This window comes from Vigna unguiculata, chromosome 4, assembly GCF_037176805.1.
Source record: "Vigna unguiculata cultivar grain cowpea cultivar isolate G323 ecotype 2 chromosome 4, ASM3717680v1, whole genome shotgun sequence".
In the NCBI taxonomy this organism is placed as follows: domain Eukaryota; kingdom Viridiplantae; phylum Streptophyta; class Magnoliopsida; order Fabales; family Fabaceae; genus Vigna; species Vigna unguiculata.
In genome coordinates, this window is record NC_140795.1 from 39,190,161 (window position 1) to 39,262,249 (window position 72,089).

Sequence of the window (72,089 nt, forward strand, 5' to 3'; positions counted from 1 at the left end):
ATTGAATTATATTGATTGTCTAATTCATTTTATTTAACTCTTAATGTTTCATTTTCTACAACGAAGATTATCAAAACAAAATTCTGAATAAATTATTATTATATTATATTGAAAGATGAATTTCTTGAACACAATATGGTTATTTACATTTAAAAAGGGATAACTGGACATTTTTATTCTGAATAAATTATTGATGAGTTCAAAATTTTTCACTATAAATTATTTTGGTTCCTCCAAAATTATTGGTCAAAATCCGTCAGGAATTATTATTATCAACTATAATTAATAATCATTATTACTATCAACTATAAATATTATTATCATTATTATTAATTATAATTATTTCTATTATTATATTACTCATATTATTATATTATATTATTATTATGATTAATCAAAAATATAATTATTATAATAGTTATTATTATTATTATTATTGTTAGATACACATTTTACTTTTACTTACCATGTAGGAATCATGTTTCAATTACTTGTAATTTTTATTTGTTTTGTTGTTCATTTATCTTTACATTTGAACAATTATTTCAATTTTAAAAAATAGTTACTAAAATTAATAAAATAATAAAACTGAAAAAATAATTTTTTTATTATAAATAATTATTTAAATTTAAAATATAATAATTAAGAGGATAAAATTGATAAAATAAAAATGACACCAAATATGTTTATCTTTTTATATATGTAGTTGTATTAATATTAATATTATTAGTAGTAGTATCAGTATTTTTTTTATCACTACGTGATATTATTATAGTGGTATTATTATTATTATTATTATTATTATAGTTAGACACATATTTTACTTTTATTTATTACGGGATCATATTTCAATTACTTGCTCTTTGTATTTGTTTTGTTATTCATTTTATCTCTATATCTGTATAATTATTTAAATTGAAAAAAATAGTTAACAAAATTAGTAGAACGATAAAACTGACAAATATTTTTTTATTATGAATAGTTATTTAAATTTAATAAATAATAATTAAGAGGATAAAATTGTAAAAACAAAAAAAAAGTACATAAAAATGTGTATCTCTTATATATTTAGTTAATATTTATTATTATTATTATTATTATTATTATTATTATTATTATTATCACTACATGATATTATTATAATAGAATTATTATTATTATTATTATTATAGTTAGACACACATCTTAGTTTTATTTACTATGGATTATAATTCAATTAGTTGTCCTTCTTAATTGTTTTGTTAGTGATGTATATCTTTATATATAATTATAGATTATTAGTATGTGAACATTAGGCTTGGTATTTCCATTGACATTAATATTTATAGCATAAAAATTATTATTATTATCATTATTTTGTTATTATTAGTATTATTATTATTTTTATTATTATTGTTATTATTACTATTCATTGTGATGTTATGACTATAAGTGATTTTTTTAATTATAAAAAAATTATTATACTAAATATTTTTGCTAAATAGATTTTTAATCTTTTAAAAATTTTATAATACATAATTTATATTAATATTATTATTATTTTTAATGGTTAAATAATTTTAATAATAATTATATTATTATTATTATTATTAGTTTTAACTATAATAATAATAATAATAATTATTATTATTAACTGTAATTATTTCTATTATTATTATATTATTATTATTACTACTATTATTATTATTACTTAGAACTATAATTATTATAATAGTTATTATTATTATTGTTTTTATTATTATAGCTACACATACATTTTACTCTTACTATCTATGAATCATATTTCAATTATTTAATCATTTTATTTGTTTTGTTATTTATCTTTACATTTAAATAATTATTTCAATTCAAAAAATAGTTACTAAAATTTGTAAAATAATAAAACTGAAAAATATTTTTTTATTTTAAATAATTATTTATGTTTAAAATATAACAATTAAGAGGCTAAAATTGAAAAAACAAAAAAGGATACCATAGATGTTTATCTCTTTATATATATATATATATATATATATGTAGTTGTATTATTATTATTATTATTATTATTATTATTATTATTATTATTATTATTATTATTATTATTATTATTATTATTATTATTATTATTATTATTATTATTATCACTATGTAATATTATTTTAGTATTATTATTATCACTATGCAATATTATTTTAGTATTATTATTGTTATTATTATTATTATTATTATTATAGTTAAACACACATTTTATATTTATTTACTAGAGGATCATATCTCAATTACTTGCACTTTTTATTTGTTTTGTTGTTTATTTTATTTTTATATATGTGTAATTATTTGAATTAAAAAAATAGTTACTAAAATTATGAAAATGATAAAATGGACAAATAATTTTTATTATGAATAATTATTTTAATTTAACAAATAATAATTAAGAGGATAAAATTGTATAAACAAAAGAGGACACAACAAATGTATATCTTTTTATATATGTAGTTATTGTATTATTATTATTTTTATCACTACGAGGTATTATTATATTGGTATTATTATTATTATTATTATTATAGTTAGACACAAATATTAAATTAATTTACTATGGAATCGTATTTCAATTACTTGTCATTTTTATTTGTTTTGTTGTTAATGTATATCTTTATATATAATTATAATTGACATTAACTTTAGTGTTAGCATTAATATTAATATTTATAGCATAAACATTATTATTATTATTGGTATCATTATTATTATTATTATTATTATTATTGTCATTCATAGTAATGTTATTATTATAAGTGTGTTTTTTTAATTATAGAAAACATTGTTATACTAAATACTTTTGCTAAATAGAGTTTTAATCTTTTAAAATTTATAATTTATATTAATATTATTATTAGTATTTTTAATGGTTAAATAAATATAATAACAATTATATTATTATTCTAAAAAAATTTAAAATAAAACAAAAACAAAAAAATGTTCGTACGGATCATAGACTATTATAATTATTTCGTAAAATCAATTAACTGTATTATATTGTGATATCAATTCTATTTATTATATTTAAAACTAAAATTATTATTGTATCACTTAGATTTACTATTTCATTACTTTAATAACAACCTCTACAATAATATAACTTAATTTTCATAATATTTTATTACATAATACTTTCACTATTTTATTATTTTAATATAAAAAATAAAAAAAAATACATTACGTGTGTACACACGGGTCAATATACTAATTTGTCATGTAAAAAAAAAAATCTAAAGTTATTAGGTGAAGAGGGTTACACCTTATATTTCTTACATATAAAAATCAAATTGGATCAAAGTTTAAAATAAAAACAAATTTAAAATCGCCTTATATTTTAGAGAAAAAACATAATTAACTAGAAGTTGAACAACTCTATATAATATTTGTTTTCCAATTCTAATAAATTATTAAATACACTCTTGTTATTATTTATTATCATAAAAACTATGAACTATATATAAGTATACAAAAAATGTGTTGGAATCATGGACTATTTGTATATAATAACTAAATGCAAGTAAGTAAATTTTTCTCAAACTTCTCATAATATAGCTGCATTTTCTTTAGTCTAATTACAATTTATTTTTACTTTAGTATCACTTCCACGTGTCATCAACAAATAAAATTAATCTTTAACGTTCATTGATCTTTTGGAAAAAAAAAATTGTATAAAAACTAAAACGAATTCACAAAATTAGTCTAAAAAGAATTCATTAAATTAGATTAATGATTTGTTGGATTTTTTTTCCCCTAGTTTGTCTATTACTCTGTTAAAAAATAAATGCTACATTAAGGATTTAAAATGATACTGTGAAGAGCTAAGATAATAAATTTTATAATAATAATATTCTCTGAAAAATCATTAAATAAGATTGACTTATTTGTCTAAATAAAAGTTAGTCACCCGGAATGTTTTAGTATTTGAAGAAGTCTGAGTGCTTAAATGAAAAGAAATAAATGATGGATGAATGTAGGAGAAGATAAAACCTACTATTGTATCACTTTTTATTGATAATTAATTAATGTTTTATCCATAAAGTTTAAAATTAAATTAATGTTAATTTAAAATAATTATTACACATTAAATATTTACGTCTTTACTATGTATAACAAGTAGATTAATTGTTTAATTAAACTTTTAACAAAATAATAATTGATATTCAAATTTTTCTTTATATATTTAAAGATAAATAAAGTTTCAAATTCTTTGTGTTCATACGTAATCTTAAATTGCTCAAGAATCGATGTCAAAGACAATTTTAATACTCTTTTCACTTACTAAGACGCTATTCAAGGATAAAAATTGATAAGGTCTCAATCATCAGATTTGAGATCGGAACATTAACACCCACTATGAGACTGATAACACAGTTTTAAACGAACCATCGATTCTTTGAATCTTCAATTGAGGATGATTCATGTTATCATATTTCACTATCTTATTTACTTAGTCTTCGATTCACAGGTTAAAAGTGTGAGATTTAGATATTATGATTAATCTAAGATGATCGGTGACTTTCATTACTTTAATAAAAAAAATATGTCAGATGATAAGATAATAGATCAATAGCGATGATGACAATAGTCTCTTATCATTGTCATGAATGCTATGCATAGGAGAACATAATAATAATAATAATAATAATAATAATAATAATAATAATAATAATAATAATAATAATAATAATAATAATAATAATAATAATAATAATAATAATAATAATAATAATAATAATAATAAATACGTTTTGTTTTCATCGAAAATAATGAAAATAGATTTATATTGTTTGTAATACAATTTTATATTAATCACAAAAACTCTTATTTCTTAATCCATCAAGTAAATAAGGATGTGAGAGCATGACAACAATTATGTCACAACTTAAAAGAAAAAGTTAGATAATAAATGTTCGATTTAAAAATATAAAATTTTTTAGTACATAAGAAATTTGATAGATACTCAGTTAAAATATCTAAATTTATATTGAACTTAAAACTTAATTAAGTCTATATTTAATTTATATATATAATAATTATTCAAAGATTAAATATAAAATTAAATAGAAAAATATATTTATAACATAATTTAAATAAATTATTTTAAAATTTTATTTGTTGAAGAAAAAACGGTTATAACGTTTCTCTATATATAATATTATATATATATATATATACTTATTTATTTATTTATAAATATGACTACTATAGTAATATAATTATAAATATAATTTAAATTTATTAATTTTGAAATGTTTATTTTTTAAAAAGTAAGGTGCAATATATTGCCAACTATATTTATAAAATTATAATTAATTTTATACATTATAAACACATTATTTGAAAAAAAAACAGCTATTTTTCATACACGGAATTTTGAATTCCAAAAAACACGTATTCTTATTCAAATATTTAGTAAAGGGTTGGGTTTGGTAATTTTTTTAGAAAATAGTTTGTTATTTAGGAAAAGAAAAATCTTCAATACTTTGTTTATTTGAATTTGTATCTTATCCGTTGTTCATTTATTATTGATGAATTAAGAAGATCACGGAAAAGAAATGTGAGTGAAAAGAAAATGAAAGTGAAAGGTTCTGTGAAAGGTGAAGCAGTGAAGGAAGAGCCAAAAGCAATGCACCAAATGCACAGCTTGGCACTTCCATTTCTGATACCACTTTCACTTCACTATTATTATTTTTTATTTTTTTCTTCATTTTTTTTAACCTTTTTCAATTTTCTCTCTCTGTCTCTGTCTTCAGTTTTTTCAATGATAAAGAGAGAAATTTTTTTTTGACTATCTCTATCACAAACTTTGTCTTCATGCAATGTCCCAAGGTGGGTCCCCATTGCTCCAAAATGATTTTTACTAGTGCTAAATTAGCTTTATATATATTTTATAAAGTTGCAAGTTATTTTATCTAGCTTTTAGTTTATTTGATAATTTATATAATTTTCTTCTATTATTATTTTTAATTTTTACATACTACTACTTGTTTAAAACTTTTAGTACTTGTTAGATTGTTTTTTTTTAATTTATATGTATATTAGATTAAAAAATTAACCAAATTTCATGATATATTTCTGAGAAAAATTATACACAATAAAATTCACATCAAAGAATCTCAACGTAGTAATATATTTTTTTAAAAATTTATTCAATATTCATTATGTCAACTTATTTATATAAAATGACTTCTCTACATCAAAAGAACATATGCAACTTTTAAAAAAATAAATAGCATTTCTAAAAACTTATATAAAAATTTAATTATTTTAAAAATTATAAATTATAACTAAATAATAATATATTTTATTTATAAATTCAAATTTTATTCATATAAAAAATTTATGAAATTATATCTTATACTATTTTACATTTACTAACCAATTTATAAAGTATTTAAATATAAATTTAATAAATTAAGTTATCAGTTGAAACTTATAAATTAAAAATTTATTGAAGCTACCAATATCTTAGATAAACTTCTTCTCAGATATTTTTCTTTTAATTTTTGAAAGTGTTGGAATTAAATTTGAATGATAAACAATAAATAAATAATTTATTCAGTAAATGTATCATTCAATAATAAATCACTATATGTAATATGTTTTCTCCCTTTTATAAAAACTAATTGTCCCATAATCATATCAATATTAATTATCAGTTTATTTTATAACTTTCATAACCACTTAATTAAGGGCGTAACGTCCCAATATAAATTCTTTGTCTTTTTAGTTAGAATCCAGAGTATTTTTACAAAATTTTAGTTTTTTTAATTAACTACGAAACTGATTCATGTCTAAATCATAATGAAATAAATCTCTTAATTTCTTTCCAACATTTTATAATTGATCACAAACTAATTTTCTTTATCATTTCATAAGGATGTATTTTGCTATAATTGATCACAGAACAATTTTCCTTATCATTTCATAATAATGTATTTTGCTGCAATGGAACTTTTTTCACAAATTCAACTATATTGTCAGCTAAATCACTTGTAAAAGACATGACTTTCATACATAAATAAGAAAACATTTTTAATAAATATCAATTAGAAAAATGTGTGAGAGAAACATTCTTATATAATATAATATAATAGCAGTTTTTTTTTTTAATATTTACACCTCAATAAGTGAAAGTCAATTAATAATAATAAATGATGAAACAGCAACAACAAAAAAAAAATGGTGAAAATTATTAAAAGTGAGAAAAATGGGTAAGGCCTTCTTCATGGAGGTGGTGAATTTCAGAGATTTCACATTCACTGGCGAAGAAGGGTTTCTGGTCACACAACACCAACATCGCAAGCCCGTGTCTCTTTCTTCTTTCTTCAACAGTGCTGTGTTGTGTTGTTTTTTTTCTCTCTCTTTCTTTCTCCCTCTGTTATATTTTATTATTAGTTTGTTTTATTTACCCGAAAAACCAAACCTGCAATTTTCGAACTCGAAAATCGCCGTCTTTGAATCACCCTTTTAATTTCTAGCGGAGGGTTCTTCACGCGCGACATCCAAATCGTGGAAGCCTCGGATTTTGACCCTTCAATCGCTGAATCGAACTACCTTTCAGCGGTGGGGTCGTTTGGGGTAATTGAACACGGGTTGGTGAGATGAGAAGAACTTGCATGTTTTGGGTTTGCAAAGAGTTATTATAAGAAGGAGTTGTTGCAGCAGAGCTTCTTCTTCTTCATTTTAATGGCAGCCAAGCGCGTTTATGAAGCATGGAAAGGAAGTAATGTAATATTCTTTCTCTGCTTTTTTTATGTTTTTCTTTGTGAATATAACTTGTTGTGTTTGATGTCTTAAACGTGTGTATGTGGTGGATTTGTTTATATGAGTTAGGAAGTGTTGTTTTCTGTCATTTATTATTTTGGATTTTTAAAGGGATTAGTGGGTTTGAACTTTGAATTTCTGCTGCTGCTGCTGTTGGTCTGTTGGTTGAAGATTGAAATTGTGAGTGAGGATACGAGAAAGATAATAACTTGAGAGTGTGGTTTCAGAATTTATGAGGTGCGTGTGTTGAGTTGGTGGAGCGAGGTTTTATGTTTTGAGAAGATTTTAACATCTAATGGGTTGTATCCTTTTGGATTGTCTCTTGTAACCGTTATGAGGAAGCTTGATTTTGTGTGCAAACTGATAGAGCATTGATGGTGGTTCCTTGGAAGAGACAGTTGAAACAAGAACTCAGTGATGTGATTAAAAACTGGTCTTAGTTGGCTGCAGCTGGTTTTCTGCTTAGAGTTCGTATATTTTAGTGAGGGAGAGACGTAGCTGTGAAGCTCCTGCAGCTTAGTTAGGTCAAAGAGAACTGTGGTTATACTTGAGACTCCTGTGCCTTAGTTAGGTCAAAGAGAAAGGTTTCGCAGGGCAACTTGATTTGTCTTATAGGTACATGAGAGATGGAGATATATAATTTTTGTCCCCTTTTTTATATTTCATGATGATGGGTTTTCATTACAAATGTTGTTCTTGTTGTTCATGATGATGGGTTTGTTGTGGTCCCCCCATGTTTTTATGTTCTTTTTGTTTTTATTTTTTTATTTTTTAATAAAATCTTCATGGTTTGGCAGTGATGCCTAGCATGAACTTATTTGAGTTGAACTGAAGTTATAAAAAATTAGTATGGAAGTGCAATATTTGGTATTTAGGAACATGTGTCTGTTCAGGTAGTGCTGGTGGCGTGGGATTATTTGCTTTATGAACTGTGGAAACATTAAACGAGCTGTTTTGGGTTTTGGTGTCTTCTGTAAGCCTTGTCTTGTTTGTTTGTGTGAGTAAGCGTGACTTTGGAAACAAACTGATGGAGCCGTGATAGTGGTTCATTGGAGGACATAGTTGAAAGAATAATTTAGTGTGGTTGCTTGTTTTGTACTTCCTATTTGTAATAGGTGAAAGATGCATGAAGCTATACATTAGTTTTTGTGTTGTCTTGGTTAATTTAAAGCATTATCTTCAACTTGTTGAGATACTTTGTCTCATGGACAAAGGATTTTAATTTTACATTTTTTTTCTTGTTTTGTTTCTCTGTTTGCTCAATGTGGTGCATGTTCAGTTTTGCTTTTTTGGAATTCAGTAAGATATGAAGTATCATGAACTTGAGCTCGTTTGTGATCAATTTTCTATATTCATCTTTTGATGGTAGTTTTCATGTACAACAAAAATTGTCTTAGCTAGGATTGAATTACAATCACTGGATTGCTTCATCTTTATGTTGGATGAAATTCATATGAAAATATTTTATCTGTTTGAGATAGTGCTGCTAAGCAACAATGTTTTTCGGGAATAAAGTATCACAGGAGAGGCCAACAACTTCAGCTCCATGTGGAACCAAAATCCTAGGTGGGACTTTCTCTAAGTGACCTCAATTCACTTGTAGTGTCTCAGTGTCCTGTTCAGAATCTTAAATCCATGGTTTGGGCAAAATATACAAGAACAGACACATGTTTGGGACTTTCCCAATGGAATTCCATACATACCTGTCATTGGCTTTCTAAAATTCCAATTTAACTTATCGTTTATGATAACCACCAACATATTTGCTAAAGGATCGGCTCCGGAGTGAACAGTGATTTGTCCATTAGTTTCTTTTGCATTGTGGGAAAATAATCAACAATGGTTATGATTGGAAGGGAACCGACAATAGCTGTCACTAACAGTTTTGTATTACTAGATATAAGTGTAAGTAATAGTAATAATTGGCAGTTATGAATAGAAGATTGGATCAGGAATGTATTATTAGAATATGTGATAGCAAATAACTTTTCCTTTATTAGTTTTTTTAGTGTTAGTTCTGTATTAAAATTAGAAACTTCATTGATGGCAGTTATTCATAAAAAAAGTAAGTGATGTTAGTTATGTATCATTGTATATTTAGGGTGTATACTATGGAGGAGAGTGTTGTTATTAGTGGTTTGTGGATCAAGAATATTCTCTTTAGTAAACCTTTCTCTTTGGACAGCAATTGTATTGCTGTATTGTGTGATTTATGTGTTTAGAATCATATTTTATTAGTTTATCAGTTCGTGTACTACCAGATTGATCCACATGCTATATTGTACTTTTTCTCGTCCCTTTTGTTATTTGCTTGTATTTGGTTTTGGGCTTGGCCTCACATGTGGGCCAATGATAAAAGCTTGATACCCAACCAGGAATTTTGATGGAGATTAGGTGTGTGACTATGATGACTATACCAATAGGCTCCAGACTGGTGGCCACATTTCATACAGAAGCCTCTCTACACCTTAAATTGTTATAATTGGCAAGAATTATCCATATTTCTTTATTCTTTTTGGTTCAAATTGCTAATATAGTGTCTACCACTGAAGTCCACTTTACGAGACCTTTCATTTCTTTTTTCAATTAATGCTCTTATTATTATTAACTATAGTTGTAGCTGTATAAGTTGTAAGTTTGATCACTAATATTTTTTATATGGTTCCTTGTAAGACATCTCCTAATGCATAAGCCCTTTGGGCTTGAAGCATTAACAATGCTTTGAGCCAATTTTCCTTATACTGAAATTTAATTTTGGGTTAAGTATGTTTTTAGTCCCTGAACTTTGACCAAAAATTGGAATTCGTCTCTGTCCGAAACTTCAATACATTTTAGTCCCTAAATTTTAAAAATGAATGAATATAATCTTTTTAACTCAATTATGTTAACTTTTTTTTTAGGTGTTAAACACATTTCTTAGTAGATATTGAACCAAGAATGTGTCAAATAGTGTACACAACTCCAATACTAACATAAAGTTTAAGGACTAAAATGTATGGAAGTTTGAGACAGGGACGAATTCCAATTTTGGGTCAAAGTTCAGGGACTAAAAACATACTTAACTCTATAATTTTATTATGGAGAATGTGAGCAGCAAGTATGGAATGTTGATCACTTTGCCAAAGATTTTCCATACCATGCTAAGGACAAGGGGCCAACTCTCCCTCAGGCTTAAGCTATTAGGTGGATGCCAAGGAATGTCATAAATCTATAGTAGGGTAATGTTAGAAACTAAAAGTAGGGTTTGCAGTAAAACAGTTCAGATGAGTTTGAATACCAATCCAAATCTTCTTGTTATTGAAAAGAACATGCAATTTAGCCAAGCAATGTAAAGATTTTAGTTCCAGAGCTCATCTAATCAGATAGCAATACAGAGATGTTAAATGATAAAAGATATCATGCAACAAAGGGAAGATAATCCCAGTTATGTCATCCAAACCTCTAGTAGGAGATTGTTATATTGTTTTCCGATTATTAGAATGAGTTCTATGGACAGCTGTGCAGTCGGAATTACCAATCAATTTGTTCAGCTGTTGAATCCAAAACTCTAGCAGGAGATGATAATATTGTTTTCCAATTATAGAAATGAGTCATTTGGGGTCATTGATGGTTTCCGATAATTTAGTTCACCACTAAACTCCGCTAAGGTAGTCATGAACAGGCTTCTGAGATCCGTTGTCTAAAGTTTTCCCCAAATCCTTTCCTTACGGTGAACGTTATAAGTTCTCTTAATTGTGGCAATTAGGTCTTTTTCACCTGCTACATATGATATTCATTGCTAATTTCATTGGTGCTAACAGCTGCATCCAAAACCTGATTTCATTTGAGAAATGGTATCTTCCAAAACCTTACACAATACTTGCTCAAAATCATGTTAACAATGGAGACTATACTAATAGTTGAAAAATTCTTAACCTTTTAAACTTTAACCTTTCAGAAACCAAAGCAATGATGGTAGTCATTACTGTACTAGCTTCACTGGCTGGAAAGCATTTTCTGAAGATCTTGAGATCTTCATTTATAATGTCCCAGCAATTTTTGAAGAAAGCAGTTGTAAACTTGTCTATGCTTGGGGATTTATATTGATACATATTTAGATCCTCCTTTTGTTCTCCTTAGAAGGTGGTTCTGCGCAATTGTCTTTTCTTTCAGAATTTAGATTCAACTATTCAAGTTTAATTCCTTGATAAATGATCTAAATTGTTCTTTTTTGTAAATTGAGTCTTGCAAAATATTGTATTTTCTCCACCTAGTATCATCATTCGTCACTAGATTTCCTTTCACATACAATCTCATGGAAAATATTGTATTTTTCCCAATCTAGTATTGTCATTCATCACTAAATTTCCTCTTTTAACATACAATCTCCCAGACCATAATCACATTTTGACGCGTTTGCAGCATCCTCTGCAATTTGTTGTGTTATCTTGAATATCTCCATTGAACAAATGTCATGTTGTAGGAGATCCTAATTTGCTGCCAGAGATTGGAGAACTTGAATTGTATTTGGCTTTGCCCTTGGTAGGTGCTAACATCTCTACATAGTCGGTGCCGTGGGTTTGTGTATACCCTTTTGCAAAATGACACGCTTTGTACTGTTCTATTGTCCCGTCAGCTTTATATTTCAAATTGAAAGGCCATCTCATGCCAACAGATCTCTTCCCTATAAGTAACTATGTCAGCTTCCATCTTTTTTTGTTTTGTCAAAGCCCTCATTTCTTCCACCAATGTCTCTCTGCATTTAGGAACCTCTAAGACCTTGTGAATAGTCTTTGGAATTTTTTCATATCAACCTTGAAGATGAAGTATGAAATCCTATAGACAGATATGGGGCTTGGAACAGTGAGTATTTGGGAAGGATTCAATGTTGGGGTATAGGTTCTTTAAGATAGATAGCTTAGATTTCAAATGTGTAGCTTTACCCAAATTTCTCCCTTAAGAAGTGCTTTTGGAAATAAGTACAGTTTTCAAAGACAAGGCTAACAAAGGTTTTCTATTGATGGATCACAGCACTTGTAGCCTGGAGTAGAATAGCCAATGAAAACACATTTAAAAACTTGATGGTCTTACTTGCTTCGATGATGCGATGAGTGTGTATAGATAGTATAACCAAATACTCGGAGACTAGAACTAAGGTGAGAAGTAGGGAAAATTGCTGAAATCTTCTGAGAGGTGTTATGATTATGAAAGAAAACACTCTTCTCAAAATTCTAATTATGAGATAGATATCATACTGCATCTCACTAAAACATTTTTGGCATGCTTGCTTTAAACATTAAGGAACCAGCAACTTCTAGGTGTTGCATTTGGCCACTACATTTTTTGAATGTTTTTGAGGGCAGGAGAACTGTGATTAATAACCATACCTTTTCAAAGATAATCTTCCACAGTGGTATTTGATAATCTGTGCCATTCTTAGTGTGCAGAATTTGAATGTGCATGAAATTGTGTTTGAAATCACTGAATGAAAGTTAATAAACAGATAAAGGCCATGCATTGAATATTTAGCCTGATTTTCTATAAACAGATAAAGGGCGTATTGAATATTTGTGTGCTGTTGCTAACTTTTGTGTGTGCCTTGAAAGTCAGCATCTAATATCTTTAGACTATATTTCCAATAATCAATTTTCTAAACTTAGGATTAATATTGGACATTGTTTCTAATTTTATTTTGTTCACTTGTTTAATCTGGGTAAATTGAATTAATTTCAACAAAAAAATGTATCAAAGTCTTAGCCTGTGGTTTGGGCCCATCTCAGCAGATGGCACCAAAAGCTAGCTCATAGAATGAGGGTTGTCTTCACATTTATATACTATTTATGTTACATATTACAATTACAATCTTATATACCTATTATTAGTTTATTAGTTTATTACCTATTTCTGTTACATACTACAATTACAATCTTATATACTTTTATACTAATGTTATGCAGAAATTCCTATTTGGAGGAAGGTTAATATTTGGACCTGATGCTAGGTCACTGCTTGTTACCTTGCTGCTGATCATTGTTCCAGTTATCGTCTTTTGTGTATTTGTAGGAAGACATCTTCGGCATGAATTTTCTTCATATAATGCAGGATATGCTATTTTGGTGCTGGCAGTTATCTTTAATATTTATGTAAGTTTTTCTGTTCTTTGTCATTTATATTTTTATACTTTCGCAGTTTGCTTACCGAGATTTGTTATTCTGTAAGCCCCATGTTCCAAATTTAAAATAGGTTTATTTCTTTATACAGAACTTTCTACTGTTTCGTCTAAATGTACAATGCATATATTGATACATTTTCTTTTCTTTTCTCTTAGATTTTCAAATATTTACGAAGGTTGTAAGCTATTTTGGTGATCACATTTTCTTTCATTTAAACATCATTTTTAGGGAAAGTCCTTGTCTAGATATTGGTTGTCTATAATTTTTTCTGTTTGATATTTTTGTTTATAGGTGTTGATTCTTCTCTTTCTTACTTCCTCACGTGATCCGGGTGTTATTCCAAGGAATTTACATCCACCAGAGGAAGAGTTCCGTTATGACTCTTCAGTTTCAGTTGATATTGGGGGTCGCCAAACTCCAAGCCTTCAGTTCCCTCGAACAAAAGAAGTAATGGTCAATGGCCATCCCGTGAGGGTGAAATATTGTGATACTTGTATGCTCTATCGTCCACCTCGTTGTTCACATTGCTCCATTTGCAACAACTGTGTTGAACGTTTTGATCACCATTGCCCTTGGGTGGGCCAATGTATTGGGCTGGTATGATTGTTGGTATTAGCCATGTTCTTGATGTTATAAGATAACTACTATATTCATATTGATGTTCTTGGCTTTTTTGGTTTCTCTTAATTCTTTTGTGACTTTTCCAAATTGCAGAGGAACTACCGTTACTTCTTTCTGTTTGTTTCTTCAGCCACTATTCTATGTATCTATGTGTTTTCCATCTCAGCTTTTTACATCAAGGTTCTGATGGATAATTATCACGGGACAGTTTGGAGGGCAATGAAAGAATCTCCTGCATCAGTTATATTAATGGCATACTGTTTCATCTCTTTGTGGTTTGTTGGTGGACTTACTGGCTTTCATCTGTACCTTATTGGCACAAATCAGGTCAGTTGACATCTTTTACATTTCTGATATATAATCTTGTTTAAGTTACTGTTCATTGTGCTAAAGACTAAACTGGCTACTAAGTGAATAGAAATGCATTAGTAGAATTGTCCTCGGTTAAACTAGATTGAAACAAAACTCTTAAAAAATATTTTAATCTTCTAAATCCACCTGGCTCCTTATTTATATAGGAAATAGTTCATTACTTCTTGTTAGGTGGACGTGCACACAATGATGAATGGGAAGGAAAGAAATTTAAAGAAGATAATTTTAAAATCTTAAACTCGTGTCCCTCATACTTTTCCTTTATTCTAAACAAGTATCAACCTTAAATAAATCTCAGAAGGTTGGTAATTTTGTATGTTCTTTCCCTCAATCCAAAATACATTGACAGTGTAATCTTGATTAACTTGTAACAAGATGTGCCAAGAGTCGTCCCCTCTAGTGGTTTTCCTTTTCAATAGTATGAAAGATAAATCATGTTCTATGTACACATTGCTTATAATATACAACTTTATTTTCTGAATCTTTGATTCTTAAAAGCCCGTGTATTGCAAGAACTTCATCACCTGGTTGATTGTAACTTGTTTTGCAGACTACCTACGAAAACTTTCGGTATAGAGCCGATAACAGGTTCAATGTTTATAACCGTGGTTGTTTAAACAATTTCTTGGAAGTATTTTGTACAAAAGTGAAGCCCTCAAGGAACAATTTCCGAGCTTTCGTCCAGGAGGAGGTACCAAGGCCACCCCCTCCGATCATTTCCCGGGAATCTGAACCGGATCTGGGAGGAGACCCTCGGTCTAAGGTTGAAGACGATCTGGATATCGGTGAGGACTTGTTAAAGATATCACAGCGCCGGAATATTGAAGAAATTGATGAGGACATCCGGAGTAGAGGGAGTAATGGGCCTCCCCATAATACATCTGAAGTTGATTCAGCTTTGGGTTCAGATCGCCGGGCTCCAACAATTCGATCCGAAGCAAGGCACTCAAGTGAGGGTAGAAGTGAAAGCTGGGAAATTGCCTCTGAGGTCCTTGCCAATTCAAATTTAACTGAAAGTAGAGGCCATGTTGCATCAAAGGAGGTGCGCCAAAAACTTGGTGGTTCTTTCTGATATGTGTGGTTACTTAGATATTAAAGGTGGAAAAGGAAATGGTGTTTGATCAGATTATAGGAATGGGAATTGAATTGATTGAGGCATTAAGTACAAAAACTTGTTTGATCTTTTTTGTGGTAAGCCTAGCTCTTTTGGAAAGAATAGAAATGTGTGTAATTTTCGAGAGACAGAGGAATAGTATCTTTTTTTTTTCTCTTCTCTTTTCTTTGTTAATTTTTATCCTACTCTCCAACCTGTGCATTGCATCTTTATGTGGTTTTATTCTTTGTGTATATAACCAGTTATGATGCTAAAACTCTACATACTGTGATTTAGGTATTGTAAAACTGGTTCCTCCGCCAAATGCTTTCATTGTGCTACTACTATGATCCACTGATGTGTTGGGATTTTGATGACTTTGAAAGGTTTGAAGAAGGCTTAAGTGGAGCCTATGATACAAGAACGGGTTTCTATTGCTCCTTATTTATTGGAAATTCTACCTTCCATTCTTCTCAAGTGTCTTAGCAACTTTCATCTATTTGGGAGGCATCAGAAGAACTCATTGTTCAACTTGGAAAGTCTACCTTCCATTTTTGCATGGCCTTTTTGGGGAGCATACAACATACATGTTTTCATCTAATGCTAATATTACCTAATATATCTTGCCTCAACCATCCATTTTTGGCCTTAGCGACCTTTTTTTCATTTCTTTACAACTCATGTGGAGTTAGGTAGTTTACTTTTTTCTTTTTTACTTTAGGAGTTGCATGATCATTGTAAGTTAAGGGTGTAACTCGAACATAAAAAAAAAAGGAGGTTCTTAACTTTTTTTAATGGAAGAAATCACTTAAAAATTATGTAGAAAATGAAGTCTTAGAACTATAGCGAGTGAGACGATCGAGGATTCAAAGAAAGACTAGGGAGGACTCGAGAAACAAATAGTATATATCCACATTCTTCTTCACCAGGTGTCTAGAAAGGTACAACGATGAGAACTTGTGGAAAGTCTTATGCAAGATCAGTGTAACGTTGCATCTCTCCTCTTTTGTCATATAATTCACCATTTTAAAGGTCACCCAAAATGATTATAAGTTAGGATTGACAAACATAACCGAACTAATTAACTAAACGTGTATAATGATTATGATTATTGGTCATCAAAAACAGTAGTCATGAGATCATACACTTTTATGTGTATACAACTATACAATGTATTATATAAATATTTGGACTAAATATAATTATGTCTATTAATTTTTAGTAAAAATTTAAATTAGTCATTCGTCAAAATTTTAGTCTAATTAAGTTCTCTAAAAATATGTTTAACTTTAAATATTTTAGTACTAACAAAGATCTATAAACTTTCACTACTAATATCATGCTCAACAAGTCCAAGTATTGCACAAACTTATTCTTGGAAAATAACTTGATGAAGGCATTTTGTTGAATTTTTAGTGGTGTTAATCCTTTTTCATTTGAATCATCTTAATACAAAAGAAGTGATATTTGACTTCGATATACTTTGTCTTGCCATGTTATACATGATCCTTGGCTAGCAAATCGTATTCAGGATATCATTAAAAGATGATAATATTCTCTTGAGTAAATATTGAATTGTTTGTCAAACCTTTCAACCAAATAACTCCTTATTTACTTCTTCCAACACCATATGCTCTGCTTCACTGGTTGAGAAGTACACTATTGGTTGGAGAGTAGCTTTTCAACTAACCATGACCTACCTACCAATTGTGAACACGTAGCTAGTAATGGATTGTCTATTAGCATAGTCAAAATCCAATAATTTTGTCAGGAATAATGAGAGTGTCTAAAGGGAAAAAGTTGACCCATAACACATATCAAGAATGGTTTTGATATAGTGTACCAACAATCATAGTTTATATGCTCAAATGGTGTTGTCAAAAGTAGGGTTGACAAAATGGGTTAGGCCCATAGGACCAGGCTGCCAACCTGCAAAAAATAATCGGGTTGGGATAGAGTTTAACCTGCAGACCCAATGCAACTCGGCCTATCAAGTCTAGAAATCCGTCGGGCTAGTCCAAAGTTCAAACCGGGTCAACCCGCAACTTAACGTCACTAAAATAAATTGGAACATGTTTAGTGCAGGTTGAGACACTTTCTCATTTCTCACTCTCAGACATTCATTTCTCTCGTCTCCTCTCCTTCGCTTCTCTCGTCTCCTTTCCTAGACTCCTGCACTTCATCCATCATCTCTCATTCCCTTCACATTTATTTCGTTTCTTTCTTCTCTTAGACACTCATTCCTACTAGCACAACCAACCATTCCACCTTGTTGATGAGTTAGCCCTGCGAAACTCACCCATAGGAGCGATGTGACACAAACTTGTTTATGTTTTTCAATTTCATTGTTCTTCTTTTGTTCTCTTCCTTTTGCTGTTCGAATTTGAGATTTTGTGGTTCAAATTAAGGTTTGTGATTTTGTGGTTGGATTTGGAGATTGGGATTTTCTGGTTCGAATTAGGGATTGTGATTTTGTGGTTTGATTTGGGGATTGGGATTTTGTAGTTCGAATTAGGGATTTTGGTTTGAATTTTGTGGTTACAAGAATCGATAAAAATTGAGGGTGATATTGGTTTGGTTTTGGTTTTGTGACGTGTAGTAAAGCCTAAAAATGGAGGGGACTTTTGCTCCTGCATTGAAAGAGATTTGAGTATGCATAAATTTTGAGCAAACATTCTTCATATTTCCAAAACTATGAAAGAAAAGAAGGGATGGCGGAAGGGAGGGGCGGGCCAGCCCGCTGGCCTGCTTATTGGCAGAATGCGTTGAACATCTCAACCTGCTTTCAGACTTCGGGTTAGCCCGGTCCGACCCGATTTTAACGGGTCAGAGACGGATCAGGTCTAAACGAGCTGGGTTAGCCTGTTTTGCCATTCAAAAGAAAAGAAGGAGAAAAGAAAAATAAAAGGGTCATTTTCACAACACTTTGACTATAATAGTTAAAGGTGTGACTATAATAGTTAAAGGTGGCAATACAAAGTCAAACAAATTATAAAAGTATGCTAACACATGGACAAGTTACAACACTCACACATTTAAGAGTTTGTTGTAGGATGTTTGTAAAAAGAAGTTTATGCATAGAAATACAACTAATGAAACATACATGTCTTACATAAACTTGCATGTGAAGAAAGTTTCAAAGTTTCCAAGTGTTTATCCTTATTAGATATGTAGGGTAAGTTTTATCTGTAAAAATTTCACAACTATGAAGTTAAGACTTTAGAAGTAAGGAGTGTTCTTTTGTAATACCCTTTCAATCAGAAAATTGTTGTTCTTGTTAAACAACTTTATCATTGTACATCCTGAAGATGCCTTTTCTACTTAGTTCGGAGAGATATTGGTACTAGTTACTTAAACTTAAGAGAGGTTTAGTTAATATCCAGGAGTGACTTTTTGCCAAAAATACTTGTAATATGTTACGAAGGAATCTTGGTAGGTTACAAAAGAGAATTAAACATGGTTTAAATTGGGATAATTAATATCGATATTAAAAAAACTCATATCTCTTATTAATTTTGTTTTAAATTTTTTTTAAGAAATATTTATAAATTTTATTATAAAAAAAATTATAGAAAATTACTATTAATTTTTTTTCAAAATATTTTATATAAAACACTTTTCACAGTAAATTTTGTAAAAATATTTACGAACTTTATAATTTTATAGAAAATAATTATTCACGAAGGAATCTATTCTATTGTTAATTAAAATTTTTAGAAAAAATAACAGAAAAAAATTTTCTTATAAATTATTTTAATAAATTTGAAAAACAAATCCTATATAATACGATAATTTTTAGTAACGTATATTCACTATTTTTGTCTTTTTCATGTGGTCTACTCTTCCTTTTTAAAAGCTTTTCGAAAAATTTGTGAACATGTTTTAAAATATTTAGACGCCTGTGAGGATTCAAATTTAAAAAAAAATAAAATTATTCAAACTTTTTTTTCTGTCCATGTAACCAATTTTTTTCATGACATTGTGTTATTTAAAAAATTTGTTCAGCACATATAAAGATCTCAACATAATATACGTGGACCTTATTTTTTATATTTTAATTATATAAGAATTAATTTATTACTAAAAGAATAGGGATTAAAATGTAAGCATTGTTTTTTATTTTTTTCTTAATACCAAAATAAATAAAAAGGTATCATATAGAGAAAGTAAATTCCCAATTTAACCTAAAACTTTTAAAATAAGAATACCAATTGTGGAACATAAAAAAGTTTAAGAGACCCTAAAAGTGAAAGTTTATTTATAACTATTTCTCTATACTTAAAACATAATAATATTTACTATTATTAAATAATTATATTTGCATTAAATGGTGGTGCAGTGGGAGGAATTTGAAAAAATAAAAACTTTTTTATTTTCTTAATACATCTTGCACACAAATTTCTAAGATATATATATATATATATATATATATATATATATATATATATATATATATATATATATATATATATATATATATATAGTAGCTAGGTCATATCAAAACATAGCATGAGTTACTCAAATAGTGTTATATATCTAAATGCAAATTTCACGTGTAAAATAAGTAAGAAATTAAGATACATTAACTCATTGATTATATAGAAGTATATACATGTGCATTGCCATCTAATTCATAAGTACAAATACCATTGTCAAGTATGTTAATAGCAATATCCAATAAAATCTTTGGTTTACATGAAGAGAGAACTCCATCATAACAAAGACAACACATTGATACCTACTTTAATTAATTAATATTTCAATTGTATTTTTTTGTTAAATAAAATTTTGAGCATTATTCATCTTCGATATTACTATTAATAAATGGTGATTAATAAAATATCACACCTTAATAGAAGGGCTAGTGCCTTTTTAGGGATACAACCCTAAAAAAATAGTTAAACATCAAAACTTGTTTTCCTTATTACCTTCAATAATTGGATGAAAAAAAAAAACTAACATATATTAACAACCAAAAATAGCAAAAAGATGTTATGTATCACCCCACCTACACCAATCATTATATATACATTACTAAAATTAGTGTCATCATGCTAACCTACAAATTATCGATTATAAAAAAGTCACATAACAATTAAAAGAAATCATTCTTTCCACAAAAGATCACAGGGACCTTTAATATATAGTTCACCACTTTCTTCTCCAGAACAATACAATGAATTTTTCAACCTTTTCCATCTTATTGTTCTCTCTTTCCATGATCACAGTTTCTCATGCTCCTTTGCCAGCATCAGGACAAGCCTTGCACGAAGCAATATGCAAGGAAACGAAGGAGAACGAGGCAAGGTGCCTTGAACTTCTGAAAGAAGATCCTAATATCGCTGCTGCTAAAGACAGCAAGGAGCTCACAAAACTGATCCTGAAGCTAGCCCTAAAAAAGGGCACTGAAACCCAGAATTTCCTAAAAGAATTGATGAAAACAAACCCTTCACCAGACCTTAAACAGTGTGCAACTACCCTGTATGATGGAGTGGTAGGGTCATTCAAAAGTGCTTTGGGTGAATTGGGTGAGGATGATCTTACAGCAAGTTATGATGCAGGAGTGGCTGGTGATGGACCTACAACTTGTGAAAGGGCATTGAGTGCAGCAAAGATAAGTGATCCTTCTATTGAAGCTCATGACAAAGACATGTTGTTGCTTAGTGGAATTGCATTTAAATCCATTGAGAAACTACCCTCTTAAAATTAAGAGTGTGTGTGATTGATTATATGAGGAGAAGGGTGTTGTGAAATGTTTAGGTTTCCATTGTTAGTGTCTCATGTGGAAGGATACCATGCATTTCTCTATTATTTCTTCACTTCAACAATGCAATGTCATTATATTAAGTATTTTACCTTTTTAATTGTTTATATATATGTAGTTCTTTTAGTGGTAAAAGGATATCTTTCAGTAGTTATCTTAGAAAAGTATATTGTATAGTGAGATAACTTTGATTGATGAGAATGATGTGTTTTCCTTCCTTTTGAGGATCAAATTCAGTAGTCTTTTGTATAATTAGTCTATATATATATTAATAGAAGTTTTTTTTTTCTTTTTCTCATACATATGTACAGAATTATCTTGACTATATTATATTTATGTTATTTTTTATTCAAAGAAAAATAAAAGAAAACAAAATCTAGATACATTTAATTTTATTTCTCACTTTAACATGTTCTTTTTAGAGAAATTAATTTCTTTAATTTGTGCTTGAACAAAGATAATTTGGATATAGAATAATTCAAACCTCTTTCAAAATTTAATTTAAATAAGACAGTTCAATTAACGTGATATAATTAGAAAAAAAGATAGAAGAGAGAAGAAAAACAAAAGATAAAAAATGAGACAACGAGAAGATCGAACCTGAAAATTTTCAACCCTGTAATTTTAAGTAAACATAATACTTCAGCAAAATAATTAGAATTGCAACTACTTTCAAATATACACACTCACGTAAATATCATGTAATATGTAGCGTGGAATATCCAAAAATTTAAAAATTTGCATGCCTTAAGCAGGAAAAAGAAAGGAAATTGTGAAGGGGAAACATGCCTAGGTTACCGTAATGCATGGGTGCATATATCTTATGATAAAAATCAATATTACTATAAGAAAATGTTAAATAATTGATTAAATTTTATTGATTGAAGAAAAATTTGTTGGTAAAACAAAATTTATCGAGAGATCAATCCCTTTAGTAGTCCAAATCTTAGAAGCAAATGTTAGTGACCAATTTAGAGACTAATTCATATTAAAAAGTGTTTTAGTTACCAATTTAAAAAATTATCCTGCCTGGGAACATACACCCGCTCGAAAATGTCAAATTCTTCGATCAATTTCCATACAAACTCAAGTTAGATGCAATTTAGTCACCGAAAAAATTAGTCGCAAATTGTGACTAAAATAGCCATCGAATAGTAGTAGTCACAAATTAGTCACTAAAATTGCGACCAAGTCAATATATAGTAATATTTATTGTTATAGTGACCGACATAGCAACCGAAAATTTTTGGTCTCTAAATGTAACTTTTTGGCCACCGATTTAGCGACCGAAATAAATATTGATTTATAAAATATATTTAATATGGTAATTTGTCATCGAATATTTTTGGTCTTTGAGATATTATTTAATATGTAATATTTTGATCATCGATTTAGCGATCGAAATAACTATTATTTTATAAAATATATTTAATATGATAATTAGCTACCAAATATTTTCGGTTGCTAAGACATTTATAAAATGTAATGTTTTAGCCACCAATTTAGCGACCAAAATAATTATTATTTTATAAAATATATTTAATATGGTAATTAGTCACTAAATATTTTCGATCGTTGAGAAATTATTTAATATGTAATATTTTAGTCACCAATTTAACGACCAAAATAACTATTATTTTATAAAATATATTTAATATGATAATTAGCTTACGGATATTTTTGGTTAATAAAACATTATTTGTTTAATATAAATTATAATTACTTAGATTGTTTATTTCTGTAATTTGTTGTCGCTTAAAAAAAATAAATTTAGTATATTTAATTTTTCTTCATCCAATCATTGTAATATGTTTATTTAAGAATTTCAACTTGTAAATATAAGTCATTGTCCTGTATCTTACCACTATAATCTGATTTTTTTCAAAATTTCTCATTGTTCTGTTCTGTAGATATATATTCCAAATTTTTTCATATTCAGCTAATATTTCAATTCACTTTTAATCACATTTAAGTAATTTACTAAATTAAACCAAATATTTTAATAATAGTTATTAATGTCATAAATTACTTTTAAAGTATGAAAATTTGATTTATAGTACAAATATTTTAAAAATAATTCTTTAAATTAATATCTAACTAGATTAAATTAATAACAGATTAAATTTATATTAATATATTGCAATTAATTAAATTATTTAGTTTCAGTATTCCAAATTTCTGTTTAAGATTTTTGGCTCACCATTTTCGCGGTTCATTGTTTGCTCCAAAGTCGTTCCATCTTCCACTCATTCATGATACATATATTTTCGTCTTCAACGATTTCTCTGCCTACAACAACGATATCTCAAGAGAGCTCTGGAAGCTCATCGGCTTCTCCTCCTCCGAACCAGCTTTTGACGAGACCACGGGCCCGAGCCATGCCTAAGGTTTCTACAATGGGTGAGTTTCTCCATGAAGACAAGCGAGAGTATCTTGCTAGAGAATCTTCAGTCGCGGGGTAGTGAAGCTGCTGGTGAAAATGGTGGCGGAGGCTATTAGTTTTTTTATATTCAACTTTCCCCACTTTCCTCCAACAGTGAGCTAGGTCTTCACTTTTTCTCAATTTCTGCATTTGATTTCCACCATTGCTTCATTTTATTTGGATTGGCAATGTTTTAAAGTTTACTGAGAACCTTTGTGTAGCGAGAAGAAGAAGAAGTGGTGTCTTAGATAAGCGGATTGGGTGTTGGAGTTTTCCCCTTTGGACAATATTGCAAGCCCCAACACGTTTGGTCTGAACACGATTGTTCATCTGTGACAACTTAATCTCTGACATAAATCTGGTAACGAATCGAAATCTTCATGTTTGCGTTTTGATTATTATCCATTGGGAAACCTTATCTCTTAATCTCTGACAACTTATTTCTGAACGGGTCCTTGTGTTGAAGCAGAAGGTCATTAATATTGCTCTGAGGTTTGGTTCCCATATATGGTGATTGGTGAATCCTGTTGACTCGTAAGCTTTGGTGATTGTTGTTCATTCAGTTCATTGAGGTTTCTTTTACTGTCTGATATTTTTATCTAGCAATCGTGCATCTAATTGAATTTTAATATCCAATGTCAAACATATTGCACGAAGAAGATGGAGTAATAAAAGTATGATTTTTTTATTAGAAGAAAATGGAACAATAGTTATGTGAGAAAAGAAGTTTTATATCGATGAGAACTTACTTTGAAACTTACTTTTAATGTTATAAAAGGATCTTAGTGTTTTCTCAAGAAATTATCTCAAAGTCTTTCATTTTCTATTCCTTTTTATTTGCTTGAGAGAAGAATTAAGAGAGAATATTAGTTTCTCCTCTAAGAGAGAATGTTAGTTTCTCCTTTAAGGTTCTCCTTGTATTAATTTTTTCTATTTCCAATAGAGGGGTTGTCATTGTTTTCTCCTTGGGATTAGAGAGAATGGTATGTAATTTTTCCTTTCCTTGAATAAATTATATTCATTGCCTATTGATGAGTCATTATTTTCTTCCATTCCACTAGCCTTTGTGTACCCATTAGACAGTTGATTAGTGCTTAATTGTTCATCATTAAAGTGTTTTTCATCTGTTGGGCTTTATTGGGCCACTGTTCCGAATTTGGACTAATTTCACATTATTTGGCCTAATTTTTGTTTTTAATTATTTTTAGATATTTGGGTGAAGCAAATTTTGGAGCTTAGACATTAATATTTAGTTGAAGAGACTTTCCACATCACTTCCATGTCATTTTCACGTCAGCAAAGTCAATGAGTCAACATTTGAGGCCTAGAGTGGCATTTTTGTAAATCTGAGTGGCAGAGTGGCAGTTTTGTAATTATGAGTGGCAAGGGTGATATGACCACGCAAATTAGGTCTGCATGGAGGAGGCCGCCACTTGATCTTCTCCATTCTCTCCACCTCCATTTTTTTTCGTGCTCCAAGCTTTCATGGATGTCTCCCCTTACGGTTTTTCACATTTTTGGGTTATTTTTACCGTTTTTATGTACATTTGACAGCACCCATTGAGGGTTTTGCGTTTTGATTTCGTTTTCTACATTGGGTAGCTCGTTTTGTGATTTCATTGAGTTGGAACAATACCCATTCATGGGGTTTTCACATTTATATATGATAGTATCGTTTTGCATTCCATTTAAGCTTTGAAATCTTTATTTTTGCTCTTAAATTGTGTTTTCAGATTTAGGGTTCTTGGTTCTGTTTTGTGATTGCAGTTTTGAAATGTTTAATTGATCATTCTTTATGTGTAACTAAGTTTTTCGTATTGGTTCCTTGAAGAAACTGATTTGAAACCATGAGGTTGATGTTTTGCAATGCATTCCAATTCCTATTTTCTCTTCATCATCGTATTCAATTTCGTAGCTTTGAATGAAATGGAATTTGTGATGCTTAATCGTGGGTTCATGTTTTGCACAATTTCAGAATCATTGTCATGCTTAGTGAGTTCGGGTTTTGGCCATAGTTGCTTAATCTGTGTGTGTGTGAAATTGAAAGAATGATGTGTGCTATGCTTAATGGCATAATGAAGCTGTGTTAATTTTCGCATTGTTGATTAATTCAGATTTCATGAGAGTAAAGTGGGTAAGAGAATTGATTTAGTTACCCGTGATTGGTGGATTTTCAGTGGAATCAAGGAACCAGTACATTTTGAATTCTGTGTTTAATTCAATTTTGGTGTTTTTATTAGAATTTAGCAAAGTTGTGTGAATCTGCCAAACCTCCCCCCTTTGTGTTTTATTGTTGTGTTCATCTGGAAATTTGGTTTTGAATGAAAATATTGGTCGTTGGGAGACGACTTGGTTCACTTTCATATACTATATTTAATATGTTTTAATTTGGTGGGGTACGACCTCTATCAAATTTGGCGCCGTTGCCGGGGACCAATCGTTTCATTCAAAGTAAAATGTTCAGTGTGTTTGTGTTCTGTGTTTTGGTATATGTGTAATTCAAGTGTGGTTGAGTTGGTATATGTTCATTGTGATGTTAATGTTTTGTTAAGTTCAGTGCATGTTTCCATTCCTGTGTGTTTCTGTGTAGTGTAGTGAATAGTGTCGCGGCGCGCATGAGTAGTGTCATTTATAGTGTTGTGAATAGTGCATGAATAGTGTCCGAATCTGGCATTTAACTTTTGGATTTTTGTTTTGGTAGCTACGGTGCTTGTTTTGACTTGAAATTCCCCCCCCCCCCCCACTTCTAAGACATCGAACTTGATAGGAAAAATAGCTGGAGCAGTTGGTATGGTCTGAGTTAAGAGATTCAAAAAAATTTTGGACTGAATTTTAGTGAAACTTCAGAGGACCATAACTTTTGCTCTGGTTATCAGAATCGCTATTATTTTATATGGATTTGGGGTAGAATTTGATTTTCCACCTTGTTAAAACCCGCTCCGCCGGTTTGCAAACTCAGATTCTCCAGAAAATGCCATTTTCTACATTTCAGCAATCTTTTTTGTGATTTTTCTTCATTTTTTCCACTTTTGAAATTTTTTTTAAAATACTTGTGCTTTGAGTCTTGATCTGATTTTTTTTTTTGCTTCTGTTTGACCACTCAAGGGAATATCCTACCAATTTTCAAGTCATTTGGAGGTCTTTTGAGTATACTTGTAGTTATACCCTATGTTATGCCAATATCACTACAATTAGTGCTTTATGGTGCATGACTAGGGGGAACCCAAGTGAATTACAACCATTTGACCCTGAGATTGATAGGACATTCCACAGAGGAAGTAGGCATCTTAGGAATCCATCTTTGTATGCTGAATATTCAGTGACTTTTCCTGATTCTTCTGACTCTCATCACATTCCTGAAACTCCTCATTCTTTACATTCTGAGCATACTGTTTATTCTGAGCATTTTCATTTTCATACTGATAACATGGCCTAACCTCCTCCACCTCATGAGAGAACCATGAGTGAGCTCACTGCACCAGAGTTCACTTATGATAGTTTATGTATTCAATACCCTGAGGAGGAGGTTCCATATGTGCTGAAAACTGGTTTAATACACTTGTTGCCAAAGTTCCATGGTCTTGCAGGTGAGGACCCGTGCAAACACTTGAAGCAGTTTCATGTCGTCTGTTCCACCATGAAGCCTTGATGAGTTCAAATTTTTGCCCTTATTTAATATTTAAATTTGGGGATTTAATTGAATTTTCTGTGCTTAAAGATTGATTTAATTAGGATTTGTGATTATTGGATTTATTGAGTAAGTTTGGTAAAAGTGGCGTAAAAATTGATTTTAGTTGCATAAAATATTATTGGATATTCTAACGTTTGTTAATGCAGCTGAAATTTATTTTTGGTTAATTAATAGTGTGATTTTAAAATGTTCAAAGTTACAAAATAAGTCCAAAATCAAGAAATTCTGAAAAAGAATAAATCAGGAGCTAAATGCACCCCCAGTTTTTACTTGCACACTCTTCTTAAAGTGGACCACCAAAAACCTGTTCTGCACCCCCAGTTTTCACTAAGTTGCACCCCTCCTACCACTTAAACTCCACTAAACCAGATCATGCCATGTGGCAATCCCCACCTTTTAAGATTAGCCAACCATAAGTCGCCACGTGTCATAATCCCCACCTCACCAAATTAACCAATCAGATTCTGCCACGTCATCATCTTCATCTCCCAAAACCCTAACCCTAGTTTCCCTACCACCTTCCATCACCATGGCAGCCACCACCGTCAACTCGCCGGAGTTCCACCACAGTTCGTGCACCTACCACCACCGCGCCTCCGTCTTCTTCGCGCCACCATCTTCTCCCGCGGCCACCACCGCACACAGCACCATCTTCTCGCCTTCGCGCCGCCGTCATGAACCATCCTCTCCATTCTCGCAACCTTCTGCAACAACGTCCACGGACCACCGTGCAGTTCACCACCTGTTCTGCAGCCACCGCGAGCTCGCCAGAGCAGCCACACGTCGGAGCAGCCGCCGTCACGAGGGAGGGAGAAGAGTGTGAGAGAGAAACCCTAGTTCTGGAGAGAGACGCGCCACGTGTCAGGCTGCTATTGGACAGTCAAACTGGTCAACTGGTCAACTCTGGTCAACTGGTGAAAGTCAGCAGTCAACTCTGGTCAAAACTGCAAATATGGTTAAAAGAGAGGGGCAGAATTGGAAATTGGACAGCAATTAAGTTGCTAATTAATTAATTAAATAAAAATAAAAGATTTTAGCAACTGACAGATAAAGCCCAAAGTCCAGTGGAAGCCTATATAAAGAGACTTAAGGGAGCAGAAGCGGGGGAACTGACAATTTTACAACTCACAGCTTAGACACTTAGAACTCTCTGGTTTTGGCAGATACCGTCTCCACCACATCTCTCATTCTTTCTTTTATTTTCTTTCTTTCATATCATCATGTATTCCATCAAAGCCATGGAGGGCTAAGCTTTTAAGGGTTGATTCCACTGTAATTTCTTAAATGGATTCTGAGGTTAGATGAATTTATATGTTTTGTTATTTTGATTATTGTTGTGGTTTTTGTTTATCTATGTCCTTTGCTTCTTAATCGAATAGAGAATAATGATTTTAAATCTACATGCATGCTAATCATATGAGTTAAGAGGTTTTTAAATAAAATTGAGACTTTACTTTGATTTTGTTTAGAAACTTTCATTTGATTAAATAAGTTTTTGCCAATAATTGAGACTTTAATTTGATTAGAGGTAATTACTTTAACTAAAATTAGTCAAGACTTTACTTTGATTAATTAAGTTTTCTATTTGGTAAAGAAACAAAGGAATAGACATGATTAGGCATAGTAAAATTAATTGAGACTGTACTTTGATTAAATTTACTATGGACAATCTAAACAATTCTCACTTTTAATTGAGACTGTACTTTGATTAAAAGTGAGGATGCCAACAAATGAATTGAGTCTTTACATTGATTTATTTGTAAATCAACAACAATAATTAATTTAACAATAATCTCTAGATAACCAATGAAGAATCTTATTTAGAAAAAGCAGTGGAATTGACCTATTTACTATTACTGTGTTTACAATCTTCCCTGTCATTTTCTTTGCATATCAAAACCCCCTATTTTTATAGTTGCTAGTTTTAAATTACATTTTTGAGAATCAAATATTTGAGATCAATTCCGTATTCGTTGTGAGACGACTCAGGGTTATCTTAACCCTAACTATTTTCTTCACTACAAACTGGCAATACTGAAGTTGCTAAAGTAGTGGTAATTTGATCGCCTAACGACAGCGATATCAAATTTGGCGCCGTTGCCGGGGAATACGGTTAGTATTTCTTTTATTTTGATTCTGTTTTTATTTATTTTATTTTAATTTATTTTATTTTATTTTTTATTTTTTTTATTTTACGCATATACGTTTGATATAGTTTGTTATTTTGTAGTATCTAGTTTTCTGTTAATATATTCCAAGCAAATTTCTATTTTTGTTTTGATTAAGAATTTCTTTTAAGAAATTTTTTGAGACTAGTTTGGAAAACTCTGTCTAGGAAAGACTTGGTATTTAAGTTGTCCATTGTGACGCACCTCTCTTTCCTGGGAGTAGACCCAACGACATCTTAACTCATTTCTTTCTTGAAATCTTTCTCCAAAACAAGAATAGGAAGAAAAAAAATACACACAGGGAAACACTTTCAGGTGGACCTGCATAGTGCATGACTCGGGCCAATCCGGGTCAATTTTATCAACTTGATTCAGAACTTGAAAGGAACTTGCGTAAATCACGTAGGAAACTTGATCTCAGGTGTTCTACTGAAGGAGCACCATCATCATCTGAACCTACCACTGAAAGTGTACCACTAGAATCACCTCCGGTGATTAACATATCTTCTGATCCATCACCTGAACCAGAAATTCAAGAAGATAGAATGGAAGAAAGAACAATAAGAGAGTTGGCTTCACTGGATGCAGCAATTACACAAAACATGTGCATCCAATATCCAGATGGAGAATGTGAGCTTAAGTCTGGGTTAATCCATCTTTTACCCAAATTCCATGGATTAGCAGGAGAAGACCCGTACCATCATTTGAAGGAATTTCATGTTGTTTGTTCATCCATGAGACCTACAATAGTGACAGAGGAACATATCAAGCTTAAGGCTTTTCCATTCTCATTGCAAGATGCCGCTAAGAATTGGTTATACTGCCTTCCGCCAGGATCCATCAATACTTGGGAGACTCTGAAAAGATTATTTCTGGAAAAGTTTTTTCCAGCATCTAGAGTTGCTGCTATTCGCAAAGATATTTATGGGATAAGGCAACAAGAAAGAGAAAGTCTTCACGAGTATTGGGAAAGATTCAAAAAGTTATGTGCTTCATGTCCTCATCACCAAATAAACGAGCATCTCCTCATTCAATACTTTTATGAGGGATTGAGTATCATGGATAGACAAATGACAGATGCTGCAAGTGGAGGGTCATTGGTGGACAAAACGCCAACAAATGCAAGACAATTGATTGAAACTATGGCATCGAACCATCAACAATTTTCCACAAGGAGTAATTCTATAACTCTATTGAAGGGAACCCATGGAGTAGAAGCTTCATATGTTGCAGATCACAAGAAATTAGAAGGGAAGTTGGATGACTTAGCAGCCATGGTAAGGACCTTGACAGACTTACAGAAAAAGCCTATCCCTTCTACTTTATGTGGAATTTGTGCTTCTACTAATCATCCTACAGAGGCTTGTTCTATGTTAAAAGAGACAGGGACGTTAGACAATGAACAACCTCAGGCATATGCTGCAAACATCTATGGCAATAATAGACCACCTCGGCAGCAATACAACCATGATTTGTCCTCCAACAAGTACAACCCAGATTGGAAGGAATATCCCAGCCAGAAATGGGGAAATCAACAGCCTCAACACCAACAAGTCTATGTTCCACCTCAACAGAGGCAACAACCACAACCAGCGACAACCTCTGGTGATTCAAACATGGAGGCAATGATGAAAATGATGGCTGACATGATGAAGGGACAAATCAATGAGTTGAAACAAACGATGGAAGCAACCAATCAAAACTTGCAAAACCAGATTGGACAAATGGCAAATGAGTTAAATCAGATAAAGTCTCAACAAGGCTCGAGCAATTTGCCTGCACAAACTGTAATCAACCCGAGAAATGTAAGTGCTATTACTTTAAGATCGGGTAAGCAAATACAAGGTCTTGGGGATGCCCAAGAAGATGAAGATAAGGACAATGAAGTTGTACCTAATGATGAAAGAGGAAGATCAGATGAAGCAACACAAGTAACATCTGAGATGCCTACACCCAGTGATAACTCCAGGTTGGTATCCCCTAATACTTCCTCTGAAAATCTTTCTCCTTATTCTCCTCCTCCTCCCTATCCAAACCGTTTGAAACCAAAAACTAAAAAGATGGAGGAGTTAGACAAAGAAATCCTGAATACTTTCAAGAAAGTGGAGATAAACATTCCTTTGTTGGATGCTGTGAGACAAATTCCTAAATACGCCAAGTTTCTCAAAGAATTATGTACACATAAAAGGCGTATTATGGACAAAGAGGTAGTGAACATGGGAAGGAATGTCTCTAGCTTAATTAAGAAGCCTGCAGTCAGAATGCCGCAAAAGTGTAAGGATCCAGGTATGTTTTCTGTTCCCTGCATTATAGGAAGTACTAAGTTTGATAATGCTATGTTAGATTTAGGAGCTTCCATTAATGTAATGCCTTTATCTGTTTTTACTTCACTTCATCTTGGACCTCTTAAGTCTACTGGTGTGGTCATTCAATTGGCCAACCGTAGCACAGTTAACCCTGCAGGTGTGCTAGAAGATGTGCTTGTCCGTGTGGACAAGTTAATTTTTCCTGCAGATTTCTATATCTTGGACATGAAGGATGATGAAGGAATGAGTTCAACCACAATCATCTTGGGAAGACCATTCATGATGACAGCACGTACCAAGATAGACGTGCATGCAGGATCCTTAACTATGGAGATAGGAGATGAGAAGGTGCAGTTCAACGTGCTAGAAGCCATGAAGCACCCAATTGAAGACCATTCTTTGTTTTGTATTGATTTATTGAGTAATGTAGTGAACAATTATGCTTTTGGACTTTTGGACGTTTTATCTGGTTTTTCTTCTTCTTTGGATTTTTCTTTTTCGAATATTTCGGGCTCAATTTTAGACGAAGGAGAAAATTGTAAAACAGGTGATGTTGAGGACGCGGTGTCACTATTTGATACCTCTGTGGCGTCCAAGTGTGATGCTGAGGTGGCTGAAATTACCTTAGGCAGTAAAATGTTGCCATCTGTGGAACAGCCACCCACTTTGGAGTTGAAACCTTTACCATCTCATTTGAAATATGTTTATCTTGAAAGGGATGGGAAACTCCCTGTTATTATATCTGCCTTGCTTACTGATGAGCAGGAACAAAAGCTATTGCAGGTTATCAAAGATCACAAGCGAGCAATAGGCTGGACTTTGGCAGATATTCCTGGTATTAGTCCTTCTTTCTGCATGCATAGAATACTCTTGGAGGAGGATGCTAAGCCAGTGAGGCAACCTCAGAGGAGACTGAATCCTCAGCTGATGGAAGTTGTGAAGAAAGAAGTCACCAAGTTGCTACAAGCAGGTATTATATATCCCATTTCTGACAGCACTTGGGTGAGTCCTGTACATGTGGTCCCCAAGAAATCTGGGATCACCGTGGTCAAGAATGAGAAGAACGAGTTGATTCCTACTCGTATTCAGAATAGCTGGAGGGTCTGTATTGATTATAGAAGACTAAACCAGGCCACCAGGAAGGACCACTTTCCTTTACCATTCATGGACCAGATGTTAGATCGATTGGCAGGTAAGTCTCATTACTGTTTTCTTGATGGATTCTCTGGGTATTTTCAGATTTGTATTGCCCCAGAGGATCAACATAAGACTACTTTTACTTGTCCATTCGGTACATATGCTTATAGGAAAATGCCATTTGGCCTTTGCAATGCTCCTGGAACATTTCAGCGATGTATGATGAGTATTTTTACAGATTTGTTGGAGCATTGTATTGAGGTTTTTATGGATGATTTTAGTGTATATGGTTCATCTTTTGATCACTGCTTGTCTAATCTTGCTAGAGTCTTGGAGAGATGTGAAGAAACTAACCTTGTTCTAAATTTTGAAAAATGTCATTTTATGGTGGAACAAGGTATAGTTTTAGGTCACGTTGTTTCCAAGAATGGTATATCTGTAGATCCTGCTAAAATAGATATTATTTCACAATTGCCTTACCCCTCTTCTGTGAAAGAGGTTCGATCTTTTCTTGGACATGCAGGATTTTACAGGAGGTTTATCAAGGACTTCAGCAAGATAGCCAACCCTCTCTCCAACTTGTTGCAAAAGGATATAGTATTTGACTTTGGAGAGAGGTGCAAAGATGCATTTGATACATTGAAAAAGGCGCTTACCACCACTCCTATCATTCAGCCACCTGATTGGACATTACCATTCGAGTTGATGTGTGATGCATCAAACTTTGCAGTAGGAGCGGTGCTTGCACAAAAAGATGGGAAGCTATCACATGTGATATATTTTGCTTCCAGAACGTTGGACACAGCGCAGGCTAACTACACCACGACTGAGAAGGAATTATTGGCTGTTGTGTTTGCCTTGGACAAATTCAGACCTTATATACTTGGTTCCAAGGTAATTGTTTATACTGATCATGCAACATTAAAATTCCTTCTGAAGAAAGCAGAGATCTCTAACAGGGAGATTAAAAAGATACTAGAGAAAGTAGTGAAGCCTAGTCGAAAGGATTGGGCCACAAGATTGGATGAAGCACTTTGGGCACACAGGACAGCCTACAAAACACCTATAGGTATGTCACCTTTCAGGGTGGTTTTTGGAAAGGCTTGTCATCTACCTGTGGAGATTGAACATCGGGCCTATTGGGCCGTGAAAGCATGCAACTTGGATTTGGAAGAAGCAGGAAATGAGCGAAAACTTCAGTTGCAAGAACTAGAGGAGATTAGGCTTGCAGCCTATGAAAATTCAAAGTTCTACAAAGAGAAAACCAAGAAGTTCTATGACCAAAAGCTTGTGGCTAGAAAGGATTTCAAGGTAGGCCAAAAGGTGTTACTATACAAATCCAAGCTTGGTCACATGAGTGGTAAGTTGCGTTCTACTTGGGAAGGACCATACATTGTTACAGAAGTCTTCCCTTATGGAGCAGTGGAGATCAAGGAAGAATCTTCAGCAAGAACTTTTAAAGTTAATGGGCATCGTCTTCGGATATTCAATGAAAATCAAGATATGCTGAATAAGACGATGGATGGGATGAACTTGACTTCTCCCTCATACCTTCCACCTTGAGGAGGTAAGTACACTTCATACTTTTTCTTTGCATTTTATACATATTGAATACATTGAGGACAATGCATGGATAAAGTGTGGGGGTGTGGGGAGATTTCCCCCTTTTCTGTTTTTGTTTTCTATTTGTTTTGTTTTTCCTTTTCTAATTTTGCTTTCTGTTTGTTTTTATTAAAAAAAAAAGTTTCTGTTTTCAATAAAACATATTGACATTGGATTTTTGGATTTGATTTACTAATTGGAACGGTCATAATTCTGGGAAAATAAAAGTCATGTGCTATGAATGGATTGTTTCTGTGATTTACTAATTGAGTTGATTTGAGAGTTTCTGGAATAAATCTTTTGTGAAAGAGTTTTTGACCTTGTGAGTTTTGAGCTTTATTGTAAGGATGAACTACTGTGTGTCATTCCTATTTTTCTTGTGTGATTTGCTCATGTCTTGTTGGTACTCAAATGTTTAGCTTGATTCTGTTGTTTTGCATCTTAGGTGAACATGCATGATTTGATATGACTGAGGCATTTCTTGTTTTTAGCTACTTGGCCAAATAAGCTAACCATAACATTGATCCATTGGTAGCCCCTTGAGCTTAAACCTCTTTTTCTTGTTTTGAGCATACTGTTAAACCTTAAAAAGAAAAAGACCATTTTTTTCCTTACCTTAGGGAGAAAGAAGGAGCTAGTGGATTATGTTGAGATTGGTTGAGGAATAAAGTGTGGGGGTGAGTATTTCCCCCACAAAGTTGTAAAAATGGCAAAAAGGAAAATAATTGTTGATTACAAAGTGTTGAAATGAAAAATGATTACTGTCTGAAAAAGAGAAACAAAGGATAAAAGAGAAAAAAAAAGGAAAAAAGAAGAAGAAGTAAAGATTGTTTTTGAAACTGTGCTCCAAAACTCTTTCTTCCTTACTATTTCAAAAAACACACAAATCCTAAAGTTTTTCCTACCTTTGCCTTAGCCTCATCATAACCTGTTAAAAGTCCTCATGATTTTTGAATGCATATTTTCTGAAAGCTGTGAATATTAGAGTCTTGCTAAGCATTGAGAGTGTTTACTTGCATGGGTATTTTGAGTGAAAACACAAGCCAAAACACTTGAGCGAATCTTGGTGAGAAAATATATATTTAACTTGAGTGTTCTTTCATATTTGATTATCTTGTAAACTCAAAAGATTAACTCATGTGTGAAAAACAGAATTTTATCCATTTGTTTGTGCATGACAACATGATTTCTAGAAGATTGATCTGTTTCCATTGGTATTCATTTCTTTAATCCACTGAAAATATGGAATAAAAGACCTCAGAAAAGAGTTTTGAAATTGTTCAATTTTGCCCAGGAGTGCAAAAGGATAAGTGTGGGTGTGTGATGAGTTCAAATTTTTGCCCTCATTTAATATTTAAATTTGGGGATTTAATTGAATTTTCTGTGCTTAAAGATTGATTTAATTAGGATTTGTGATTATTGGATTTATTGAGTAAGTTTGGTAAAAGTGGCGTAAAAATTGATTTTAGTTGCATAAAATATTATTGGATATTCTAACGTTTGTTAATGCAGCTGAAATTTATTTTTGGTCAATTAATAGTGTGATTTTAAAATGTTCAAAGTTACAAAATAAGTCCAAAATCAAGAAATTCTGAAAAAGAATAAATCAGGAGCTAAATGCACCCCCAGTTTTTACTTGCAGACTCCTTTTAAAGTGGACCACCAAAAACCTGTTCTGCACCCCCAGTTTTCACTAAGTTGCACCCCTCCTACCACTTAAACTCCACTAAACCAGATCATGCCATGTGGCAATCCCCACCTTTTAAGATTAGCCAACCATAAGCCGCCACGTGTCATAATCCCCACCTCACCAAATTAACCAATCAGATTCTGCCACGTCATCATCTTCATCTCCCAAAACCCTAACCCTAGTTTCCCTACCACCTTCCATCACCATGGCAGCCACCACCGTCAACTCGCCGGAGTTCCACCACAGTTCGCGCACCTACCACCATCGCGCCTCCGTCTTCTTCGCGCCACCATCTTCTCCCGCGGCCACCACCGCACACAACACCATCTTCTCGCCTTCGCGCCGCCGTCACGAACCATCCTCTCCATTCTCGCAACCTTCTGCAACAACGTCCACGGACCACCGCGCAGTTCACCACCTGTTCTGCAGCCACCGCGAGCTCGCCGGAGCAGCCACACGTCGGAGCAGCCGCCGTCACGAGGGAGGGAGAAGAGTGTGAGAGAGAAACCCTAGTTCTGGAGAGAGACGCGCCACGTGTCAGGCTGCTATTGGACAGTCAAACTGGTCAACTGGTCAACTCTGGTCAACTGGTGAAAGTCAGCAGTCAACTCTGGTCAAAACTGCAAATATGGTTAAAAGAGAGGGGCAGAATTGGAAATTGGACAGCAATTAAGTTGCTAATTAATTAATTAAATAAAAATAAAAGATTTTAGCAACTGACAGATAAAGCCCAAAGTCCAGTGGAAGCCTATATAAAGAGACTTAAGGGAGCAGAAGCGGGGGAACTGACAATTTTACAACTCATAGCTTAGACACTTAGAACTCTCTAGTTTTGGCAGATACCGTCTCCACCACATCTCTCATTCTTTCTTTTATTTTCTTTCTTTCATATCATCATGTATTCCATCAAAGCCATGGAGGGCTAAGCTTTTAAGGGTTGATTCCACTGTAATTTCTTAAATGGATTCTGAGGTTAGATGAATTTATATGTTTTGTTATTTTGATTATTGTTGTGGTTTTTGTTTATCTATGTCCTTTGCTTCTTAATCGAATAGAGAATAATGATTTTAAATCTACATGCATGCTAATCATATGAGTTAAGAGGTTTTTAAATAAAATTGAGACTTTACTTTGATTTTGTTTAGAAACTTTCATTTGATTAAATAAGTTTTTGCCAATAATTGAGACTTTAATTTGATTAGAGGTAATTACTTTAACTAAAATTAGTCAAGACTTTACTTTGATTAATTAAGTTTTCTATTTGGTAAAGAAACAAAGGAATAGACATGATTAGGCATAGTAAAATTAATTGAGACTGTACTTTGATTAAATTTACTATGGACAATCTAAACAATTCTCACTTTTAATTGAGATTGTACTTTGATTAAAAGTGAGGATGCCAACAAATGAATTGAGTCTTTACATTGATTTATTTGTAAATCAACAACAATAATTAATTTAACAATAATCTCTAGATAACCAATGAAGAATCTTATTTAGAAAAAGCAGTGAAATTGACCTATTTACTATTACTGTGTTTACAATCTTCCCTGTCATTTTCTTTGCATATCAAAACCCCCTATTTTTATAGTTGCTAGTTTTAAATTACATTTTTGAGAATCAAATATTTGAGATCAATTCCGTATTCGTTGTGAGACGACTCAGGGTTATCTTAACCCTAACTATTTTCTTCACTACAAACTGGCAATACTGAAGTTGCTAAAGTAGTGGTAATTTGATCGCCTAACGACATTGAAAAAGGCGCTTACCACCACTCCTATCAAGCCTGCAGATGTACAAGAGGATCATGTATATTTGAAGGCTTTCCCTCATTCTTTGGAGGGTAATGCGAAAGACTGGCTGTACTACCTAGCACCCAGGTCCATCACAAGCTGGGATGACCTGAAGAGATTGTTCCTTGCCAAGTTCTTTCATGCTTCAAGGACAACAGCCATAAGGAAGGAGATTTCTGGCATCAAGCAGCAATCTGGGGAGACCCTTTATGAGTATTGGGAGAGGTTCAAGAATCTCTGTTCAAGCTGTCCACACCATCATATTTCTGAACATCTCTTTCTGTAGTATTTTTATGAAGGCTTGCACCACATGGATCGAAATATGATTGATGCCGCAAGTGGTGGTGCCCTTGGTAACATAACCCCAGTTGTAGCCAGACAACTAATAGAGAACATGGCTTCAAATTCTCAACAATTTGGCACAAGGAGTGATGCCATAGTTGTTAGAGGTGTTCATGATGTAGAAGCAGCCGAGTACACAAAGAAGTTGGAAAGTAAGATTGATGCTCTTACTACACTGGTCAATCAACTTGCTTCCAATCAGAGAGCTCCAACTGCAAGAGTTTGTGGCCTTTGTACATCTGTTGATCATTTTACAGACTCTTGCCCAGCATTGCAACAACAAGCTTCTTCTTTTACACCAGTTGATACCCCTTAGGCCTATGCAACAAATATTTTCAACAACAATAGGCCCCAACAGCAACAACAAAACCACCATGATTTGTCAACCAATAGATATAATTCAGGATGGAGGAATCACCCTAATTTGAGATGGGGAAACTAGGGTAACCAGCAGCCCCAACAATTTCAAAATGTGCAACCACCTCCACAACAAAGAGTTGCACCTACACCACAAGCTGCTCCTGTTCCACCTGTACCCACACCAGCTCCTACTGCAGCACCTGCACCTTCTTCTTCTACTTCATTGGAAGAGTTAGTAAGGATGATGACCCTTCAAAATATGCAATTCCAGCAGGAGACTAGGGTCTCAATCCAGAGTTTGACAAATCAAATGGGGCAGATGGCCACTCAGCTAAACCAGGCACAAGCTCAGAATTCTGACAAGCTTCCATCACAGACGGTGGAAAATCCTAGGAATGTGAGTGCCATTACTTTGAGATCTGGGAAGAACATTGAAGTTCCCACTTCCGAGCCTACACCACCAAAGGAAGCCGACCCTGCCACACTTCAGAGAAAGCGTGATGCTCATGCAGCTGGTCCTTCCACATCTGGTGTGACTTCTACACCTTCCACCTCTACTGCTGCACCTTCCATACCTCTTCCTTTCCCTCCAAGAGCCATTCCAAGCAAAAAGATGGAAGAGGTTGACAGGGAGATCTTAGAAACTTTCAGGAAGGTAGAGGTGAACATACCTCTATTGGATGCCATTAAACAGATTCCCAGATATGCAAAGTTCTTAAAGGAGCTATGCACGCACAAGAGGAGGTTAAAGGGAAACGAAAAGATCAGCATGGGCAGAAACGTGTCAGCATTGATAGGTAAATCTGTTCCTCAGATTCCTGAGAAGTGCAAGGACCCAGGTACATTTTGTGTACCTTGCATCATAGGTAACAATAAATTTGAAAATGCAATGCTTGATCTTGGTGCTTCAATAAATGTAATGCCTTTGTCTATTTTTAAATCTCTTTCTCTTGGACCCATGCAACCTACGGGTGTGGTGATTCAGTTGGCAAATAGAAGTGTTGCCCACCCCGCAAGTTTGGTTGATGATGTTTTGGTTCGTGTCGGTGAATTGATTTTCCCTGCTGATTTTTACATTCTTGACATGGAAGAGGGATTTTCACATGGTTCTGCACCAATCATTTTAGGCAGACCATTTTTGAAAACTGCACGAACCAAAATTGATGTCCATGCAGGTACTTTGTCCATGGAGTTTGATGATATTGTTGTGCGATTTAACATTCTGGATGCCATGAAACATCCTTCTGAGGATCATTCTATTTTTCACGTGGATATTATTGATGATGCTGTTGATGGATTGATTTCTGATTTCCACTCTTTGCATGCATTAAAACATTCATTCGTGTCTGAGTTATTTGAATTTGCATGCATTGATGTTCTTGATTCTGATTTTGCTTCTGATTCTGATGATGCTGAATATGATGTGGATAATGTTGAATCTAATGAGTTTGACTCTCTGGATGTTGTACCTATTCACTTTGATGTTATACAATCAGGTTGCACTAACCATGTTGCAGGAAGTACACATGCATCTGATTGTTATGCTTAGGTACAAGCTGTGGAACCCACTTCTCCCTCCCTTCTGGTTCATGATATTCAGCCAGCATCCAGTACTCCAAAGTTGAAACCACTTCCAGACAACCTTAAGTATGTCTACTTAGAGGAGGAGGACAAACTGCCTGTCATCATTTCCACCTCCCTCACTGCTGAACAAGAGCAGAGGTTGTTGCACGTTCTTAAAAAGCATAAGAAGGCAATTGGATGGACATTGGCTGACATCCCTAATATTAGCCCATCAACATGCATGCACAGGATATTGTTGGAAGATGGAGCAAAGCCAGTGAGACAGCCACAGAGGTGACTCAACCCTGTCATCTCGGATGTTGTAAAGAAGGAGGTGACCAAGCTTCTACAAGCTGGGATCATCTACCCCATTTCTGACAGTCAATGGGTCAGCCCCATCCATGTTGTTCCAAAGAAGACAGGCCTCACTGTAGTCAAGAATGAAAAAGAGGAGCTAATTCCAACAAGAGTGCAAAACAGTTGGAGAGATTGCATTGACTACAGAAGGATAAATCAGAAAACCAGAAAAGACCACTTCCCCCTGCCTTTTATTGATCAGATGCTTGAGCGCTTGGCAGGTAAGTCCCACTATTGCTTTCTTGATGGGTTTTCTGGTTATTTTCAAATTCACATTGCACCTGAGGACCAAGAGAAAACCATATTCACCTGCCCCTTTGGCACTTTTGCCTATAGGAGGATGCCGTTTGGCCTATGCAATGCTCTGGCACATTCCAGCGATGCATGCTAAGCATTTTTAGTGATTTTCTTGAAAAATACATAGAGGTGTTTATGGACGACTTTACTGTATATGGGTCCTCATTTGATGCATGTTTGGATAGTTTGGACAGAGTTTTAAACAGGTGCATCAAATCTAACCTTATTCTCAATTTTGAGAAATGTCATTTCATGGTAGAACAAGGCACAGTATTGGGGCACATAATTTCAAAAAAGGGCATTGAAGTTGACCCTGACAAGATCTCAATTATTTCACAATTGCCTTACCCCTCTTCTGTGCGAGAGATTCGTTCTTTTCTTGGCCATGCAGGGTTTTACAGGTGCTTCATTCAAGACTTCAGTAAGAAGGCCCTCCCACTGTCCAACCTATTGCAAAAGGATGTTGACTTCATCTTTGATGGAGGATGCAAAGAGGCTTTTGATTGCCTCAAGAAGGCCCTGACCACAACTCCAATCATTTAGGCGCCCGACTGGACAACCCCATTTGAGCTTATGTGTGATCCATCCAACTATGCATTAGGGGTTGTTCTAGCTCAAAGGATTGATAAGCAGCCGAGGGTAATCTACTACGCCTCCAGGACATTAGATGCTGCCCAATCAAATTACACCACAACAGAAAAAGAGCTCCTCGCGGTAGTTTTTGCACTTGAAAATTTTCTATCTTATCTGCTTGGTTCTCCTATTGTTGTGTTTACTGACCATGCAGCTCTTAAGTACCTGTTGAAGAAGGCAGAATCAAAACCTCGGCTGATAAGATGGATGCTCTAGCTCCAAGAATTTGATTTGGAGATCCGTGATAAAAGCGGAGCACAAAACCTGGTTGCAAATCACCTAAGCAGGATTGAGAGGTGTATTGATGATGCTTCACCGATCCGAGATGATTTTCCTGATGAAAGTTTGTTGACACTCTCTACTTCTTCCTCCCCTTGGTTTGCTAACATTGTTAATTATCTTGCTGCTTCTGTTTTTCCTCCCCTAGCATCCATAGCTTAATGTGATAAACTCAAGAGCGATGCTAGGTATTACATTTGGGATGACCCCTATCTGTGGAAAATGTGCAGTGATCAGGTTACCAGGAGATGCATTCCGGACCATGAGATTGACTCGGTCCTCAAATTTTGTCATTCATCTACACCTGGTGGTCACCTTGGCACACAGAGGACAGCTCGCAAGGTGCTAGATTGCGGATTTTATTGGCCCACCATCTTCAAAGATGCGTGGAGGATATGTAGCACGTGTGAGGAATGCCAACGAGCAGGAGGAGCCATTTCTTGGAGACAACAGATGCCTCAACAACCCATGTTATTTTGTGAGGTGTTTGATGTCTAGGGTATAGATTTCATGGGCCCTTTCCCTGTCTCTTTTGGTTTCACTTACATCTTGTTTGTTGTTGATTATGTTTCAAAATGGGTGGAAGCCAAAGCCACTAGAACTAATGATGCTAGAGTTGTTGTGGACTTTGTTAGGTCTCACATATTTTGCAGGTTTGGAGTTCCTCGAGCTATTGTTAGTGACCAGGGCACCCATTTTTGCAACAGATCCTTGGGGGTTTTGCTTCAAAAGTATGGGGTTGTGCACAAACTTTCTACACCATATCACCCCCAAACTAATGGGCAAGCTGAGATCTCAAACAGAGAAATCAAGAGGATCTTGGAGAAGATTGTGCAGCCCAACAGGAAGGATTGGAGCAATAGACTTGAGGACGCTCTATGGGCTCACAGGACTGCTTACAAGGCACCTATAGGGATGTCTCCTTATCGGGTTGTCTTTGGTAAGCCATGCCACCTTCCAGTGGAGATAGAGCATTGAGCCTACTGGGCTGTCAAGTCATGCAACTTCTCTCTTGATCAAGCTGGGGAGGAAAGGAAGCTGCAGTTGAACGAGTTGGATGAGATCCGTTTGGAGGCATATAAGAACTCTATGTTCTACAAGGAGAAGACCAAGATATTCCATGATAGCTCCATTGCTAGAAAGGAGTTTGTTGTTGGTCAGCAAGTTTTACTGTATAACTCCAGACTTGGACTCATGGGGGGTAAGTTGAAATCAAAGTAGATTGGTCCTTTTGTTGTCACTAATGTTTATCCTTATGGTGCAGTTGAAATCAAAAGCCAGTCCACAGATAAGAGCTTCAAAGTGAATGGGCATCGTCTTAAGCCATTCCTCAGCAATCCTGCCTTGGTGGATACTGTTGTGGAGGAAACTTCCCTGCTTGACCCCACTACTGTTTCACCATGATTTAGGGAGTTTTCTTTCCCTTTCTTCTTTACTTTTATTGCACTTGTCTAGGTCTGTCTGTTGTTGTTTCCTTTTGTTTGATTCGTTTTTGTTAATTTGTGTTAGTTAGTGTTATGTTTTTGCTTTCTGTTTGGAACACTCACTTCACTTTTGGAGGATGAGTTGTTGGTTATTCTGTGAACTGATATCCTTGCTTTGTCTTTGCATGTCAAGTTGCTTTTGGAATTGTTTTATCCTGTGTGAGAATTTGAGCCACTCTCTGTTCTTTGTTGTGTGATACCGCCTCTTGAATGCTTGCACAGTGGCCTTGGCTTGACTCTTTCTGATACTTTCCTGATACACATGCATGTTGGGATATGATTTAGGCAATTTTGTTTTATGAGCCTATAGCCAGATGAGCCTACCTTGAACTATTTCTGTTGATACCCCTTTTTGAGCATGCATACCCTTTCATTATTCTACAGCTCATTACAAGCCTTTAGCCTAAAAAACCATGATTATTCCTACCTTAGGAAATTTTGGAGCTTTGGAATTGTTTTGGGAATGGGTGCTCAATTAAGTGTGGTCGCGCACAACAAGTGTGGTTGTGCGCGCACTTGTTGTTGGTTTTTGGAATTGCTCATTTGTACACCAAAGTGGGATTTCAAAATTGTTATTTCTCTACATGTTCTTTGTATAGAAAAAAGAAGAAGAGAGAAAAAACAAAAAGAAAAGAAATAAAAAGGAGTTTGGATTTGAGCATTGTGTGAGAACCGAAGTTGGAAGTGTTGGTGTTTGGGATTACTTTCATGATTGATTGAGACTTATTCCCCATTGCTCCTCTATTTCCTTGGTTGCTTAGCTACTTATCCATATGTTCCATACCTTGTCCTCAACCCCATTACAACCTTGAAAAGTCTTTCTGATCTTGACCTGCATGTGTTTCTGGTTTGGTTGTTCGTTCTAGAGGTTTGCCAAGTCTGTTTGATGTTTGTTTTTCAGGGGTGCTTTGAGAGTAAATAGTAGCCTAGAGATTTGAGTGATACAATGCATATTTCGTGAGGTTATGTTGCTTTCAAATTCTCTCCTTGAGCTGAACTGAGTACTTGACATGTTTTGAATTGCTTGGATGATGTTCATGGATAACTTGCAACTTTGAATCCTCTTGTGTTAGATGTGTTTCCATTTGTTTGTGTCGAGTCTATTTGTCTTGTGTCTCTCTTGATATGTTTGTGTTGTCCTTGCTTTGCTTTACTCTTTAATTTTGCCCAAGAGTGCAAAAGGGTAAGTGTGGTCGATTTTGATGAGTTATTATTTTCTTCCATTCCACTAGCCTTTGTGTACCCATTAGACAGTTGATTAGTGCTTAATTATTTATCATTAGAGTGTTTTTCATCTGTTGGGCTTTATTGGGCCACTGTTCCGAATTTGGACTAATTTCACATTATTTGGCCTAATTTTTGTTTTTAATTATTTTTAGGTATTTGGGTGAAGCAAATTTTGGAGCTTGGACATTAATATTTAGTTGAAGAGACTTTCCACATCATTCCATGTCATTTCCACGTCAGCAAAGTCAATGGGTCAACATTTGAGGCCCAGAGTGGCATTTTTGTAAATCTGAGTGGCAGAGTGGCAGTTTTGTAATTATGAGTGGCAAGGGTGATATGACCACGCAAATTAGGTCTGCATGGAGGAGGCCGCCACTTGATCTTCTCCATTCTCTCCACCTCCATTTTTTTTCGTGCTCCAAGCTTTCATGGATGCCTCCCCTTGCGGTTTTTCACATTTTTGGGTCATTTTTACCGTTTTTATGCACATTTGACAGCACCCATTGAGGGTTTTGCGTTTTGATTTCGCTTTCTACATTGGGCAGCTCGTTTTGTGATTTCATTGAGTTGGAACAATACCCATTCATGGGGTTTTCGCATTTATATATGATAGCACCGTTTTGCATTCCATTTAAGCTTTGAAATCTCTATTTTTGCTCTTAAATTGCGTTTTCAGATTTAGGGTTCTTGGTTCTGTTTTGTGATTGTAGTTTTGAAATGTTTAATTGTTCATTCTCTATGTGTAGCTAAGTTTTTCGTATTGGTTCCTTGAAGAAACTAATTTGAAACCATGAGGTTAATGTTTTGCAATGCACTCCAATTCCTATTTTATCTTCATCATCGTATTCAATTTCGTAGCTTTGAATGAAATGGAATTTGTGATGCTTAATCGTGGGTTCATGTTTTGCACAATTTCAGAATCCTTGTCATGCTTAGTGAGTTCCGGTTTTGGCCACAGTTGCTTAATCTGTGTGTGTGTGTGTGAAATTAAAAGAATGATGTGTGCTATGCTTAATGGCATAATGAAGTTGTGTTAATTTTCGCATAGTTGATTAATTCAGATTTCATGAGAATAAAGTGGATAAGAGAATTGATTTAGTTACCCGTGATTGGTGGATTTTTAGTGGAATCAAGGAACCAGTACATTTTGAATTCTGTGTTTAATTCAGTTTTGGTGTTTTTATTAGAATTTAGCAAAGTTTTGTGAATCTGCCAAACCCCCCCCCCTTGTGTTTTATTGTTGTGTTCATCTGGAAATTTGGCTTTGAATGAAAATATTGGTCGTTGGGAGACGACTTGGTTCACTTTCATATACTATATTTAATATGTTTTAATTTGGTGGGGTACGACCTCTATCACCTATTATCTATTTTTGTTCCTTTATTTTCATCTTTTATTTTAGTTGTGAGTACTTGTGCTAGTACTCTGATACCCAACAGTGGTACCAGAGCTGTTAGTTTGTGTGATTATATGTCGCTGCTATTGTCATTAGAATAGTGTTGTGATAGTGGATAAAGTGTGGTAGTGTGAAAGTGGTACTTAAGTGTGTCCATTAGTGACCCACCTCTCTTTCCTGGGAATTACCTGATGCACTGGTTCACGGTCTGCCTCCATTATTCTAGTAGATAGTACTATTCATAGTTAGAAGTGCATAAGTCAGTTTTAAAGCCATGGCAATAAGATACGAGATAGAGAGGTTCAATGGGAAAAATTTCTCATTGTGGAAACTGAAGATGAAGGCAATTTTGAGAAAAGACAATTGTCTAGCAACAATTAAAGAAAGACCTACGAGCATTACAGAGCAAAAGTGGAAGGAAATGGATAACAATGCTATAGCAAATTTGCACTTAGCATTGATAGATGCGATTTTATCTAGCATTGCGGAGAAGATTACAGCGAAGGAGATTTGGGATACTCTCACAAGCCTGTACGAGGTTAAGTCACTTCATACAAGAATATTCTTGAAGAGAAAACTCTATACTCTTCGAATGAGTGAGTCCACATCGGTGACAAACCACATCAACAATCTAAATACATTGTTTGCCCAACTTTCAACAGCAAATTTCAACATAATTGAAAATGAACATGCGAAGCTTCTACTACAAAGTTTACCTTATTCGTATGATCAACTTGTCATCAACATTACAAATTAGAACGTTGTTGACCTCCTACACTTTGAGGATGTTATCGGAGCCGTTCTTGAAGAAGAATCCAGGCGAAAGAACAAAGAGGATATGGTGGAAAGTGCAAGGCAAACAGAAGCTTTGGTGATGACGAGAGGTAGATCAACAGAACGTGGATCTAGTGGGAGTCAGTCTCATGATAAATGTAAAAGTAAGAAGCATCTCAAATGCTACCATTGTGGCAAAAGAGGGCATGTGAAGAAAAAATTTTGGCATTTGAATAATGGAGGAAAGAACTCTGAGGCATCAACCTCACAAGGTTGTATGGCAAATACCTCGGAGGACGAAGATATTCTGTGAAGAAGAGGAGAGATCGGGTAAGTCATGAAAGCTTAGAAGATCATGGCAGATGTGTATGTGTTTTTGGGAGATACGTTGCAGGAAGCTAATGCAATGGTTGCATTGACAAGTCAAGAAGAAGCGATGTTGACGTGACATAGTAAACTTGGGTATAAGTCAAAGCGAAGTTTGCAAATCCATGCAGAACGTAATCTCTTACTCGGGCTCAAGAAGGTTGTTTTACCTCTACGAGAGCACTGTGTGGTAAGTTAACAAACATATTCATAGAGTGCATATTGCTAGTTTGACTACTAGAAAAAAGGAAAACACAAGAAGACTTGGTTTATTTTGATGTAAGGGAATCACCAGAGTTATCACTAGGAGAATCAAAGTTTACTCCAGGTGGGTGTACTACGTTAAGAGGAAGTCAAATGTGTTATTACCAATTCAAGGAATTCAAAGCACGAGTAGAGCTTGAAACTAGGGAAAAATAAGTGTTTGGGCTATGCTAACAATGTGAAGGGGTACCACCTGTGGGTCCCACTACCTACAAGGTTATATTGTTAAGCAAAAACGAAATGATGCTACAACCAGAAGGCGTTAAAGAACAAGGAAACTTGGTTTGCATGGTTGAACAAATCTCAGTACGGTTTAAAGAGGGCGTTCAAGTGTTCGTACTAGAGATTTGATTCCTTCATAAGCCTCGGTGTTTAGACCATTGATGTTGTATGTGGATGACATGTTGGAGGTAGGTCCCAACAAAGTTCAAATCCAATAATTGAAGGCATAATTGGCTAGGGAGTGTGAGAAGAAGGACTTAGAACCAACAAACAAGGATTTCAGGGATGCAAATTCACCGAGACAAAAAAGATAGGAAGGTTTGGCTTTCTCAGAAGAAATACTTATGGATAATCTTGCGGCGCTTCAATATGCAAGATTGCAAGCCAATTTTTACCCCATTTTCTATCAGTTATTCCTCATGTATGAGTCCTACCAATGAAGCAAGGAGGATGGAGAAGTCTCGAGTACCGAGTGCATCGGTGGTGGATAGCCTTATGAATGCTATGATGTGTACAAGACCAGACATTGCACAAGCAGTGGGAGTGGTTAGTTGGTTCATGGCAGGTTTGGTGGAGAGCAGTGAAGTATTGACAAAAGGTCTTTAGAAGGAACCTCAGGTGTTGCATTGCGTTTCGGAGGATCAAAATTATGTGTCAATGAAGTCTACGTGGATTCGATCCTACTGAAGTATACCAGAAGAACAAGCAGCATGAAGGCAGATAATAAAGCATGGTGTGAAGATTTGATTAATTTCATCAAAATCTTCAAGTGGGAGATTGTGAGAAAAGAAGTCCCACATCGATGGGAACTTACTTTGGGGCTTACTTTTAATATTATAAAAGGAGCCCAGTGTTTTCTTAGGAAATCATCCCAAAGTCTCTCCTTTTCTATTCTTTTTTATTTACTTGAGAGAAGAATTAAGAGAGAATATTAGTTTCTCCTCTAAGAGAGAATGTTAGTTTCTCCTTTAAGGTTCTCCTTGTATTAGTTTTTCCTATTTCCAAGAGAGGGGTTGTCATTGTTTTCTCCTTGGGATTAGAGAGAATGGTATGTAATTTTTCCTTTCCTTGAATAAATTATATTCATTGCCTATTATCTATTTTTGTTCCTTTATTTTCATCTTTTATTTTAGTTGTGAGTACTTGTGCTAGTACTCTGATACCCAACAAGTGAGATAATAGAGGTGTTTTTCAGCACAGATCTAAGGAGCCCATTAAACACCGAACATTGTGGGACAAAGTAGTTGAGTCGTAATTTTAATAGCTATATATGCATGCATAAAGTTGCGCTACTTTGTTATGATGTGTATTTTCATTTATCAACTGTTATTAATTTGGTAGAAGATACAAATACTCAATTACCAATCCAGAAGCAAAGGGATATATGTCATAAGAGTAGTAATAGAATAACCAGAAACTTAGTTTTCTTAACCGGTCCAAATACTTCATTACCAATTACTTTTATTTTATTTGATGGTATGCATTTTGTCATAATTATGCCTTGCTTTGTCAATCTGTGCCATAAACAAATGTTTCAATTTTATTTGGGAACTTGTTTCAATTTTTAAATGTTTGGGAGAAAATTCAATAGTCTTTCAAAACATCGACATTATATTCTTTAAATATTTTTTTTTTAAATTTTAGAATAATTTGTATTAAATATTTGTAATTATTTTTAAAATATAAGTAATAAGACTAATTTTTCATCAAATTTGAAGAGTGAAAACATGTTGCTTCATTTTATTCCATTTTCTATTTGAGTTTTATTGAGTTTATCTTTTCTATGTTTATGAATCATGATCTGAGATATTTTGTTGTTGTGTTTTGTGCAGGAATTTTGTTGTTGTGTTTTGTGCAAGAATTCTATCTACACTTATCTTCTCTTTTTGGAGTCATTGATTTCTTCTAAGCCACAAGCAGAGGCTTCTCTTTAATCTCAATACTTGAAGGATTTTTTTCACAAAACATTAAATATAGGCAATGTCGAGAAGAACTTATTTTACAACACATTTAGTTGAAGAATCTTATATTAGCCCTTGTGATTTTTCTAATAAGGAAGATGATGTAATAGATTATTTAGGCTAATAATCTACATAAATATTAGTTAGATTTAATTGTATGATTGATTTTGAAACTTGTATATGTATTTAGAACTAATTTTATATTTGTTTTATATTGAATCATATATTTCACTACTTTTTACAACATTATACAGTGGAGTTTATTGTTATTTAGTAAGATTAAATATACAAATTTTATGAATAGGTAGAAAATTGAATATAAACATATTGATTTAGCCATTGATTTTATCAGTGGTTTAGTCACTGATTTAGTCACCGAGACTATTTTAATTAAATTAGAAAACATACATATTTATGCTTAATTAGTGACTGAAAAGTATTTTATTAAATTAAAATTTATTTCTTTTAGCGATTGAATTAATGACCAAATTTTTAGTTGCTAAATTGGTCTTCAATACGTTAAGGTGACCAAATTTTAGCGATCGATTAGCTACTAGAATTTCAGTGGTTGTTTAGCGATCGATTTTGAAATCGGTGGTTATTTAGCGACCGATTTTGAAATCGATGACTAACTGTTTTTCGACTTAGGTTTTTGCCATTAATTATTTTCGGTGGCTAATTCTGTGACTAAAGGTGTTTGCGACCAATTTTACTCATTTAGCGACCAATTTCATCAGTGGCTAAGTTGTTTTTTTCTAGTAATGGGTATTCAACTTGGAACTCTCTTGACACATGTCAAATGCTTAGGGATGAAATGATTTTGGCCAGTAACTCGATGACCCCCCATTTCCTTGGCCAACAACATTCCAGCTATGAGAGCTTCATATTCCGCCTAATTATTGCTAGCTTTGAAGGAAAAATGGAGCGATTGTTTTATGAGCAGTCCTTCCAACACGACCTCTGCTCCCCTTCCCCGTGAATTGAATGCACCATCGGTGGACAAAATCCATTTGAGATGTCCTGGTGGGGACGTGAGTTGTCTTGATAGCTCGATCGAGAAGTCAGAAAGAGCTTGGGCCTTAACTCGGTCATGGTATTCGTACTTGATGTCGTACTCAGATAGCTCAGTGAATCACTTCACCATTCTCCTTGATATATCAAGCTCCCTTAGCACCTACTTGACAACAAGTTTGTCCTGATTGTGTTCTCATGTCTTTGGAAATAGTGTCGCAACCTCCTAACGGTTACCAATACTGCTAAGGTTGATCGCTCCACAATTGAGTATCTTTTTTTTTTGGCCTCTTACAACACTTTCCTTACAAAATAGACAGGGTGTTGCTCCCCTTCCACATCTAGTACTAAGGTTTGCCCAGGATTGGGGGTGTCCCATATATTCTTTTAATTTCTCTAACACATTGTCACATTGTTTCATCCGCTAAAACTTCTCGTTTTTCTTTAAGCACTGAAAGTAGGGAAAGCCTTTATCGTTGCTCTGGGAAAGAAAATGAGAAAGTATAGTCATCCTTTCTATTAGCCTCTAAACCTAGGGGTGAGCAAAATTACTCAACCTGTCCAAAATCGTGCAATCTGAAAGAGAAATTAAAGATTCGGTTTGATGTATTTGAGTTTGGTTTGGGTGGATAAAATTATTCAGATAAATATGGATATAAACTGTCAGGTACGAGTATTGAATCAAATATCCATGGATACCCAACCCAACCCATAATCATTAATTCTAAAATCTCAAACCCTCATTTGTTGTTGTCGTTCATCTCCTTAACCTTTTGCATCTTCAATACGTTTGAAAACCAAAGCAATAAACTTTCAAAACCATTTGGTCCTGTGGGAACACCACACATCACAAACGCTTTCTTGCATCTCAACCTGAGCAACTCCCCTAACTTTGAGAAATAATTTTTCTGAAATGATTTTGCCTTTGAAGGGGTGCCATAGAAGGTCATCAAATTGCATACTGAGCTTGCAGTGTCTCGGCGAGTGTGCGTGGTGGATCAATCTGCTTCGACGTGCTTTGATCTACTCTGATATGCTTCCATCTAGTTTGATCTACCACGATATGCTCCGATAAGCTTCCATCTGATTCGATCTGTCGTAATATGCTTCCATTTGTTTTGATCTGTCGTGTTCTGGTTTGATCTTCCCTGATCTTTGATATGTCGTTATCTACTTTGATCTTTGCCGATCAGCTCCGTGGGTGGCGACGCGGTGGCGTCTACTCAGTTTGTACAATGATGTGGTTATGGAGAAAACTGAGAATGGTGGACAAGCTGGAGAAACATGGCTGGAAATAATCTTTTCCCTTTTAGTCTCACATTTGTTTTACATTTGATTTGGGTAATCCGTCATCCATCTGTTTAAACCACAAAAATCACAAATTCACAAACTTCTAATAACCCTAAAATCCACACAAATACCAACTACACAATGCAACATGACACAAATAAATAATGGGTGCACATAGAAAACCAAAGCGAAATTGGAGAAACACTAAACCTTATTCACAAACGGCATTCCTTTATAATTCAAACGACGACATCAAAACATTGAATCTTTGCTGAACAAGCACAACAAAACGTCCACGCACAAGATGAAAGGAGAAGCCCCAATCTCTAACGAGAGGAAGAAGATGAATAACAACATTTGTGGGTGGGAATGAAGGAAGAAAAAGGAAGCACAACTAAAAAAACTCTTATTTCCTACCAATTTTGTTTTGAAATTTTTCTGTAGGAAATACTTATAAATTTTGTTATGAAAAATTTTTTGTAGGAAATTGCTGCTAATTTTTTTACAAAATATTTTCTATAAAACACTTTTCACAAAAAATTTTGTAGGAAATACTTGCGAATTTTATAATTTTGTAGGAAATAATTACCCACGAAGAATTACCTGCCAATTAAAATTCTTAGAAAAAATAGCAGGAAAAAGTATTTTCTTGCAAATTTTCTTAACAAATTTGCAAGAAAATTCTCATGTAATATGAGAATTTTTAGTAGTGAAGGGTTCAAAAATGGCACACCTGATTTACGAATTGGACAACAACCACCAATTCTTTTGATTTTGCTTTTTGTTGTGTGGTTCGACAGGAGAAGAAACTACAAGGGTTCTAGGTTGCAATGTTCAGAGTAGAACAGAAGGGGCTTCGTTTCTATACGCTCTTGGTGTAAATCATATTACTTTCTTGTCATTTAATTATTATTATTATACATATTACATTGATTTTGTTTTTTATGTTGGGAAATAAAATAACACAAGCTTTAGAATGTTGCTAAAATGGGAAGGAACATATTGATGTTAACATATACTTGGATTAGTCAACATTGGATGTTGATATTATTGAACATATGGATGCTCTTTGATAAGTGCCCAAATTCAGTAAAGATTCATAGAAAAGTCTGGCACTTATGCTTTTAATTTGTGTTCATTTCATATTGATTCTCCCTAAATCTAAGACAAATGAGTTTCAATCACATGCTTCCAAGTTTTGATTTAAAGAAATTATTTGATCCTATTTTGTGTGTTTTTCAGGAAAGATTAAAGAGAACTCAAGAAGAGCAAAGGAGACCATCTCTTGCCACCATCTCTTGCCGCTATTCTTGCCCAAGTGAGATTTGATGCTGCCAATCTCGCCTAAGCGAGACCCTTTCTTCAGCTCAAAGTACTCTTGCTCACAAAAGCGAGATATTTGCTTCAACACTTCTCGCCCAAGCGAGAGGCTTTCTTTAGCATGAAGATTTATGTCTCGCTCAAGCGAGACTCAGGTAGCTTGAGCGAGACCTTCGTGGAGTATAAATAATCCGTGAATCAGAAAGTGAATCTTGAGATTTTTGGAGAGAAACTACAGAACTGCTGGAGTTGCAACCACGAGCAGAGCATAGATCATTGGTTTCTTCTTTGTTGGCTGTCATGAGTGGCTAATTTTCCTTCTTGGGATTGAATGTAATCTACTCGAACTTGGATGTAATCTGGTGATATTTATATATAGCATTTCTGTTTTACTCAATATTGGTATTATTGTTCTATTCTTAATGCTTGATTCTATCTGATCAATAGATGTTTTGATTTTGATTTTTAGATCTAACTGGAAAGTATTTCTGAAAATCTGATTTGAACAATGATACTTCATATACTGTGATGCTAGGAATGGATTTCAATATATCAATTGCTTTTAATACTCAACCGTAATGCTGGATAGTTTGTTGAATATGTGAGGAATCAATATTTAGGGAACTAATCTTATGAATTTTATACGCGAGGGATCGGTATAAATGATTTTTGAGTGTGCATCAATATTGGTATTTTCAGATGTTATATATTATATTCATCCAGATTACAGACAAGGGAGATAGATGAAATTCAATCCCAGTTTTTTATCTAAATTTTCTACTTTTATTGTATTCTATTTCTGCAATTTAGTTTAACTACCAATGATCTATCGAATTAAAATTTCTGTATATATATGCTAATCGAGATAATTATTTATTTCAACTAACTCCGTTCCTCATGGGTTCAACATTCCTACTTTAAATCATTATACTACATTTGACTTTTGGTACGCTTTCCAAGATACCAACAAGTATTTTTGGTGCTGTTACCGGGGAACGGTGTTCTTTTGAAATTTTTAATTATCTCATCCAGCTTTGTGTATATTTCTCTTAATTAGATAGTTTATTCAATTTTCTCCTTTGTACTAATCCTTGCTTGAGTTGTTTTGATTTATGCTCTTAAGAGGTCAGGTTCCTGAAGATTGATTAGCATTTGACCCGGAGATAGAAAAGACAGCGAGAAGAAATAGAGGCAAAAACAAAAAGAAGCAAGGAAAGACAAGGGAAGAATCTTCCAGTACTTCCATCACACATCAATCAGAAAACATGGAGAATCAAAGACCAGCTCCAACCAGAAAGACACTTGGAGACTATGCTATGCAACAAGGGCCAAGATATTTTTCTAGCATAGCAATACCACCCACCACCAAAACTTTGGAGATGAAGCCAACTTTCCTCAATTTAATCAGTTCTCATCAATTCACTGGAATGGATAATGAAGATCCATATACTCATCTCTCTACATTCTATGAATTGATAGGAACCATGGGCTTTCAAGAAGGAGATCTTGAGCATGTATACATGCGTTTGTTTCCTTTTTCTTTGGCAGGTAAAGCAAAGGAATGGCTTAAGTCACATCCAAACCAGAGTTTGAACAGTTGGAAGGATGTTGAGCAGAAATTCTTGAACAGAGTCTTTCCACCATCTCGCTACATCAAAGCCAAAGCTGATATTTCGACGTTTAGGCAAGGACCAGATGGGCCATTCTACGAAGCTTGGGAGCGATTCAATTCCTTATTGAGGAAATGCCCAAATCACGGATTTGAAGATATTGCTCAGCTGAACATATTCTGTAATGGTCTAAGGCCTGACACTAAGATGATATTAGATGTAGGAGTAGGTGGAACAATGATGAGTGTAGATGCAGAGCAAGCAACAAAAATCATTGAGGGATTAGCATCCACAGATCATCAAGCTCAGCATAATAGACAAACTGTTTAGAGGAAAGGAGTGCTTGATCTTAGTACTACAGATGCAATCTTAGCTCAGAATAAAATTCTGACTCAACAGATTGAAGCACTAACGAAGCAGATGTCTAAATTACCAGAGCAGTTGCAAGTTGTGCAATCTTCTCCCAATCAACAACCCATAAGATGTGACTTTTGTGAAGGTGATCATCCAAATGGTCATTGTTCATATTAGAGTAGCTCACAAGGAGAAGTTCAATATGTGAGTAACCAAGGAAGACCAGGAAATTTCTCCAACAATAACAACTTTTCACAGGGGTGGAGAAACAATCCAAATCAGAATTTTGGATGGAAGCAAGATGTTGGTCCTTCAAATCGACAACCTCCTTATCAACAGCAGCAACAACATTATCCTTCGGTGCATGATAGAACAACTAAACTGGAGGATACTCTAGAAAAGTTTATGCAAGCTTCTTTGACCAATCAGAAAAATATAGAAGCTTCAATCAGAAATCTTGAAATACAGGTTGGACAGTTGGCTAAACAATTATCATATCAGCAAGCAGGTCAATTTTTAGCCAACACTCAGACTAATCCGAAGGAGCATTGTAATTCAATTACTACCAGGAGTGGTAAAATTGTGGGAAAAGGGATTGAAGACAACCTGGTTGTGAGGAGGAGGTGTTGGAGAAAAACGAGATAGAGAAAGAAGAAAATGAGTGTGAGGGAAAGGAAGAACAAAATAAAAGAGAGATTGTAAATAAAAGAGAAGAAAAAAATAAAAAGAAGGAGAAAAAGAGTGAGAAGGGTGAGAAACAGGTACCTTAGTTGAAGAGCTACCATACCCTCAAACTCCTTCCAAAAAAGACAATGAAAGGCAGTTTGCAAGATTCATGGACATTTTTAAGCGACTGCAGATTAATATTCCTTTTTTGGATGCTATGGAGCATATGCCAAGTTATGCAAAATTCATGAAATAGCTTCTAACAAAGAAAAGAAAATTTTCTGAAGAAATAGTGGAGCTTGAAGCGGGGTGTAGTGCCATCATTCAAAAATCTTTACCTCAAAAGTCAAAGGACCCTAGAAGCTTCACTATCCCAGTCACAATTGGAACATTGCCAGTAGATAAAACATTGCTCGACTTGGGTGCAAGTATAAATTTGATGCCTCTGTCTATGCTACGAAGAATAGGAGATCTGGAAGTAAAGCTTACAAGGATGACATTACAATTAACTGACAGATCTTTGAGTATACATATGGAATGGCAGAGGATGTCTTAGTTAAAGTTGACAAATTCATATTCCCAGCCGATTTTGTTGTGATGGATATTGAGGAAGACATTGAAGTCCCTCTAATACTGAGAAGAACTTTCATGAAAACAACCAAGGTCATTATTGATGTTGATGATGGCAAACTGAAGGTCAGAGTACAGGATGATGAAGTCAACTTTAATGTATTCGAGGCAATGCAACACACTAAAGACAAACAACAATGTTTCAAAGTGGATGTGATAGATGAAACTTTTTTATCAGCTAGGAAGCAAGTGACAAAAGCAAACCCTTTAAAAAAAGCTTTAGCTGGTGTTCATGATGATAAGGCAGCAGGAGAAAAGAGAAAATTGCAACTGCAAGAATTGGAGGAAATGAGACTCGGCGCTTATGAGTCCTCTAAGCACTACAAGGGAAAGATGAAAGTTTATCATAACAAGAAAAATCTCAAAAGAGAATTTTATCCTGGCCAATCAGTGTTATTGTTCAATTCCAGGTTGAGATTATTCCCTAGAAAGCTAAAATCAAAGTGGTCAGGACCATTTCTTGTCAAAGATGTGAAACCCTATGGAGCCATTGAGCTAGAGGATCCTGAATCACAAAGAAGCTGGGTTGTAAATGGGCAAAGGTTGAAGCCTTATCTTGGTGGTGAGATTGATAGGCTCGCCACAATCATTCAACTGGATGAACCTTAATGAAACAAGCGTCAGGCTCGTGACGTTAAACAAACGCTTCTTGGGAGGCGATCCAGTGTTTTAATTATGTTCTTGCACTTCAATTTCATCTTGTGTGATTAAATGTGTTTGTGTATGTAATTATGTGTTTGTGTTTATGGTTCTATGTTTGTGTGTAAAAAGGTGAGTTTTTAGCATCCAATCATTTCAATAAGGCAAACCATGCACTTTTGGTGTTTTCAAACAAAACTGGTGTTTTAAGCATGGAGATGATTTGGTGCCAGAATTGAGTTCATTAAATGCTAAAAAATTGCCTTTGTTTGGGAAAATTGTGAAATTTGAGTTTAAAAGCTTGATTTTGAGTTTGTTCATATGAAACCTTTCAGAATGGTAGAGAATTGATTGAAGTATGGTTTGGTATGTGTTTCTGAGTTATTTGAACTGAAAGGATCATGAATTGAGTGAGTGAAAGTTGAACAAAAAATTGAAAAGTGGCAAAATTAGTGAGTTCCAAAACTGCACGAAAATCTCGCCCAAGCTAAACATGTCTCGCTTGGGCGAGATATGTAGAACCTGAGTCATCCCTTTTTGCTGATATACTCGCTTAAGCGAGTAGTGGCTCGCTTGGGCGAGAATGCCCTGTACCAAGGGTGTTTTGGGCGACACGATCTCGCCTGCACGAGACTTTTTAATGCTTTTGCCACGCTAATCTCGCTTAAGCGAGAATCGATCACTTGAGCGAGAAATCGAGCTTAAGTGAGTAACAGGGACAAAAATCACTCACTTTTCTTTCCCCCAAACCCTCGTCGACGTCTCGCTCACATTCTCCCTTCCTCAGTTTTGAGCGTGCCTTCACTCACTCTTTTCTCTGCATTTTAGCTCACAAATCTCTTCCTCTCTTTGCTAATTTCACTTCAAGGTAAGTTCTTCTTCCTCGTTCTCTTCATTTTCACCAAGCATAGTCACGGTTTGTACACTCCAAACCCTAGGATAGTGCCCATGTTCTGTTTATTGCATTTTGTGTTTATATTGTGAGTTTTAATATGAATTGGTGTTGTAACAGAGTAATGTGGGTTGTTTATGCACGAATTGATTCAAAAATTTCATATTTTAAGAGTGCATCCAAGTTGTTTGACAAAATGTTTGACTTAATTTGTTCTTGGTTGGTCATTTAAGTTTATAAAAGCTGACTTGGCATGCTTTTGGTGGGTTAATTTTCATCCTTGTAGGTTAATGGCTAGAACAAAGACAACATCTCGACTTCCCACTACTGAACCCAACAAAGGGAAGAGGATAAGACGTGCAAGTGGCCCCTCTCCTGAAAGGCCAAATAGAAATTTGTTTAGAGACCCCCAAAGAGAAGAAAGGTATGAGAAGATAAAGCACTAGGTCTTTATCAAAGAAAGAAAGGTGGTACTACTCCTGGACGAATATGATCCATTCTTGAATGGCCTTATCAGGAGGAACTGGATGAAGTTGGCTGACCCGCTTCCCAAATTTGATCCAGAGATTGTCAGAGAATTCTACGCCAATGCATATTTTGAGGACAATCCTAGAGAAAAGAGGTCTAAAGTTAGGGGGTGGGTCAATTATGATCGAGCAGCCATCAGTGAATTCCTTGGTAATCCACTACCACTAGAACCAGGGCAACGTTGTGATTTCACAAGAAAAAGGAGGAGTCATGAACCTTATTATGAAAATGAAGTGGCACTCCTTATATGCGCTGCCAACCGATCTTATCAAGTCGGACCCACTGGAAATCCTCTCAAAATTCTAAGAGGGGATATGAAAACCTTAGGCCAAGTCTGGACCACATTCTTACTTGCAAACATAGTGCCCATTGGCCACGAGCCAGACTTGAATGTGCCTAGATGTCATCTCCTTTATTGCATAATGAGGGAAGATCTCATTGTTGACGTGGCCACCATTATATCTGAAGAAATCCACAAATTTGTGAGATACGAAGTCAACATAAGGAATGAAAAGGCAAAAGGTGCTTTGGTTTTGCCGGCTTTAATCACAGCTATTTGCCAAGATCAAGGGGTGGAGGTGGAGCTAACTGAAAAGATCCGACCTTCAATTACCAAGAAATTCATTGAACATTTTTGTACCCACCTAGAGAACTTGAAGCAGCCAGAAGAGCCTCAACTGGACCAACAAGCTGAAGAGCAACCAACAATGGAAGAACAATAAACAGGGCCCACACAACAACCTCAGCTCAACATGAATAATGAATTGCTTGAGTAGATGAGATATCTGAGGTTATAGATGGAGTACACCCACCAGCAAAGTGTTTCCATCCATAGAGGACAACTCCACCTTCAGGAGTACCTCTATCAAAATATCTGCGGACCATACCCAGTCATGACTCCACCAGATTTCTTGACTTATCTACAGTGGCCTGGGGACAGTCCTATTTTCCCGGGGGGAAGTGGACCTGCTGCAGGTGAGGGACCATCAGGAGCTACGGATAGAGATGACTTTGTTGTTGACACAGATGGAGTAGACATTGAGGAGGAGATTGATTCACAACACCATTCCACCCTTCACAACTCTATAAATACGGTTTCATTGTTCTTTTTCTTTTAGTATTTTGTAGTATTTATGTAATTATTACTATTTTGCTTCAGTTGTTTTGGCTAGAATGCTATATTATCTAGTTAATTAATTATTTAACTTTACTTTTTGGCTTAGTATTTTGTGCATAATACTTAGAGACAACTAATATTTTTTGGGAATCATTTTGAAAATCTTTCTTGAGGGAATTGGTTAAAGAGAAATCTGATTTCAGTAAGTATCCTGAGTTTAGAACAACTGAGTGAACTGAACACAGAGGTGAAAAAGGAAAATTTTGGTTGAATTCATAATTAAACATGATTAGGATATTAGTGCTGGATAATTATTCAAGATAATCAGTTGTAACAACAAGTGAGATACCAAGGAAATAAACCAGAAAACCCAATGAGTGTGTGAATCCTTAAAATAGCTTGAGTGTTTCCACTGTTTGTTGACAAGTTGATATTGCTTGAGTTTTCATTTGATAACATCACATTTGAAGCATGGAAAGGATTAAGGCAATTTTGTTAAATTTATAACTCGGTGCTAAATAGCCAACCTGTAAATAATCATCCTTTGTTGATAGCCCATTTGAGCCTAATTGTTTGAATTATGCACCTTAACCTTAACTTGAATTATTATCCTTTCCCTTTGCACACTTAAGGATAGAGAGCATAGGTGCATTTTATTCAACTGTAAGGGTAATTGGTTGGTAGAATTGCACTCAAGGAAGAAAAGGGTTGAGTATCATAATTCACTCTTTAGTATTGTGTAGGAATGTATATATTTACTCAAAAAAAAAAGAGGAAAGAAAAGAAAAGAACAAAAAGAGATGAGAGTGAATTATGAATGATAAAGAAACTTGGTGTATTGAGGTCTGAATTGTGAGGAATGGAGAGTAGAATTGAAATTGGGTTTGAATTGTAGCTATGCTCTCTTTTCTAAGTTGTGCTTTTGTGATCTTAAAAAACCACTATTCTTGAAAGCCTAGCCTCATTACAACCTTGAAAAGACCTTAAGATCCATGTTGATTGTGTGTTTGTGGTTGGATTGAAAATGACTAGCAATTTTAATTTGTTCAAATTTAGTGGAAAATGAGAAAGACACGTGCCTGTGAGATTTAAGAGAGAATTTCCTTGGTTAGAATCACTTGTTCTTACAATTAGTTTTCCTGAAAAATTGGCTGCACTCTTATCCTACTATTATTTGATAATTGGATTCACCATTTGCTTCTGATTTTGAATATGTGGTTTGGAATGCAAAAGTTGGCTGGTAAGGAACTGTGAAATGATTTCTCAATAACCAATTTCAGAGTTTTAGTTTTGAATGGCTGGTACATCTTGTTACTTTGCTTGAGGACAAGCAAGATGCTAGGTTGGGGGGAGTTGATAAGTGCCAAAATTCAGTAAAGATTCATAGAAAAGTCTGGCACTTATGCTTTTAATTTGTGTTCATTTCATATTGATTCTCCCTAAAACTAAGACAAATGAGTTTCAATCACATGCTTCCAAGTTTTTATTTAAAGAAATCATTTGATCCTATTTTGTGTGTTTTTCAGGAAAGATTAAAGAGAACTCAAGAAGGGCAAAGGAGAAAGCAAGAAACAGAGAAAATAGGGAAGAAATGTTGTAAAGGTCGCTCAAACCAAAACAAGCTCAGCTCGCTTAAGCTAAAGCCATCGCCGCCATTCTCGCCTAAGCGACGAAGGACCTCGCTTAAGCGAGCGCTCGTGCAGTGGAGACCATCTCTTGCCGCCATTCTCGCCCAAGCGAGATCTAATGCTGCCAATCTCGCCTAAGCGAGACATTTTCTTTAGCTCGAAGTACTCTTGCTCACCTAGGCGAGATCTTTGCTTCAACACTTCTCGTCCAAGCAAGAGGCTTTCTTTAGCATGAAGAATTCTGTCTCGCTCAAGCGAGACTCAGGTAGCTTGAGCGAGACCTTCGTGGAGTATAAATAATTCGTGAATCAGAAAGTGAATCAGCTGGAGATTGTTGGAGAGAAACTACAAAACTGCTGGAGCTGTAACCACGAGCAGAGCACAAATCATTGGTTTCTTCTTCTTCTTCTTTAGTTCATAGGTTTTGTTGGTTGTCATGAGTGGCTAATTTTCCTTCTTGGGATTGAATGTAATCTACTCGAACTTGGATGTAATCTGGTGATATTTATATATAGCATTTCTGTTTTACTCAATATTGGTATTATTGTTCTATTCTTAATGCTTGATTCTATCTGATCAATAGATGTTTTGATTTTGATTTTTAGATCTAACTGGAAAGTATTTCTAAAAATCTGATTTGAACAATGATACTTCATATACTGTGATGCTAGGAATGGATTTCAATATATCAATTGCTTTTAATACTCGACCGTAATGCTGGATAGTTTGTTGAATATGTGAGGAATCAATATTTAGGGAACTAATCTTATGAATTTTATACGCGAGGGATCGGTATAAATGATTTTTGAGTGTGCATCAATATTGGTATTTTCAGATGTTATATATTATATTCATCCAGATTACAGACAAGGGAGATAAATGAAATTCAATCCCAGTTTTTCTTACCGATCTTTTATCTAAATTTTCTGCTTTTACTGTATTTTGTTTATGCAATTTAGTTTAACTACCAATGATGTATCAAATTACATTTTCTGTATATATATGCTAATCGAGATAATTATTTATTTCAACTGAATCCGTTCCTCGTGGGTTCGACACTCCTACTTTAAATCATTATACTACAATTGACTTTTGATACGCTTGCCAAGAGACCAACACTCTTAAATAGTGGAAGAGTAATAATCAACATTTTTCATATTTGTAAGTCATGATTAGAGACTTGCTAAGTATCCCAATTATTATGGTTACATCTAAATCTGCTTTTAGCGTTGGTTAAAGGATTTTGAATAAGTATAGAAATCGTCTATTACTAAAAAATGTTGAAGCAATAATTTGTGCTTCCAACTATAAGCATGGGTGTCGTGGATATGATAACTTCTATAATTTTAATTTTATTAGTTTTTTATTTTATTTTATTTTAATAAATATTTTTTATATTCTAACTTCTTTTTTTCAATTCCATTCCATGTGATATTAAGATGATGATGTTGATGAAGATGGAGGACTGGAGGAGAGTTGAGAGAGTTGTTCTAAGGGTGCATCTAATAACTCTAAAAAGGAAAATGATGAAGATTGAATGAAGAAATGCTTTGTTATGTATTAATTTGAAGTTATTCCATTTACTTTGTTATTTATTAATTTGTACTTTGTCACTTTTATCTGATTGTCATTTTGTGACCATTGTCCATTGTGAATTTCTGATTTCTACTTACTTAGCTTAATTATGATTACTTTGACAATGTCCAACTAAGTTTTTTTTTTTTTTTTGAAAGTGCATTAGATGATGGTTGACATTGTCAAAACTCTTGTTATTAGATGGAATCAATTTTAAATCTACTACATGTAATGTGTTATGTTAAAACTCTTGCCACTAGATGATGATTGAAATAATTGTTTTTGGAATAGAATAATGTGTAAGAAGTGAAGGCAATGAGATGGTAGTATAGTGGTTAGTGGCTACACATGTTTCTGCAATGGCATTGTCATGTGAATTTGTTCTCTTCTTGTATTATGCTCCAAGTTCATCATGCAAATTCTCTGCTGATCAAATGGTTGACAAGTTAATTTTTGAATGATTAATGCATTAGATGATGGTTTACAACATAATATGTAGAATTTTTGTATGATATAGGTATTGCATTGCATATACAAGTGCTGAAAATGGGCTTGCATATACACCAAAAAGGAAAAATTTAAAATTGGACCTCCACAAAAAAATTAAAACTAACGGGTCATGTTGTAAGTTTCAACTCATTTTTACTTTACGGACAGCTTAACCTGACCCATTTTTGGTAGGCCAAAATTGAATTGAGCTAAAACGAACTGAGTTATTCGGTTTTGCCACCCGTAAAGATAAGACATAAAAAATTACATAAATTTGTTTTTTGTATGATTTCATGTAGTTGGGTGATACTAAGGGACATTGAAGTCACATGTTAAAAATATTTTCATTTTTCATTTAATTCCCGTTTACTTGATGAAAATTTCTTTTTGTTTTTTAAATTGGTTTGACTAATTAATATATATATATATATATATATATATATATATATATATATATATAACTTCAAAAATAAAATTGAAACAATAATTTTGTAAGCATAAAAGTTGAAAAACTATATATTTTAAGTTGACACATTATGCAGTTATTTCATAAAAAAACAACATTTATTTGTTACATAATAACATTATGTTAAATTACTTAAGTATAAAGTTATATAATTTATTTAAGAAATTACTAAATGAATGGAGACCGATGAAATACTTAACGCATCTGACAAGGTATATTTTCGAAAATCTTTAGTAAATTTTATATGGTTTAAATTGCAACTTATTAGAGTCTCGTACTTTCAAGAAGAGTTTAGAAATATAAATAAATTTAAATAAGAAAACAAAGATTGTCAAGACAATTAAATAATTTATTAGTATAATTAAGGTAAATTATATTGCAATCAGGTTTACTGATATTGAGGAATTAAATATAAGAAAAAATTGGAACTCTAATGTATTGATAGAAAATATTTCATTACAGTTTCATTGTTCTCACTCGTACAAAGATTTAGAAGAAATAAATCATAATTATTATACATTTGATATAATCTATTCATACAGTAAATTCGGTTTAACTTTGCATTTTAATCTTTGAGAATTTAATGCATTGAAATGTGTATTTATGAAACTTTAAGAGTCATATTATAATATAATATTAAGTGTCATATAATTACAATATAAAATACTAAAGTGGTTGAAAATTTATAAGGATCGTAAAAATATAAGAGATACAAGATATATACTAAATATAAAAGATATAGAATAAATTTGTTATTTTATTTTATTCATATATTTTCTTTCATATTATATATATATAAAATAAAATAAAATGTAATAGAATATAAACCCAAATAACTTTAGTGATTTTTTGCTAAAATAAAGTTACAGAATTATTGATCCAAAAACATTTTCTTCTCAAAAAAGAATTTATACATAATACAGACTTAAATAAATGCGGACTTAAATGTTAAAATAATAGTAAATTTTTAATATATTTTATTATATTATATTATAATAAAATGAGTATTTAAAGTTAAAATATTAAAATAATTAATAAAATTAAATAAACATTTTCTTGATATATATTTTATATTATAAAAAATAATGAAAAAACAATAAATAAAATGAAAGTAAATAATTTAAATTTTGATTATTTATTTTATTGTACTTTTAGTTTGAAACATAATTTTTTTTACTTTAAGTTAAAGAAAATTTAACTTTAATTTATATTTTCAAAGCATTATGTTTATACTAAATTATTTTCTAAATGTATAGAAATAAATTTATTGTATCATATCAATGCAATTTACTTTAAATTTGTGATCCAAATAACCTCAAATTATTATTATTACAAATTAAGTTAAAATTACTATTGTTTATTATTATTTTAATGTCAAAAAAAGTAATTAAAAACATATAAGTAAATGGTATTATTATTTTTATTATAAAATGATTAATGCAGTGATGTCTAGTTTAGTCATTGTAGAGGTTCCAGAATTTTCTAAACATGTATTCTGTTCGTGGCAGAGAATAGCTTCAGAGTTCCCAAATTGGAACCCTAGCCTCCGCCACTGCCATATTCTTTTCATCCTCTTCCCTACGCATTCTTTCTTGTAGCAGAAGATTAATCTTTGTTTCGTGTTTAAACCAAAAAATTAACTCAATTTTGGGACCCGCAAGCTTATATTTTCTGATCTACAAAGAAAAAAAATCCCCAGCTTGCTTATCAGAAGGGTTTCGTTTTGTTGATTCTCTAGCTATGGTACGTTCCTCTTTTTCTATTGTTTTCTCTATCAACTCTCTGTATTAAGCTGATTAGCTTCTGTGCATAAGGGAATCGAGAATCCAAGCTTGTGTATCAGAAGGGGTTTATTGTTTCTTCTATCGATTCCTCTTTGATTTTCTTTTTCTTTTTTTTCTTTTTCCCGTTGTCTCATTAGATTTAGAGGTAGAATTTTTAGATGGGTTTTATTTGCAGGTATGGCCGTATGATCAAATGGTGTTTTTAATTTTTATTTTTTGTTTTTGTAGCCAACCTTGATTGTTTTGTTTTCATTGATTGCTATGCATGTAACTGGGTTGTGATTTCTGTGTTGTTTGTGTAGTTTAGTTTGTTCGGGGTGTCGTAGTTTCAAGACATAGATTAGGGCTAACTCACGCCTTTATCTTTGGATGATAATTTTAAGTACTGCTTTTATCTTTCAAAATTTTAATCGAGCTGTTTGTGCAGGCTGCTAAGATTCTTGCGAACTTGATTGTTGTGGGTGGAGGAATCTTGGCAAGAGCAGTTGTTCAGGCATATCGTCAAGCACTCAATAGTAAGCCTCTCAAATTTGTCCATTGATATGCGAATCGTGGGATGAGTATAATTGCATACTAATTTACTATGCAATGCTCTGATTTCTAGGTGTTTGGTGTATTTATTAGGGTTTATTTGTTTTTTTATATATACGTGCAGATGTTAACTTAGTTTCCAACACCGAAATGATTCATCACTTAGTGGATATTATATTTCTATGCTTAAGTATTTAGCAGCTAAGTTTGTTTTCTGAAGATTTGTAGGTGCTATTTTTTTGTTGTCTTTAGCATTTGCCCAAGGGTGGCTGGGTATTTAACGGGCTTCTTGGGGTAAGTTGACAGTTTGAATGATTTCAAAGGATCAGGATGGGATTTTGGTGGGCAATTAATTTACATACCTATGGTAAGCGATACCCTCTTGTTTAGTAGCATATTGTGACAAGAGCTGAGAGAGGTTTTATGAGAAGCACTTGGCAAACCCTCCCTCAAAAGCTAGTTATTCAGGGGAATACCAAATTCTTGAATACTCTACTGAGCATCTCAAACTACTTGATGTGAGACTTTGACATCCCGCAATTTCCAAGTAGTTATCATAACACTACCCATGAGAGCTGATGTTCTCGAGCCCTTTCACTCATCTACACTTTATGACGGTGCTATGATAGGAATTTGGATATTATGGGGTAGGCCTTGGTGTTTTACTGCCCAGGATTGACTACTTGATGAAGTTATTCCTACTACCCTTTTATATTTTTCCCACTTTAATAAAGCAAGAGTCCAGCAGAAAACTCACTCAGCATTTGCACATGTTTGAATAGAAGGGAACATTTAAGGACCACCAGCTTTTATAGTTTATGAAGTGTTGACATGAAGAGAAGACAACGATAAGTAGGTGACGGGTGTAGGTGGAGAAGAAAGATTCTGATTGAGTGCTTAGAAGTGAGGGAAAGGCACAATAATAAGTGGGCACGACTGGAGGGAAGTGAATGACCATTTTGCCTTTCTTCCCGCTAAGATTCGTGCAATAATTCAAAGCAGATTTAGGGCTTTTCAAATTTTGTTTTGACCCAACCCATTTTGGATTGATAGCCAAACACAATTTCATCCACGCTTCAGATCACAATTCAAAGAAGAATTGCGATTCAATCAATTTCAAAAGCAATTTGGCAGCAAAAATGAGTATTCCAGCGATTTTTATTGCATGATATTCATTTTGTATCTCCCTTGACCTATCTGTCAAGCTTGAACTTGACACTGTAGTTTATAATCTCATGTCACGTGTGCACCTGTGCGTATTGTTTTTTACATTAGTGAACCATCGTAAACATATATAACTTGCTGTATTGTGATCTCTGCCCCTGCTTATCCTTGCTGCCCATTAATGCTTCATTTCTGTGACTGTAAACTTTTGCACAATTTTGCATTAACCGCCCATCATTCTCCATACAACACTGCAGGTCTAATTAGAGTTTAGTAAATCATTCTCTTCAATTTCTTTTTGTTTAACACTCTACAGTTACAATATATTTCAGGCATCTCGTTCTAGTTGTATTTCAGTACAATATGTGACCTCATAATTGACATTTTTCCTCTGAACGGGACTACTGGACTCCTTTTTGTCTCTAAAGCATTTCTTTGGTTGCCCCAAACCTATTCATCCAGGAAACTTCTTTGTTAGACCTCCACATCTGGGAAGGGTTTCCATTAACTTAAATATATCCTTGTTGATTGAATAGGTGCTACACTCATGTTGCAAGGTTTTGCAGTGGATATAATATGTTGGCCTTCATTATAGGCTTTCTTAAAATGTATAGATATTGTAAGATCTGACTTTCTACCATGGTATACTTTATAGAAATCCAGGCTGATGGATCAGCATAGTAGTGAATCATCAAGTATCAAAACTGAGTTTTGGTACGCTAGTTGTTTTGCTTAGCAGCTAATCTATCCCTTCTGTCGTGGTGCAACATACCAAGGTTCCTTTTTCAGTTAGCAAAAGTTTTGGCATTTGCCTTATCATGCATTATTTTGTTCTTTAGATTAATGAGGATAACAAGCTAGGCTATTTTCTCTCGTTAAAGTTTCAGATGATGTAACTCTGATACTTGATGGAAAAGTGTAACAAAATAATTCTTCCATTCTATCGTTAATTCTGTGGTCTTTGTCAAATACCTTTTGTTTTTACTCTGATACACTTGTTAGTTTCTTTATTCTTCTTTTCATAATGTCTTGGCCAAGTCTATCTCACGCTAAACACACATATACCATAATGCAGCAGCTCTGGATCTTCTTATTTTTCTTAACATTATGTTATGTAATTCCAGATGCCGCAAAAAATGGTGTTGCACAGGAGACAATACAAAATACTATTCGCAGAGCTAGCAAGGGAATGACAGAGCAAGAGGCTCGACAGATTCTTGGTGTCTCTGCGGAAACTCCCTGGGAGGAGGTTATCAAGGTTAGTATATCATTTATGTTGTGGGTATATTACTAATTTGTGTTCAAATTTATAACTTTCTAATGTGAGGAATGCATTTTGGAGGACAGCATATTGAGTAATAATAGGCTTCAGTTGGAATTCAATAACAAAAACTACCTTCGAACTCATACAAGTGAAAAACCTAGCTTCATTTAGAAAGGAATTACATTTGCCATGCTTCCCTTAATCATGTTTTTTGGAGATGGTGATCAGCTTTGAAAAGTGTAATGTTTAATAATGGCGTTAAATAGAGTTAACTTAGTTAGAATTTGCTTATATTCTTCAGTACACTAGACATGAACATTTTTTTTTTTGTTTAAATTTTAGTCTCTAGGAAGCATGCCATATAATACAAGCTATATAATGTATTTTACTGATGTTTTTCATCTTTCAAAAATTGCCAGTTTTTTTCATTTTTGCTCAATGTAAACCCTCTACATTTTTGTCTTGTATAGTATACTACACATTTTTTACTAGGATGCTGGTTACAAAGATTACCAAGTAACTTGCACAGCAACTTAAGCAAGCTATGCAATGCAAGTTTAGATTTTTAGAAAACGCAATGACAAAAAGGGATTTAAAAGTGAGGCGAAAACCAGCACCTGGCAATTTACCAGAAGAAAAAAGTTCCATTAACCATATATATCGTGATTCTAAAATGCATTTGATTTTACGATTAATGTTCTTGATTTCCCAATTTTTTTTTTATGCTGAAGAATCCCTCATTTCAGAGGGCTAAACTGTTATTGTTTTAATCATTTATTGATTTGTTGCCATGCAGAGATACGATAGTTTGTTTGAGAGTAATGCCAAGAGTGGGAGTTTCTATCTCCAGTCCAAAGTACAACGTGCCAAGGAATGTCTAGAGGAAGTTCAACAAGGCAAGAGTCAGGATACCCCCAGTTGAGAACTTAGATTTTCGCCAAATTTCATATACCCCTTGTGTAATCATTTTGGCCTACGATTGTATACGATTTGCGTTATCAGAAAGCTTCTGAACTATAATTTTGATTACTACCAAAAATGTACATGATTAGTTTGGGATTGACTGCAAATAAAGGATACTACCTATAGAACTGAACTACCCTATTATCTTTAACCAAATCAAAATCAGAATGGTAGGCAATGATAGTAGTGTGATCCAAAACAGTTGCACCTTTCTTTATTTGATTGACATTAGAATTTTAGCATCCTTCACTTTCAGTTCACTGCTAATCTTCATACTCCAGAATCACCTTTGTCATCTATTGTAAATTCACTACGACTAATGTCACATGCATTTGTTGTTCTCATAATCTCCTGTCGTGTTTTGGTGATGAATGTCTTTGCTGTTAAGGTTGGTGATGCATAGAAATGCCTCTTTGATATGTCTGTTGGATTTGATGCTAAATAGCTAAAGAGAAATAAGAAGAGAGAAAACGTATATAGGAAGTGCTATATTTTCTTTTTGGCTCTTGTTTAACCGAATAAAGAATGGGAAAGGAAATGAGTTAATTGTCTGATTTTTTTATATTAATTAAAAAGGAAGAATTTACTCTTTTTCTTAACAACAAATTTGTAAAAATTATAAATTTGTGAAAAGAGGAGAAGAACAATTTTTTTATTTATTTAATGTCAATTTTTCTCCAAATAAATTAAGAAAATTATAGTATTTAATAATTTGTCTAATCTATTTCTTTCATTTATAAAGTGAGCAGTCTTCCTGAACAATGGTCATATCAGTAGATATACGGTAAGTTAAACGGTGTTCCAAATCATTCAAAATTATACTTTAAAGATTGTTTGGAAGGAAAGTTTTCTAAGTATTTTTAGGAGAGAAAAATTAGAAAGAAGGCAATTTTGTCGTAGTTTAAAATTTATTTTATTGAAATAATTAAAGTAAATAGTTTTTACAATTTAGTTTACGTATAACTTAATTTTAATCCATAAAAAAATATTTAAATTTTTATTTTTCCCTTTTAAAAGTGCGGAGAAAGAAATTTTTCCAAATATACTAGTAAATGGTGATAACTAAATTTTATTTCAAATTAGTTTTATGATAATATGATTTTTTAAATCCTCATCGTGGATGTGATATAAAGAGATTGATTAACTTTTTGAAAATTTATTTCATTGATAATTATAAATTCATATTCCTTTTAAGAGTTATTTTCTGAAGATACAATTTTTAGTAGCAAAGGAACAAACATTTACAACACAATATTTCAAAGAAATTGGGTAAGTCATAATAAAAGAAACAATAACAATGGATATATCCTCACAAAACTTTCAGGTTTGTGAAAATTGATTGAACCCTACATTTTATATGCACAGGTGATATACATGATCCAAAAAATTACTATAGTCTGATAGAAACCATAAACCAAACAAATTCATATCATTTTCAAGTGAAAATACAATTGAACTCCACCACTAGAGAACCACAATATGCATGTTCATGCTTATCATTACACTGCTCTCTCTTTAATTTCTAACACTTTGTTTTATTTTCATTGGATCTAATTTTCAAAGAGTTATCAACACACAAAAAGTTTATGAATTTTGATGACCTCATCTTAGTATCACATTCAAGAATAAAGCAGAAAAGTTATGTGCCATAAAAATTTTTTGGGTCCAACTGCTTAAAATGGTAGGTAAGCTACCAATCACCCCTTGCAACCCTAATCTCCATCCCCTAAATGCAAACCAAGTAGATCTTCCACTTCATAACTGAAACTTTTCTCCCACATTTCTTATTGGAGATCTCACATGGGGAATAAAAGGTAAAATACATAAATTAAGAACAAAATTCATCTTAAGTGAGTTTATAAGATTTAACTAAACTTAATAATATATTATAAGATGGTGTTAAAACTTATGTTAGTGACTCATTTTAGACAATGAAAAAGTGTAGATGTACTAAAGTCTTCAGTTTTTGATTTACTTACTTTATTGTTACTTAATTTTGAAAAGGAAAATCCAAATGGATTACAGTTAACATGATGATCACTAC

At 33.6% G+C, this 72,089-nt stretch overlaps 4 protein-coding genes and 2 non-coding genes across 7 annotated transcripts; 4 read left to right on the top strand and 2 right to left on the bottom strand.

Moving 5' to 3' along the window:
* Positions 1-7,250: 7,250 nt before the first annotated feature.
* LOC114181917 (protein S-acyltransferase 8-like) lies at positions 7,251-16,503 on the top strand. Of its 2 annotated transcripts, XM_085672510.1 has the most exons (6): positions 7,251-7,752; positions 13,725-13,910; positions 14,232-14,537; positions 14,655-14,888; positions 15,484-15,975; positions 16,324-16,503. In XM_085672510.1, the coding sequence occupies exons 1-6, from the start codon at positions 7,711-7,713 to the stop codon at positions 16,330-16,332; spliced, it is 1,269 nt and encodes a 422-aa protein (XP_085528636.1). In that variant the 5' UTR covers positions 7,251-7,710; the 3' UTR covers positions 16,333-16,503. The 2 variants fall into 2 exon arrangements, with proteins under 2 accessions (XP_085528636.1, XP_027924391.1); XM_028068590.2 differs by lacking the exon at positions 16,324-16,503 and having other exon boundaries at positions 7,252-7,752; positions 15,484-16,207.
* Positions 16,504-21,120: 4,617 nt separating this feature from the next.
* LOC114180758 (uncharacterized) lies at positions 21,121-21,883 on the top strand. Its single transcript, XM_028067052.2, has one exon. The coding sequence runs from the start codon at positions 21,203-21,205 to the stop codon at positions 21,728-21,730; it is 528 nt and encodes a 175-aa protein (XP_027922853.2). The 5' UTR covers positions 21,121-21,202; the 3' UTR covers positions 21,731-21,883.
* Positions 21,884-30,673: 8,790 nt separating this feature from the next.
* On the top strand, positions 30,674-38,885 carry LOC114180760 (uncharacterized). Its single transcript, XM_085672044.1, has 4 exons — positions 30,674-31,901; positions 31,944-32,941; positions 37,019-37,342; positions 38,568-38,885. Exons 1-4 carry the CDS (start codon positions 30,674-30,676, stop codon positions 38,883-38,885), a joined length of 2,868 nt encoding a protein of 955 aa, XP_085528170.1.
* On the bottom strand, positions 38,757-38,863 carry LOC114182802 (small nucleolar RNA R71). The gene has a single exon (XR_003604238.1). It is a non-coding gene; the product is annotated as a small nucleolar RNA R71 (small nucleolar RNA).
* A 16,515-nt stretch (positions 38,886-55,400) lies between the features above and the next one.
* On the bottom strand, positions 55,401-55,507 carry LOC114182806 (small nucleolar RNA R71). The gene has a single exon (XR_003604242.1). It is a non-coding gene; the product is annotated as a small nucleolar RNA R71 (small nucleolar RNA).
* Positions 55,508-65,792: 10,285 nt separating this feature from the next.
* Positions 65,793-70,305, top strand: LOC114181052 (mitochondrial import inner membrane translocase subunit PAM16 like 2-like). Its single transcript, XM_028067373.2, has 4 exons — positions 65,793-66,082; positions 66,551-66,638; positions 68,943-69,076; positions 69,879-70,305. The coding sequence occupies exons 1-4, from the start codon at positions 66,080-66,082 to the stop codon at positions 70,002-70,004; spliced, it is 351 nt and encodes a 116-aa protein (XP_027923174.1). The 5' UTR covers positions 65,793-66,079; the 3' UTR covers positions 70,005-70,305.
* The last annotated feature ends 1,784 nt before the right edge of the window (positions 70,306-72,089 follow it).

What these genes read in the sequence shown, in the direction of transcription:
- LOC114180760 (XM_085672044.1), top strand. Translation starts at nt 30,674, where the DNA reads ATGTGCATCCAATATCCAGATGGAGAATGTGAGCTTAAGTCTGGGTTA. An exon ending in TGCTATTACTTTAAGATCGG is followed by an intron (nt 31,902 to 31,943) that starts GTAAGCAAATAC and finishes AAGAAGATGAAG; the next exon opens with ATAAGGACAATGAAGTTGTA. An exon ending in TGGAGAGAGACGCGCCACGT is followed by an intron (nt 37,343 to 38,567) that starts GTCAGGCTGCTA and finishes ACATTGAAAAAG; the next exon opens with GCGCTTACCACCACTCCTAT.
- LOC114181917 (XM_028068590.2), top strand. Translation starts at nt 7,711, where the DNA reads ATGGCAGCCAAGCGCGTTTATGAAGCATGGAAAGGAAGTAAT. An exon ending in AAGCATGGAAAGGAAGTAAT is followed by an intron (nt 7,753 to 13,724) that starts GTAATATTCTTT and finishes AATGTTATGCAG; the next exon opens with AAATTCCTATTTGGAGGAAG. An exon ending in ACCTTATTGGCACAAATCAG is followed by an intron (nt 14,889 to 15,483) that starts GTCAGTTGACAT and finishes CTTGTTTTGCAG; the next exon opens with ACTACCTACGAAAACTTTCG.
- LOC114181052 (XM_028067373.2), top strand. An exon ending in ATATCGTCAAGCACTCAATA is followed by an intron (nt 66,639 to 68,942) that starts GTAAGCCTCTCA and finishes ATGTAATTCCAG; the next exon opens with ATGCCGCAAAAAATGGTGTT. An exon ending in CCTGGGAGGAGGTTATCAAG is followed by an intron (nt 69,077 to 69,878) that starts GTTAGTATATCA and finishes GTTGCCATGCAG; the next exon opens with AGATACGATAGTTTGTTTGA.
- LOC114180758 (XM_028067052.2), top strand. Translation starts at nt 21,203, where the DNA reads ATGAATTTTTCAACCTTTTCCATCTTATTGTTCTCTCTTTCCATGATC.